At 36.8% G+C, this 63,688-nt stretch overlaps 4 protein-coding genes across 4 annotated transcripts in view; 2 read left to right on the top strand and 2 right to left on the bottom strand.

Annotated features, from left to right (window-relative positions):
- LOC105049802 (succinate dehydrogenase subunit 6, mitochondrial) overlaps window positions 1-17,994 on the bottom strand; it is a 19,412-nt gene extending 1,418 nt beyond the window's left edge. The window contains exons 1-3 of the mRNA XM_010929561.3: window positions 17,732-17,994; window positions 13,439-13,541; window positions 2,305-2,448 (exon numbers count right to left, since the gene is read on the bottom strand). Of these exons, the coding sequence (XP_010927863.1) occupies window positions 2,305-2,448; window positions 13,439-13,541; window positions 17,732-17,929 (445 nt within the window). The 5' untranslated portion in view covers window positions 17,930-17,994. The remainder of the gene's footprint in view (window positions 1-2,304; window positions 2,449-13,438; window positions 13,542-17,731) is intronic.
- A 19,984-nt stretch (window positions 17,995-37,978) lies between these two features.
- Window positions 37,979-45,681, top strand: LOC105049801 (ras-related protein RABA2a). The gene is made up of 2 exons (XM_010929560.4): window positions 37,979-38,325; window positions 44,579-45,681. The coding sequence occupies exons 1-2, from the start codon at window positions 38,152-38,154 to the stop codon at window positions 45,068-45,070; spliced, it is 666 nt and encodes a 221-aa protein (XP_010927862.1). The 5' UTR covers window positions 37,979-38,151; the 3' UTR covers window positions 45,071-45,681.
- Window positions 45,682-47,845: 2,164 nt separating this feature from the next.
- On the top strand, window positions 47,846-55,788 carry LOC105049799 (uncharacterized). Its single transcript, XM_010929559.4, has 3 exons — window positions 47,846-48,120; window positions 51,428-51,542; window positions 55,514-55,788. The coding sequence occupies exons 1-3, from the start codon at window positions 47,896-47,898 to the stop codon at window positions 55,585-55,587; spliced, it is 414 nt and encodes a 137-aa protein (XP_010927861.1). The 5' UTR covers window positions 47,846-47,895; the 3' UTR covers window positions 55,588-55,788.
- Window positions 55,789-56,730: 942 nt separating this feature from the next.
- LOC105049798 (glucuronoxylan 4-O-methyltransferase 3) lies at window positions 56,731-58,460 on the bottom strand. The gene has a single exon (XM_010929558.4). The coding sequence runs from the start codon at window positions 58,254-58,256 to the stop codon at window positions 57,378-57,380; it is 879 nt and encodes a 292-aa protein (XP_010927860.1). The 5' UTR covers window positions 58,257-58,460; the 3' UTR covers window positions 56,731-57,377.
- Between the last annotated feature and the right edge of the window lie 5,228 nt (window positions 58,461-63,688).

The following is a 63,688-nucleotide window of genomic DNA, read 5'->3' on the forward strand; positions in this document are numbered from 1 at the left end:
CTTCTCCACTCCTCTCTCTCTCTCAACCCATGTGTCCCTCCAGTTCTCATTGTCACTCATTATCGGGCTCCAGCCCAATGGCCAGCAAAATCCTTCTCACTCATAAACGTGCTCTCATCATCACCCACCACCTCGATCTCTCCCTCCCTCCCCATACAACCATGTCCCTCTAGGTCTCTCAACAGTAGCCGAAGCCTGGCCACTGGCATCCCACTCTGTTAAATGATCCCTTTCCCCAAAATGAAAGCTCTCAAAAGCAGGTAAATTTTCTTTTGTTGATTACATAAACATCTTTTAGATTTCTTCTTGTTCTAAGCAAAAATTTGGTTAGTAATTAAAATTGAAATCAAAGCAAAGTGTTAGCTTCTCTATCTCTTCCATGATTTGTGAATCATTCAAGGTTTCTTTTTTATAAAAAAAAAAAAAGGAAAAATCTCATATTTGAGAACTGATAGTTTGTAATGGTTCTGTTTCTTCTGCTGACTAAATAAACATCTTTTAGCTTTTCTTGTCTATTCTCCCCTAAATCTTTTGTATTTAGTTAATGCTCAAAGAATCAATTATGAATTCAGTTAATCGTGCTACAGTTTGTAAGAATCAACTGGTCTGATTTCAGATTTGGGATCAGAAAGACCAATGATAAATAAAAAATGGCAGCACTTACAAGAGAAGCTAAAGAACAAGTAGATTTTATGCTATTGCATATTGAGGGAGAGTACAGCAAACACCCATATAAAATTCCAGAAATTATCAATTCTCTAAAAATATTATTATATAGATAGAAGTTGTCCATGTGTCTTGATATATTAAATTGTTATAGTATGTCCAAATCCCCAAACGTTGTGGTACTTATTTCTAAGATGGTTCACTTGTTGAAAACTTGAATTACATATGGTGATGCTATGGTGTCATGCAATACTATAACACTCTGTGACAACGGTGCTAGAAGTTGTGATAAGAATGCTAAGAAATTTTTGCTTTTTATATTTTTCAAATATATTTATAATTTTAATATAATTTCTTTTCTATATATATTAATGGTTACTATATTGATTATGTCATCATGACATTATAGTTTGATTCCGGTCCACCTGATAATTGAACTGGTGACCCATGACCTAGTCCCTTCCAGTTCAATCAACAGTCCATGTTGTAAATCACAGCAATGCACATTCACGAGCAAGATTTATCCACTAAGGCCAAGGGTAAAAGCATCCAAAATTTCAAAATTGGCCCGTTCCTTTAAAAGGAAAAAAGGTTGTCTGAATCCACAAAAAGGAAAATAAATTGGTACTTTCGCAAAATCCCCCTACTAAGATTAAAAACAGTAATATATGTTTCTATGCTGCAAAATTTCTCTAACTTCGGAGAAAAAGGCCCAAACTTGACCCTAGTTCAGGAAAGCCTTGAAGGGTTGCTTTCTAGTAGGGGTGCAATCAACCCAAGCTTTATCAAGCTTGAGTTTGATAAAGGTGAGCCCGAAATTATTTTCAAGCCGAATTTTAAGATCAACCTTGATTGTTATTACTTGATCGAGCCTAATTCAAGCTTAATTTCAATTTTGAGTCAAACACAAGCCTATTCAATCTGCTCGATGACTAAATCAAGATGAAATCAGTTCAAGCTTGTATCAAGCTTTCAAGCTTAAATGTAAAGCTTGGTTCAAGCTTGAATTATAGTTTCACTAATTCATACAATTAAACCTAGAAAAGAATAAACATTTATACATAAATATAAATCTAAAAATTATTAAATATACCATGAAATATATTATGATTCCACAAAATACAATAATTTAAATACCCATCAGTAAAAATTTTGTATGTAGAATGTATTATATACTACAGTAATTTTATCGTAATTCTAAGCTGATCCTAATAGAGCAATTAATTTCGAGCATGTGAACCAAAGATGAGCTTGGTTAAAATGTATTCAACTTGAGCCCGGTTCAGGAAAAATTCAAGCTGAAGCCAAGCCAAACTCGAGCTTCTCGGATCGATTGACAACCCTACTTTCTCGTTGCATAAGTTTAAATGTGTTGCAAGAGCAATAAGGTGGGCATCCTACTGCCAATTGAGATTTAAACTGTCATGGCAAAACCCACACTGACACCTGATGTCGAGAATTTGAATCCAACTCATAGAGGGTTGTTATTAGGCATGGTGCTAAAGATATGAGACTCCAGATTTTGAGTAAATTATATCTTGAACCCTCCATATATGGACGGAATACTGGTTATCAGTAAAAGGATTGAGCAAAGAAAAAAAAATCATTGGTATGCATAAGCCAGCTGAGACCACTGACCTAGCGTTTTGTCCTCCCACCAGTAGAGAAACTTGAGATTAGCACCCTCCTTATCAATCTTGTAGAGCTGCTTCCAGTGTTCTGCAACTTCAGATCCAAAGATACCACCACAGAGGGCTCCAAAACCCGTAGCCAAAACAAAACCTGCAGTAGTCATTAAACAGTGAAAACAAGAACTTTGTAATAATTTAGGACTGTTATGGCATAGAAGGTAAATCACTATTCTAGTAGACAAGTATCTTGTTCGAAAAATGTAGTACACCATTTAAAAAGTAAAACAATAAGAAGAAGAAAAGAAGCAAATACAAATTTGATGTCTTCTTTCACTATTGTCACAATTTTTCCCTTTTTTGTATAACAATATAAAGGAAACATTCTTTCAAAACCTTGTATCTTGATAGGATACAGCCATTACTATCACAAGATATTACCACATCAAAAGAGGCATAGAATTTTCAACAATCAATGACATGGTTGAAAACAGGAACTATGTAATAATCATTTAAGAGTCAAAATAGGAACTATGTATGACCTGTTAATTTTTGTAATATATAGGACTGTTATAGAGTAGAAAGTAAATCACCATTTCCAGTAGACAAGAATCTTGCATGAAGTGTATGTCGCCATTTAGAAAAAGAAGAAGAAAAAGAGAAAGAAATACAAATTTTTGCTGTCTTCAGTTTCACTATTGTCACAGATTTTTTTTTTCCATAGCACTGTAGAAAAACATTCTTTCAAGCCTTTGTATCCAAATAGGATATAACACTTACCGTTACCAGAAATTAGTACATCAAACAAGGCATGGAAGTTTCAATGATCAAATGATGGGGTTGAGAACTGACTGATGTGCAATGAACAAGTAAAACAATAATCTGAGGCCCTGGTAAAACGCATGGCCTTGATTTCATTTAAAAACCAGAAAACACCCAAGAACTGTGACAACAAATAGTCATCAGGAAGAACTTGAAAAAGTTGATGTTGCGAAAGAAGCTCTAATAGGAATAATTAGTGATGCATTAACTTGAGAAATGGCAATAAAATATTTTCCATATCTTTCTTTTCAAAAGCTCAATATTCTATCTATTCACAAAATTTCTATATGAGCATGTTGATGTCTTACACCATTTTGATTAGTTTAAGTTCATCCATCTAACAATCTGAAACAAAAAGGTTTATTTTCAAATGCTTATGTTCAGAATTACTGCAGAGAAGTCATCATATGCATGATCAGAACAGAGTTATTCTCCTTAAAAATTTCGATAATACTGCATCGCATTTTGGTATCACAAATCATACAAAATCTAGTGTATGATTATGCTTCGCAGTCCCAGGGCTGCAGCAAACCAAACCTGCTCATGAACAGCTCAGACTCAACCCTGTAGCTGGCTCATTCGAGCTTGGTTCTGCTCAGAAACAAGCTGAGTTAGAACATGTTCTAAACCTTGACTCATAACAAGCCAAGCTCAAACACCTTTGATTTGGAAAAATGAGTAGAAGCTCCACTTAGTTCAATAGGTGACTCGTTGAAGCTCAGTTCAAATTACAAAGAGCCAAATTTGACCATGCTGTCTAGCTTGGCTTACGCCTTTTTGCACACCTAATCAGCACTTTTCAGTTATTGCCAATTTACCCACATCAGGGTATGACCGATGTTTTCTATGATGACTTCTTATACAGTTTGCCTAATGGAGGCGACCTAACCCATCTTAACATTCTGAATCATGTTTGAGTTTGGAGAATGAAAAGGACTTGTAAATTAGTATCAGATGTTATCAAGTAGATAGTATCAATTGATATCCTAAATTGTACTTGAGAATTGTGTTGTTTATTGGATTATAATTATCTTCTTAAGTTTCTTATATTTATTATTTATTTTAAATTTATTAGTTTCAGACAACCTTGACATCTGGACAGCTGTCCAGATGCATGCCTTGTATCTCAGCACTAGGCCACCTCCTAGCTGCCCATCTGCCACTTACAGTTTTTTCAAACATGGGCTACAACCATCAGGGACAATTACTAACCAAATTCTTAGCCAGGTTCAAAAAGACCGTCCTTACCAAGGATATTTGCAAAGTTGAGGTTACGAAGTAAGAGCCACCTCGGTCATAAAGAAGAAAAAATGACAGAAAGAAAGAATGAAGTGCTTCAAATTCCTTTCTTCAAGCTCCAATTGCAGTCATGTAAAATTATGCAAGCAAATTGCACCAATAAAGTATGAAGTGAGGATACAGGTTATTAATAATATTTAGCAAAACATCAACAGACAACCACCTTGGCCACCAAGTTGCCCACCTTGATGTTCTTGCAAATGTTCAACAGATGGAGGATGGGACTGTTACAGTCAAGGGTCAAGGGGTCAAATAGCTCGGATGGTTGGGTTGACTCCGCACCTGCATACGTGAGGTATTATCCATTTTGGCTCATGACCATCTTTAGGCTTCAGTGGACCTAAGGCTTCAGTGGATCTTAGTCATTTAGAGCCTCACGGTTTTATCCTTTAAAAGGCGCTTCACGGAGGAGAGAAGGTTCCAATCCATATAAGCCATACTCCCTCTTGACTCACAACCGATGTGGGACTAAAGAGGCCCCCTCTACACCACAACATAAGCCCCTCCAGTCAAGAGGGAATATGTGTGAGCAAGAAGTGTTTCCACAGACGGTGCCAATGTTACGATCAAGGGCCAAGGGGTCGAATGGCTTGAGTGGTTGGATTGACTCCATGTCCGCATACGTGAGGTATTGTACACTTTGGCTAATGACCATCTTTAGGCTTTAGTGGGCTTTAAGCTTCAGTGGGCCTTTGTCATTTAGAGCCTCACGGTTTTGCTTTTTAAAAAGCACCTAATGGGAGAAAGAAGGTTCCAATCCATAGTTACCTGGGTCGTGGATCGTTAAGGTATGCGATATGGGGTCCGATGCACGGTATAGTACTTTTCATGGTGCGTGGTACGTGGGGGTAGGCTTAATTAGAACCTTATTTCGGGTCGAAATTCGATGTACCTTAGGGTTGGGTCCATGACTCGTTATATACACACAGACACACACACACACATACATATATACATACATATACATATACACATACTACATGTACATATACACATACGTACATACATACATACATACATACATACATATATATATATATATATATATATAATATATATATATATATATATATATAAGCCTAAAAATATTTGTCAACAAAAAAATAAATTAAAAAGTCACAATCTCCAACCATAATATTAAATCTCCCAAACAATAGTCTATCTAAAATTAAAAACATGTAATAAAGCAAAAGTACTCATTTAAAAACTTCTAAAAAGTCCTTCAATCCACTCTTTTTCCTTTTCCTTTTGTTGCAAAGCTGGAAATTTGAGTTTGCTGAAGTCCTGGACGTTAAGCTTGGGGTGGGTTGGAAGAGTTGCCTGTTGCTTTAGATTTGGAAGAAGAAATGGAAGCAAATGATGGCCTAACTTCATCTTTCTTCAAAATGTCATCTAAGTTTTCAGTATATTCATCTTCAGGTGATCTCCACCTCATGTCTTCTAATCTTATCATAGAATCATCAAGATAAGTTTCCTCTAGATCAATATCCCACTTACTATAGGGTCCATTCTTGTAGCTTTCAGTAAATCGAGACAAAAGACAAATATTAGAATGAATGAAGCCTAATTTTTCAGCTCTTGAAGAGTTCAGCCTGTCATGTTTGAAAAAAAATTCTTATTAAGGAAGAAAAGGAAAAGAATATAAATGAAAAAAATTCTAAAAGAGTTTTACTTTTACCTGTTTCTTTTCACATTATGAATATATGAATATGTGCTCCAATTTCTCGCTGCAGATGAACTTGAAATTGGTTGTAACAAAACCTTTTTAGCAACCTCAGCTAATTCTGGAGTTTCTGAACCATAGGTTGCCCACCAATCAATAGCATTCATTGACATTGCATCAGTTTGAGCAGCAGCCATGGCATACAATCCTTTACATGAGTGAAAAATAGCATATTGCTCACATAGCATTTTTGCCTCGTCATCACTTTCAGCTATTCTTTCAAATGCTTTCAAAATACCCCTAGTTACTTCTTTATCTTCATTTGGAGCCTTTCTTATTGTACCACCTAGTGCCGGCAAACTAAGATACCTTGGGTCATAGAATCTAGGAGTAAGAGCAAACCCAAGGCAATGCAATGAAATAGACATTTTCTCCCACCTTAAAAGCACAATCTCTTCCATTTCTTCATAATCTTGAACAAGTTTGTTTTCTTTCATTATATCCCTTATTTCACCAAGCATTGTATCCATTTTTTCATATATCTCACCCATTTTAGGGCCATCACCATCACAAAACTTAATAAGAAAAAATAATGGCTTCATGATTTTGATGATATTCTCAACTTCCTCCCAAAATTCTTCACTACCAATAGTTTCGGCAACTAAAGCATCCATTTTCCTTGTATGTTCGTCTCCTTTTTGTACCCAATCTTTCCATGGCTTCAGAACAACTACAGTAGCTTGGGTCTCTCTACAATCAATCAGCCGCTTCAACAAAATATAATGTGAGACAAATCTAGTCTTTGCTACTTTTAACAACTCTAACCTTGAATGAGCTCTAAAAATAACCAACACGTGTATAATTCAAAAAAAATCTGACAATATTCTTTCCCCTCTTATATGTATCCCTCAACCAAGTAAATTGTTTTGCCAAATCTTTCATAATCAAATTTAAACTATAAACTACACAAGGAGACCAAAATATATGCTTATGTACCTTTTCTATCTCCTTTCCAGCAAGTTTGCAATTTGCAGCATTATCAGTAATCATTTGCAGAACATTATGAGATCCCACCTCTTTAATTGACTTCAACAAAAACTCTGCAATTGCAATTCCAATTTTTTTAGTTCCTGAAAAATCCTCTGCACACAAAAACATGGCTCCACGGCTATTCACTGCAAGCACATTAATTAATGGCTGATTTTTACAATTAGACCATCCATCTGAAACAATTAATATTCCTTGGGAATACCATGTGTCCTTAACTGGCATGAGATCCTTCTCTACACCTCTTACATTCATCCAATAAGGTTGTTCGTGCTTTTTCGAATAATGGAGCTTTGTATCCTTTAGGACCCCTCTTACTTGCTGACACCATATCATGAAACTCAAGATTCCTCAAAACATTAAAAGGTATCCCATTAGCACATAAGCCTCTTATTATTTTTAAATCCACCATATCCCTCTCCATTATGCCGAAAGAATTTTCAATCCATTGAGAAGCTACCGGCTTGTTCTGTCTTGTTAGCGTAAAATTTTTTAGTGAAGAAGAGACTCCAGCCTTTTCAGCCTCTTGAACAGATCTCCTCACTCGTTCATATGCATCTCGATTATTCATTAATACTAGGCATCGTTGAATCTGAGCTTTTTTTATCCGGAGGAGCACCAAAAAAATGGTAGTGGAAACGAGTATAAGAACTAGTAGATTGATTTTTGCAGTGATTACAAGACCAACCTTTTGAGCCTCCTGGATTTTTTCCTGGTGCAGCACCAAGAAGAGTCACTTCTGCTAACAAAAGCTTCATCTTTGAATCAACTTCCATTGGTTTTACCTTCTCACTCTTGATTTCTTTTCCCGACTTTCCTCTGTCTATGTCAATTTCTTCACAATTTTGTTCATCTTCAAAAGAATCTCCATCCAAATCATGAATCATGTTGGTATTGCTTTGATTTTGAGAAGCAAATTCTTCTTCTTCTCTTCTTCTTTTTCCAAACACCATAATTGTTTATAATAGGATTTTGTTTTTCTTTTCTCTCGTGAAGGAGAAGATGGATTTTGTTTTTCTTTTCTCTGGTGAAGGAGACGAGAGGTTGCTGGCAGCGTGGAAGACTAATATAGAGTTTGGAGTCTTTGGACTTTGGAATGTATGCAGCATTTAATTTTTTCAAATCTCGTATTAAATGATAAATAAAAATTAAAAATAACTAAGAGTCTTAGACTCTTAAATCTTGACTCTTAACAAATTCTGTTAGGAAATTTAAAAAAATAGAAAAATAAAAACTTAAAGAGTGGGAAACGAGGAGACAGGCCGGCTGGTCGGCGTACGGGTCCGTAGCAGACCAGACCAGCACCAACTGACTGGAAGAGAGGGAGAGGGAGACGAAGAGTCGGACTATCGAAGCTCTTTTCGAGCTCCTCGATGCGAGCGAAGGGAGGGAAGGAGAGAGAGGGGGACTCACCGAAGGCCGTTGGAGGTCTCTAGACCGACGCCGACGCAGCTTCTCCGACGGTCGGCAATCTTCAATCGTGGGCAGCCGACACCGAGCAAGCCAAGGACAGCCTCCGCCGATCCGCCCTCTTCCCATGCAGAACAGGGGCAAACCCTGTTCTCTGTTTTTTTTTTGGATTTAAATGGACGAAGTCGGCAAAGGTTTTGCCAACTTCAGGTTATTTTTTTTTTTAAAAAAACTCGTTGAAGTCGGCAAATGATTTGCCGACTCCAACTGATATTTAAAAATAAATAAAAATTCACGAAGTCGACAACCCAGTTGCCAACTTCACGCATTAAATTCCAAAAAAACATTCTGAAATTGGGGTGAACCCCTGTTTCGCAAACGAAGGGGTTGGACTTCGGAGGCCCTCTTGCGGCTCGGCCGCCCTCAGGCCCCTCGACGTGGGCTCGACGGCCGCCAGAGGCCCTTTCTTCCTCTCCGTCTCCTTCTCTCTCCCCCTCTCTCTCTCTTTCTCTTCCTCTCTTTCTTCTCCCTCTCTCTTCCTCTCTGGTTCGTGGGTTTTACCATTTCAAATCGCGAAAGCACCGTGTTCTGGTTCGAGCAATCCGAAATGTGATTCCATGGGGGGGTTGACGATCTGGATAATATAAGCCATACTCCCTCTCGAGTCACAACAGATGTGGGACTAAAGAGACCCTCTCTACACCACAACAGGATCAATTCATGGATCAATACTGAGTGTTGCCAAGTTGGTATTCTCCATCAACTTGCTACATTTTACTTGTTATACTATGTCTCACTTTTTAGGATCATAACTGCTTTTAAGACTTCATGTATTTTTGAATTTTTAGGGGCCTTGATATCTAGGCACTAACCTAGTACATAGGCGCTAGGCCACCCACTTGGCTACCCATCTATTGCCCACGGTCTTTTAGAAAATTGGCGCTAATTTTCCAGCAACTGTAATTTGCATATCATTACTCAAGCTAAGATATGAATGCATGGCATGCTTGTCATTTTAATATGATAGGCCTATTACTTTGACCTTTCATTTCTCATTAAGTTGTAAAAGCTAAACCTGACATCAAAAATGAATAGTCAAAAGCAAAAAAAAAAAAAAAGGATAATAATAATCATAAGAAGAAGTGATATTTCATGTCAACCATTATCAATATTTCTCCATCATTACTTTCAATTGAGTTAAATCCACTTTTATATGGGGAAAAAAGATATTAATATGATTTCATTAGCCAATAAATGATCCACAATGGACTATGATGTTTACATTAGACCAGGCAAGCTTAATGTTGAGACTATAATTGTCAAATTGCCTAGGTGACCTCAAGCATTAGCCCTAGCCTATGACCCAAAAGACTAGGTGATCACCAATGAGACTAGCTTGTTCAAAGGTAATCAGTGCATGATTCAACTACTACAGCTATATATTTAGAAATTACTATGTCTTGTATCGTACCGATACTCGGTATGCTGTCTCGTACTATACCGAACCGCATACCGACACTATAATAGGATGGCACTAGTATAGATTCCGATACCGAGACAGTGAACCTTGGTTGAGTTACATGGAGTAACTTGGAGAGGAAATGGGAGGGTTAAATTATTTCACTTTTTCTTCTACCAAAAAAATCATTTCACTTTTTCATTGAAGTTATTCCTAAGATAAGTGGGGCAAATGGGTTAGGAAGAGAAAAAAGTAAAGCATTTATGGTGTACCATTATTTCAGTAGTACCCATTTTGCCCTTGTAAAATATGATTTATTCCATCAAATGATTGTTTAGCTGAAAAGACATGTCATAAGTGGATTAGGAGTCTTCTATTCTTCTTTATTCAGTTTTCAAATGCAGCCTAAGAGTAAAAGCATTTGATGCATAGACATGCAACTACACCCACTTATACTTGAATGCAAGAAAAATAACCTGGAGGCAAGCGCAACTGTATAATGCAAAAGTATTCATCACAGCAAAAATAATTCAAGATATTCTGGAAATTATACTAGTTATAGTTTACATTGAACTCTAAATTAAAGTCAAAAAGAAAGTAACAAAATATCGCAGTTGACTTAGCTCAAATGGTAGAGATTGATGAGATTACCATTAATCCAATTTGTTTGAGGCTAGTTACAATTAGGGTTTTGAGTCATTTTTAGGCCAATAACTCAATACTTTAATCCAAGTCATCATTAATGTCCTTAAATCTAATATGAATTTTATTTTACTGTTCAATCTAATGAACTTCACTGCATTAGCACCCACGTGTAACTCTAAAAATTTGTTAGAATAAGCAATTTTTTTTACACATGAATCTATGAATAAGTGTACAATATATTGCATATAAATAATGCACACAAACACATGCACATGTAGAGGTTACGAAGATCTAAGAAACAGTCTGTTATTTGTTCTAAGGCCCATCTTAGCTCAAATGGTTGCCCACCACCCAGGTCATGCCTCCTAATAACAATGCTTAGGAAAGACAAGGCGCCACATCCCTAGATGTAGATGGTTTACACAACATATATCAAAAGCTAAGGAATTAAAACAAAGAGTGCCTTTTAGAAGTGCATCAATCCTAAAATTTTCAAATGGCTTTAGTTAGTTCTAGGGTTTGTCTCCACTTTGTTGGCATCATCTTCAACTATCACTGGACCATGTGCAACGCATGCAATTAAATATTACTTCCCTACAAAACATGCATTTCAAACAACAAACTCCATTCTAAACTAACTTGTGCATGATAACTAACTAAGTCCCAACCAGATTACCTGGCTGCGCAAAATGAGCATCTTGATACAATGTAGACTAATGATCAATTATGAAGGTGTTCCACTACATAATCCAATTCCCTAGAATTAGAGTAGCTTTGAAAAACATCTGGGAGGTTATGGATGTTCCAGCAGTCCATAGAAAAGGAAATTGCAGATATTGCAGAAAAAAGGGCATTGTTTGCTTTCTTGGCTAGGGCCGCTTAAGACTTTAATGAAAATTTGAAATAAAAGGTAAGTCAACATTATCAGGTGGGCTTAAGTGAAGGAATGCTGATTTAAGAACTAGTACATACTGATCCATACAGTACCATACTAGTAAAGTACCAAACTTGTACTCCCCTTGGAACCAAATCCCGGTACATCACTTCCTGTACGATGTGCCAGCACCAAGAGGCGCACTATGTGTCAGTATAGTAATATACTTTACCCAACCAACCTACCAATAGGATGCTAATACAAGTACTGATTCCAGTAGTTGAAACCTTGGTGAAGGTTAAGTTTTTGTCTTTTAGAAATGCTTGCATCTTCAAAATGTAGTTTTAAATGATTTTTTTCTTGCAGGGTTTATACTTTATACTGTAGCAAGCTTGTTGGTTTTAAACAAACAAATAAACAAATGTGGCCCGCATGGTTCACCAAGAGTGCCCAAGCAATATCACTTACAACACCTGCCTTGAAGAGAGCAAATTCTCCATCAAAAACAAGCATCAAAACAGAATGGGTGAAAACACAAACTCACACTAAATAGAGATTCAAGTAATGAAATGAAGAGGCAACTCATGCTCAACAAATTCATCTTAATGTTTCCTCATGATTAAGCATAGTTTTTATCCTATCAGGAGAACATGCAAGTACCTTCCAACTAGCGACCCTCAAACCAATGAACTTTCTTGAGCATTCCCATTTCCTCATTATGTTCTTAACAATAACTATGTGGTTTCATTACCTTGAAAAAACAAGAACCTCCTCTCCTATTATAAAACCACTTTGTGAAACATAACCCACTTCTGAATATCTAGATTCAAAAGCAGACAACTGAAAATAATGTTCAGAATACCAAAATTTAGGTAATTAACAGCCACCATATTGCCATTCACTCTCAGATCCACGGCACCTTCCATCATTGCAATCCACTGTTTTTTTATGTCGACAACATAATATTACAAATAACTATTTACTTAGACCTTCAGATATGTCTCACAACTTGCATAACTCAGAATTGGAAGATAGATACTTGCATTTGATATCGTGCCACGATTCAACAGATTTTGCTATTCACAATTAAGAGTTAACTCATAAGAGCCGTTAAATATAAAGACATGCTTATTATATACCAGATCATCCTCAACTTGCAATCCGTCCAAGTTTCTTTTTGTATTAAAAAAAAAATCTATATTATTCTTCCTAGAAATCTATAGCTCTTTCTTATTCAGCTTATTAACTTACCATTCATCAGTGCATTACCATGTATAGGACATACAGTACAGCACGTGTAATACCTTATTTAGTAAAAAGCAAGTTATATCCTGAAGCTCCATAAAAAGCCCATAAAGAATTGGTGTTCATGACCTAGAGACTTTCTCACAGTATTGCAACACTAAGATATGTGTAGGTTTAGCCAGCTTTTGAAAGGCTCAAGAATGTTACCAGACTTCATACCCTGAGAAAGGATATGCATGGCGACTTCAACTCTAAGGGTTTTTTTTTTTTTTTTGGTAACGAACTCTAAGATTTTACTAAGAAGCTTGCGGACTTCGAGCAATGAAACACATAGATTTATTAACTAATTATTAATCTTTGTCTGGTAGATATTCCAAACCAGCAACTTGCACTATTTGCTCCTTGATTAGAATTTTATGATTCTTTAGATAAAACATGTCTCACATACTCTCCTTCCTTCTCACTTTTTTTAAACTTTTCTACTATTTAGCGGTAAGGTGAAAATTACAGAGAGAGTTAACAACAGAGGCAATCTCTATATAAACCAGAACAGTTATCATGATCAGACTTATGTTGTTTCTTCCCACACCTTCAACTAAAAGCTTTAAGTAGTTGATAATTCAAGTCACAATGATGACAAAATCATCCAAGGAGTATGCAAGAACAGAAAGCTACAATACCATGTGGGCTCTTTGAATATTTCCAGGAAACTCCTCCTAAATGTGCTGCACCAAGGAGCGCCCCAAACATAGCATACTTTCTTGATTCCCTTAAAGCCTTCAACTGAAGGAAAAGATGTCCATTCCAGAATATAATTAGAAACCTAATTTCCCAACCAAAAATCAGCAAGACAATATGCACAACTCAAAGTAAATTATCGACAAAGAAGGGAAACTGCAGAATTTAGCAAGCTCAAGATGAGAGGGATAAAGAGGGGTGCAATCTGCTTCACATGGAAATACAAAATTTGTATGAGCGAAACCATACAACTTTAACATACTAGATAATATTTTAAATATATTGCCATTGACTTGCAAAAAGCAACTAAGAAAACAATGAATTGGTAGGTCAAGCATTGGACACAATGTTAAAGACCAAATTTTAAATTTGCTGTTTATAAGGTCAGTCATTTTGCATTGTTATCTCAAACTGACGATATATGAGTATGCATGGCACTTAGATTTAGTAATGTAGTAGACTGTAGACAGTTCCAAAAGGCATGTTGTAGATCATGTTCAGTGCACACTTAAATAATCTGTCATAGCCCAATTTGTGGTGGTAATCTACCAAATGTGTGGTAATTTAATTGATGCACAATCGTTCCTTGACTAGAGTTTTATGATTCTTTAAATAAAACATGTCATCTCATCTACTTCTTTTCTCTTTTCTTTAACTGGTGAGGTGAACATAGGCGAGAGTACATAACAGAGGCAACCTCTACATAAACCAGAACAGGACAAGTAAATATGACAGAAAAATAAATTGGAACATGCACACATAGTGCATTCTCTAATTAACCAAAATTAGATCAGAAAACATGAACCAATTTCAGAGTTTTTTATTTTTGAGGCTACCATTTTCACATACTGCTTCTTTTATTGCCAATTTTAGTGGTGGGATCATGAATTCTACATTGGTCATCAAAGTACAGTCACACACAAAAAAAAAAAAAGTCATGCTAAAGCAAATATATGACATCATATAAATGAGGCCCAAAGGTTTCACTATTTGATATTATTTTGGCTTTGCACATGTTTTTTTTCAGTTTATTTTTCCTATCTTCCATCTTTACTTTTTGTTCCCAGTTTTCAAATACCTAAAATATGCTTGCAACCAAAAAAAAAAACTTATTTTCCTTGCATATGCATGCTAAGACTTTTCTACTTCATATTTACAATGTTAGCAGTAACTACATAGAGAGATTGCAAGTTTAAAATGTTAATAAGGCTAAATGGCAGAAGAAAAACAACCAAAGAATGAATTGAAGTCAAGGTGACTGAAAGAATAAGGTTGAAGTGGACTACATTGGCACCAAAATGCAAAAGTAGTATGTGGAACAGACAAGTAAACAGTCAAGCATTTGTGTTGTATCTTCACCTGGCCACAACAAGATTACATCTTTTGTATCTTAGTTTAATGTGACCATTTGGCCAGAAAGGCAGAGTATATGTGTCATTTCACATAATGACAACTAAAATGACAACATACAACACCTAAATCAAATTTAGTGAGCGTACGTCTGCATATAAGGAGCATCAATACTCCTTATATGACAGCATGGAGTTCAAGTTGTATTAAGCAAGTCATAAACTTGATTTATGTACTTCATCTGATTGTTTTGCATTACTGATTTGCAGTTCTTCAGACTGAAACTCGACCATAACCAGACACAGATGCCTTTTTTAACGTTTTACTTTGGTGTTCACAATCACATTGAGACAATTTCTTTATCTTTTTAGGTACATAGGGTGTAGAGTACCATTTTTCAATGGCTTTCTTTCTTTTACTTGAGTTAAAAGAGGGGAAGGATAATAACTATAGCCCTTGACAGGTCAAGGCCTCCAAATCCTTCGTAAAAACTAATGTGAACAACTAAGTGGAAAACATTTCTAGGAATAATATTTTTCTCACAAAATAATTATAACACTACATAACTTCATGCATGCATTTAATTGAATATCAACTTAAGCTCAAGAATATAAGAAAGAAATTCCCAAATTTAATATATTTGTGAGTCCTATTAAAAGAGCATCCAAGTGAACGAGTCTCCCACCACTATTGGCCTGGAGAGGATCAAATTTATGCAGCCTTAACCCCATGTATGGAGAGACTATTTCCATACCTCCAACCCATAACATCTAGGTCATAGTAGAGCAACCTTACCAATGCACCATAGCCCACCCTCTTCATGTGTCCTACTATGAAACAAAGAAATAAATTGAATGCACTAGATACTAAAAAGCTTCATAATTGCAAAATGTATGAATTGCCAAAAAAATGAAGTTAAATAAGTAAACAATTGCATGGTTTGTGTTCAGAAAACAAATACAAGTTTTGCCATTACACAGTTATCATCCTGGCAATCTGAGGTCTTGGGAGGGGCAAAGTGGGGATAGAACAATTTTTTGGCTTTTTTTTGCACAAATGGCTGCCTTAGGACTTGAACTCATGCCGTGGCGCTTGTCAGTCCGAGCATTTTACCATTGCACAATAGCCCCTTCAAGATACAAGTATGCTTTTAAATTCACTTATATGCAATACTAGCTTCAACCTAATATTGCTAAACTACATCAATAAAGAACCTATATAACACAAAATAATCTAAAATGACATGTAATAACTTTTCTTGGCTTCTTCTAACTTTCTTATCTTTTTTTCAATTATTCTTTATTTTTCTTGATTTTTTTGCCAAAACTCAATAGCTACAAGCAGAACTTCCAACACAACCAAACATAGAACTCCCAAAATCAAGCCTAAACCAAAACCAAGTTTTTAAGCCTTGATTATGAGGAAGAAATGCTTTTCTTTTTTAAAAATATATTATAATTGGTCTAGAAAGAGCAACAATAAGGGGCAATTTGTCCAACAGCGCTTTCAAATCAACATGCACTGTAAACAATACATTTGTAACTGCAAAAAGAGTCTCTACTGAAACATGTTTGTGTATTGATTTTTGCAGTCTACATAGTCCAATTAACTGAGATTTTACGAATTACTTCCATGCCAACATGTTAAATTACCACCTTTGCAATACTTTGCATAACTGATTAACTCTAAGCTTATTATTTTCTTGTAAAGTGGAAACTTTACCCTTGAAAGACTAAGTTAGTTCCACCTTTAAGTATTAAAGCGGAAAGCATGGATACAAAACTGATGCCAAATATCAAGTACGATCAATAAGAGAATGATATCAGACTAGCACAAAAACAGAAGGTCGCACTATTTAATTCAGGCAACTTATATATCTTTTGAATGATAAAATAGATTTGTGAGAGCGCAAAAGGAAAAATAATAAAAACACCAACTACTCAAAAGCCAAAATAGAACCATAGAGGTGAAAACAAGAGAAGGAAAAGGAATAACTGACCATTAAACTCATGATTGCCTTTCTATTATATTGTACATACCATTGTCACTGTGCTTTCATTTCTTAGAATTTATTGAACAACTTAACCGTAGAATTTTACTTTTTTTCTAGCTATGCATTTCCACATGCGATCATCTTTCAATACCATCACGGGAAATCCCACTTGCACAAAAACAAACAAGACATCTCCTTTCAACTAAGTTTAAACTCCCGAAGCACTTCTATTAATCCCCATCGAACTCGCTAAAGAAAGAGCATTTCAGTATATATTGAAAAATCATATACATATCGACTGCTTCAAACAAAGGAACGACACAACCAGGATAACAATAACTTGATTATAACAAAAAAGAATAATGATTGTCCAAATTAAAATACCAATCACCGGTACGAAGCGAAAAATACAATACAAATTTCACCATCCAAAATAGAAGCTCTAGCTATCTGATAATGTAAGCTAGCAAGTGAAACGACATAATTATCAAAAAGAAAATGAAAATCTCTAGTAAAACTCGAATAAAGCCAAAATCCAATCCCAAGCCCAAGGAAGTCATCGACTATTCCACTTACAGAAATGATGCTTCAAAAACGGGGAGATAAAACAATTCACAGCTTTCTCCGCCGCAAGCCCCATCAAAACCCTAAAACAACCATAAATTCCTGACCGACTGAAAGCCCCGAACTTTAAGAGACACAAATCAAAACAAAAACCCGTCCAAATCCATCCAATACAAAGCCTAAGCTTAGAAAAACAAAACCATCACAAACAGAGATCACGAGAGCAAAACAAGCCAGAACCGATTGGCAATCCGCGGCCACATAGAGAGCCCGGATCGAAAAAGAAAACCAAGAAACCGGAAAGGATCGACCCGATCGGCGATGATACCTGGGGGCCATAGACGGGATCGGAGGCGATGAACTCCTCGACGTCGGCGTCAGTCCATCTGGGGAGCGGCTCCGCGCGGCCCAGCGTCTTCTTGTAGTAGTCCAAGAAGGCAAAGTTCCTCCTCCAGTGCTCCTTCACCTCCTCGTAGTGCTTCCCCAGCAATCCCCATGACGACGAATGCGAGCTCTCTTCCGCCATCGCTCGCTCGATCTGAGCACGCGTTCGAGGAACGGACCCTCTCTACCAGAGTATCGAGGCTGCCACGGCGGAGTAGCATAAGAACATGCTTGCTTCCGTGTTCCCTGTGGACTTTTTGGAGGGCCATCAGTCTTGACCGTTGGATTGAGGTCTAGCGTGTGTTACATGATAGAGGAATGATGTACGTGTGGGTGGATGGATAACTGTGGACATTTCTAATTAGTAGCCATGATCCATGATGTCATTCACAAAAGTAAGCTGCACTATAAAAATCAAAGAGTGATGAGAAATAAAGGGAGAGTGTCGTTGGATGATTCCTTAAAAAATAAAGTTTTACATGAATAATTGTATTTTGGACCTGAAACGAAGAGCTAACTTATGGATCGACGAGGATATTAATACTATAGAGAAATTTTTTATGCACCACAGGCGGTGTAGAACCACATGCATCATTTACAGTGATTGATTCATGCATGAGGCCGGGATGTGACGTGTGAAAAAAAAATTTTCGTCAGCCCCACGTGGAAATCAATCACCACGAGCGATATGCGTGGTTCTGCACCGCCTGCAGTGCACAAAGAATTTCTCTACTACTGTAATAGCATGGGTTGAAGGGGTTGTGAAGGCTTGCCATCCTTGTCTCCATCAATATAGAAGAAGCTAAAGCTCTGCTTCGAAACACTATGGTATATCTCTCGGCGAATACTATGGTTTCGTACTTTTATCACAGAGATCTGAATCAGTAGCGACAGAACTTTCTCTTGAGCTCCAGACATGGTAGTTGCAGACTTCACCTACTATCCTGAGAGGTTGTCTACCAGCCGATGCGGGATAAAAGGTTGGGAATCCAATCTTTATTGGTCAGAAGGGAGGCTATGATCGCCAAACATGCCACCAGATTCCTCATTCAGCCTGTATGGGGTTTGGAGGCAGGGGTCCTAGATTCACATCGAGTGCGGCTGCTCCTTTTTCAAAAGGAAGATTTATATTCGTGCCCCCACAGTTAGGGGTGATAATTGGGTCGGCTCAAGTCTAAACGGGTCGGGTTAGATATAAGTCAAGTCAAAAAAACTCTGAACCCAAACCCGACCTATTTATTTAAACATGTCAGATTTTAAAACCCCAAACCCAATCTGTTTAATAAATAGGTCATCCAACCCGACATGTTTACGATCCATATAACCCATTAAAAATAATAAAATCTAACCCATTTATAACCCATTAAAAAATTAAAAAAAAACTGCTCTCTTCTCTCTGGCTCTACCCTCATCGGCCATCGCATATCCACCCAGCCGGCCCTCTACCCTGGCTATGCTCTCGCCCCTCCTCCCAACTGGAGCTCTCACCCCTCCTCTCGATCGGAGCTCTTGACCGTCTCTCGACCTTCGACTCCACCCTTGAAGTAGTTGTATGAGTCATTACTGAAGGGGGTGTTGCGGAAGGTGGTGATCGGGTTACGACAGTGCCACGAAATCAAGAGATGGCGGTGACGAAGACAATGCCGATAATGGTGAGCCAGAAGGTGAGGCTCTCCATGTGGCCGTCGAGGCAGAGGATGTTGCCAAAGACGATGCTGTCGGGGATGAGCTCGACAGTGCCATGGAAGGAGCACACAGGTACGAAAGAGCATGGGCATCACAGGGGCAGGCGGCGAGGGTGACGAGCATCGATGAGAAGTAGCTGACGAGGCTGACGCCTTGATCGTTCTGGAGGCCGATGAAGGCAAAAGGAGTCTAATGCCAGCGAAGGAAGAGATGCAGATCGGGCATGGATGACTTGATCCAAGGCAGGGTTTTTGGATGCTTCAGATCACTGTCGGAGAGTGGAAACGAAGGAGGTGAGGTGATATTAATCCAAGGGGTAGCATAGGCTGCATGGCGCATTATCAACCATGGGATTTGACGCGATCCAACACAGAGGCAGGGGCCACGGCCGCACGGGCTCATTCGAAAAGAGAAAAAATGCATTGCGCATCGTAGGAAGGCCCATTAATCATTCGGCCCAATTAACAATGTGCTATCTAATTTGGTCTAGCCCAAAACTTATACTGGTTAAATGGATTAAGCAGGTTAGATATGTAAAACCTAAATCTAACTCGATTATTAAACAGGTTAAATGAGTTGATCTATTTATAATCTAAATCTGTTTAATTCAAATCCAAATCTATTTAAGGTGGGTCGAACATAGGTCGGGTTGGCGGGTTCAAGTCAATTTTTGCTACCCCTACCTATAGTGATGTCCTAGGTCAAATGGTTGATTGGTGATGATGATGTGAGCCAGGATACATAGATTTCTAACCTCCTCTGTCTCGTTGGTCGACCTACATCAGCACGAAGGTGGATGATGACCTACAAGTTCGTGAGTTGATTACCATCGACAACAGGGCCTGGAAGGCTCAGAACATCAGTCGTCTCTTTAGTGGCCAGCTTGCTGATAGGATCCTTGCTATTCCCATGCCCCTATATCAGAGCCATGATTTGAGGGTGTGGGGCCAGTCATGCTACTCCAACGTCCCTACCAGAGATCTTGTTACGATGTGAAGGCCTGTTCCTAAGTGGAGGATTAATGCTGCTTGGATCTGGTGAATGGTGGCCCATCTCAGAATCAGACTCTTCTTCTAAAAAGTTGCCTGAGATCGACTTCCAGCTCATACACTTCTCAGAGATAGAGGCATGGAGCTACTGGTTGCTTATCTGATCTGCGAATTGGAGGACAAGATGACTGAGCATGTCCTGCTTCGCTATTCGCAGACATACTTGATTTGGGAGATGGCAGGAGGCCAACCTTAAGGAGCTATGATCGACTCCTGGCTTCCCTCATTTTTGGACATGATCCGTCGATGCACAGTAAAGGGTCAGGTAGTCGGTGGCAGGATGGCGTATATTGCTTATCAAATCTAATTGTCTAAGAATACCTTAGTCTTCGACACTGAGGTTGTGCCTATACATCGAGTGGTGGAGAGAGCCTGCTATCTTGCTGAGGAGTACTACCAGTTTGACACTACTGGACAGTTTGACACTACTGGAGCTCCCTACTGCTCATGCAGTGATCCAAAGGGTTCTTTTCATCGCTTGGGAGCCTCCCCCCTCAGGGTTTGTTGAGGTCAATTTTGATAACAATGTTAGGGATGGCAGAGGTGGTGTGGGCTACATCATTTATGGCCTAAATGGTAAACTCCTAGCTGGTGGGGGCTCACATCTATTTGATCCGTCAATCCCAGGAGCAAAGCTCTAGGTAGCATGAATGGACATCTCCTGTGCAAAGCAAAAGTTGCATGCGGAGAGCATTTTCGTGAAGGATGATTCTACCATTGGCTATATTCGAGATGAGACGAAGTGGATGGGAGCTCACCTGCTGCTGCATGATATCTGAGAGTCTCTTGGCCATTTTTTTACGATGACCATTCGACATGTCTACCGCAAGGAGAATAGCGTTGCGAATTAGGTAGCATCATTTGTTGCCAATTACACTAGAGATTGGTTATGGCACCATTGTGGGAAATTTAGTGCAGGGGTAAAATGATAATTTTAAAATTTTTTCAAAATTATGATTTTGCAGTGAAAAAATATTAATTAATCTAATTAATTAACATGAATTTATCCTACACTAGGATCTAAATATGATATATAGCATGAATTCATTTAAATTTGAAATTCAAATTCGAACAGTAAACACTTTACTATAATGTGTTTAGAACACAATACCTTTGTGCGGGTAGTAGATCGCCGTAATCTGATCTTCGTCGAAGAGTCTGATCATCACGATGCAGCCACACAGTGTGTCTGACCTCTGTAGATCATCCACACGAAGCTTTGATCTGATCGACTCCTCACGAGTGCTAGCTCGTTGTAGAGCCCTTTTGACGGCCGATCCTGATCGAACTCCTTCGATCGATGTCTGTCGATTCTTCAGACGCTCCGGATCGAACTCCTCACGACACTCGTAGTCACTTTCTCACTTTCCGAACCCCAGGCTAAAACTCTAGGGAACTCACCGAAAACCTTGCACCCACTTTTCTTTTTTTCTTTCTTTTTCTTTGGAAGGATATGGACTTCCTTCTCACGCACAAGACTTCTCACGTCCCAAAATTTTTTTTCAAAAATCTTCTTCTTCCACACCCCACTCTTCTCCTCCTTTTATAACAACGTCAAACGTCTTATCCAAAAGAAAGATAAAGATGAGTAATTGCATATTTGAATTCAAATCAAATTTTGAATTCAAATAGACACCAACTCATCCCTTATCCACTAAAGGCATGAGGCGTAGCTTAAATTGTGCATGGAGTGATTTCATGAGAAATCTTTTCTCATGTAATAAATGGGGCGTAAAAAAAGGGATAAGGTGCAAAGATTGATTGCTCATTCAAATTCAAACTTTATTTTGAATTTGAATGGCCAACCAATCATCCTTATCCATTCATTTGGCACATTAAAGTGGGGTGTGGAGAGGGCTTGACGTGAGAAAAAAATTCATGAGAAGTTCTTTCTTATGAATTCAAATGGTGCAATGGAAGTGAGGTGGCGCATGGAGATTGGGTCAAGGTGGTTTAATTATTTAAACCAACCTAATTAAACCAAATAAGTTAGATCTAATTAGACTAATTTAAATCCAACTTAATTAGGCTCAATAAAATCCTAATCAAATCAGAAATTGACTAAGCCCAACTTCTGATCAAATCAAGGACCAAACCATCTCGACGATTAGGTTAACTCTTAACCTAATCGGGTCAAACCCAACTGAATCTAATTCAATTGGACTTGATCCAAAAATAATTACTCAATCAAATTTAGTTAATTAGTGATCAAATCACTAATTAAACCTCTCATAAATACTGAGTCCAAATCCGATGGGCAATCAGGCATCAGAATTCATCGATATGTAACCCTGATCGAAAAATTCAACCAGTGGGACTCTTGATCCCGGTACCCATAATGTGTGGAACTCGTGATCAGAGAATCCTGATTCTCGATCACTGAGTTCAAATATGTAAGATTCTACATCAGCCATCAAATCAGATAGGAATCTCTAATGTGTGTGACTCCGCAGGTTCAAACCTAAGCCGATAGCACAGGAACCAATTCCTGTACTAATCAAAGTGACCATCTAGCAATGGTACCCGACGTTCGGATAGGTCGAAGAGTCACAATCGCAACACTCAGAACCTACATGAATATGGTTACTGTATAATTCATCCTTTTGACCCCTGTGTTTAGGACGACTCAGGGTTAAACTGTCAACCTTGATCAGATCATCCGAATCGTGCTCAACTCAAAACAGTCCTGTGACTCCTCACAAGGACTATCCTGGTCAAGGTTTTGCTAAATTAAAATATGACTGTACACAGCTCCTACGGGAGTGGTCAATCCCATCTTGACACACGCACCGACAAGTCAAGTACTTGACTACACCCAGCAGCCTTCCGTCACTGAATTAAAAATTCAGGTAGTCCAGTGCCTAAGTGCAGTGAGTTGCTTGCAAGTCACCGTGGTGGTCTCAGGTCGGAGAATTTTTATACCCATATTCCATCGGTAGCAAATCTTGACAGCAAAATAGCTCCAAATCGGTCACGTTCAGTGCAGATGTACCCTTACATCTCACCTGTATGCCATACCAGTGTCTCCACACTCATTGGTTAAGAGAACAACCAACCTATATGGCACACAACGACCTATGCTTGATAAATATTGTCGTCCTTGGTAACAACGTATCATTTGGTCGCGAACAGATTTAAGGACTAAATGACAAATCCTCTTTTGTCGAGCCTAAATAGTCCTAAGGACTTCACCACAATATAGGAGTTCATTAGAAGATGAAATATTTTGTGATGAAAAATACAAAATAATTTTTATTAATTCATAATTCATGTACATATACAAAAATCAGCACAACCATCAACAGGCTGACGATTGGCTTTGGGATACTATTCCAACAATCTCCCACTTGACCTAAAGCCAATCGGTGCAGTATCTAATACCCATCTTCGACTTGTAGTTGTCGAACTCCTTCACCGTAATGGCTTTAGTAATGGGTCAGTCAGGTTCTCCTTTCCGTCGATCTTCTGAAGATCGACGTCACCTCGATCCATAATTTTTGAATGAGATGGTAGCGGCGCAAAATATGCTTCGTCCGCTGGTGTGCCTTTGGTTCCTTCACCTGAGCAATGCTCTAGAGCTATCACGGTAGAGCAGAACTGGACCAACAAGGGAGGGTGCTACTCCGAGCTCGGTGATAAATTTTTCAGCCACACCGCTTCTTTGGCAGCATCTGATGCAGCGACATACTCCGCCTCGCAAACTGAATCAGCCACGTGTGCTGCTTGGAACTTTTTCAGCAGATAGCCCCACCATTAAGGGTAAAAATAAATTCCGACACACTTTTGCTGTCATCGTGATCAGACTGAAAACTAGAGTCTGTAAATCCTATAAGTCTCAAGTCCGATTCACCATAAACAAGCCACTGGTCCTTAGTATTTCTTAAATACTTCAGGATGGTTTTAACAACCTTCCAGTGATTCTTCCTGGATCAAATTGGTATCTACTCACTACCCCTAGTGAGTATGCCACATCTGGTCGTGTACATGTCATGGCGTACATGATAGATCCCACTATCGAAGCATATGAATCCTACCCATACGCTCTCTCTCTTGAGGTGTTGACGGACAATCCCTCTTTGAGAGAGAAATTCCATGGCCTATCGGAAGATAGCTTTCTTGAATTCTCTATGCTGAACCTCTTCAGCATAGTATCAATGTACGTGGACTGAGATAAACCAAACAACCTTTTAGATCTATCCCTATAGATCTTCATCCCTAGGATGTAGGAAGCTTCTCCCAAATCCTTCATAGAGAACTGTGACGACAGCCAAATCTTTATTCCCTGTAATGCAGGGATATCATTCTCGATTAAGAGAATGTCATCCACATACAATACAAGAAATACTACTACTGGACCATTAGCCCACTTATAAATGCAGGGCTCTTCTCCGTTCTTAACGAAGCCATACATCTTGATCGTCCTATCAAAATGTATGTTCCAACTCCGGGATGCCTGCTTAAGTCCATAAATGGACCTCTGTAGTCTGCACACCTTAGACTCATCTATGGATATGAACCTTCAGGTTGTATCATATACACCTCTTTGTCCAGCTCTCCATTTAGGAAAGCTGTCTTCACATCCATCTGTCAGATTTCATAATCCAGACGGCAGCTATCGCAAGCATAATCTGAATGGATTTGAGCATTGCCACAGGAGAAAACGTCTCGTCATAGTCTATACCATAACGTTGACGATATCCTTGGCAACCAGATGGGCTTTATAGGTTTCCACCTTTCCGTCTGCGCCCCTCTTCCTCTTGAAGACCCACTTACACCCTATGGGTTTTACTCCTTCGGTGGGTCAACCAATGTCCACACATCGTTGACCTTCATGAACTCCATTTCAGATTTCATGGCTTCTAGCCATTTCTCAAAGTCGGATCTCTGCATTACATCCATGTAGGTGATCGATCTTTATTGTTTTCATCAAGCTCGATAGGATCATCGTCTCGGACCAAGAAACCATAGTATCTGTCCGGTTGACGTGGTACTCTACCAGATCGCCTTAAGGGTGCTTGAACAATGGGCTCCGAATCTGATCTAATCAAATCCGGTTCAAGTTCAGCAACTTGTGTCGGTTTTTTCACCTACCGAACTTCGTCAAGTTCGACCTTAGAGGCAACAGTCCCTTCACCAAGGAACTCCTTTTCCAAAAAGATTGCCTTAAGGCTGACAAACACTTTTTGCTCATCAGCTAGGTAGAAGTAATATCTTTGATCTCTTTTGGGTACCTTATAAAATTACACTTGTCAGACCTAGGTCCTAGCTTGTCCGTAATTAAACGTTTAACATAAGCCGGACACCCCCAAACCCTAAGGTGCGAGAGTACTGGCTTACGTCCTATCCATATCTCATATGGCATTTTGGTTACAAACTTACTCGAAACTTTATTTAGAAGATAACAAGCCGATTCGAGCTCATATCCCCAAAGGAGATCGCAGACCAGCAAACCCCATCATGGATCGAACCATGTCCAACAAGGTCCGATTCCTCCTTTCAGACACACCATTATGCTGTGGTGTTCCAGGAGGAGTCCATTGAGAGAGAATCCCATTCTCCTCAAGATATGTCAGAAACTCATTAAAAGGTATTCACCTCCTCGATCAGATCGAAGAGTTTTAATACACTTTCCAGTTTATTTTTCTACCTCATTTCAGAATAGTTTGAACATTTCAAACGACTCTGATTTATGCTTCATTAAATAGACATATCCATACCTCGATAGGTCATTTGTGAAGGTTATGAAGTAGAAATATCCATCTCTTGCACTTGAGCTCATGGGTCCACATACATCAGAGTGTACCAGACCCAAGAGTTCACTGGCTCGCTCACCTTTTCCAGTAAAAGGTGATTTGGTCATTTTACCAAGAAGACATGACACAGATTGGAAGTGATTCACAATCACCTACTTCAAGAATTCCTTCTTGAGCCAACCTGTTTATCCTATTTTTATTAATATGACCTAGCCTACAGTGCCAAAGGTAGACTTCTGACATATAATCTATTCTAGGCATTTATCGAAGGTTTGAACCACATTAACAGATTGTGATAGAAAGTAAATTTCATTATTAAGTTATCCAACAAACATTGTAACACCATTCAAAATGATATTACAAACATTTTCTTTTATTAAAAATTGATAACCATTCATGGCCAAAAGGCCTACAGAAATAATATTTAATAAAAAGCTTGGACAATAGTGACATTCACTCAGAATTACGTTTCGAGAATTGATTACAAGTTCATGATTCCTAATGCTAGAACTGAAACTTTGCTTCCATCTCCAACGTTCAGGAATCTCTCGCCTTCATCAAATCTCCTACTGACCTGCAGACCCTGCATCGAATTGTAAATATGATAAGGGTTCCGGTATCCAATACCCAGGTAGTAGTATCACAAATGAAAAAGTTGCAAGGTGTTATCATATAAGTACCTTGCTTCTTCTTCGGCCTGTTCGGATCCAGGGAGGCAATGTATAGAGGACAGTTCCTCTTCCAGTGCCCTTGCTTCTTGCAAAAGAAGCACTTCGCCTGGCTCTGGTCGGGCTTGCGCTTCTTGGTCTGACCCTGTGCAGACGTCCTAGCATGCAGCTGCACCTTCTTATTCTTCTTCTTGTTCTTCTTCTTCCTTTCTTAAAGGGTCGACGATCAGAAAAAGACCCTCCCACAACATTTACCGACTCCTTATGGAGCTGGTGATTTTCTCAAAGTTCTGCAGCAACCCCAACAAGCCGTGGTAGTTCACTGTAGGCTTTGTCATCCGAAAATGAGTAAGAAAGGGGAGGAAGGATTGAGCAATGAATTAAGGATCGCATCCTTATCGAGCTGCTGTGCAAGGAAAAGCCAGTTTACTTAGGCGCTCAATCATTTCGATCATATACAGTGCATGATCAGTGACTGAGGCTCCATCCCTCATCCGAGCATTGAAAATGGCACAACTAGTTTTGTGCCTTTCAACGTCGTCAGGCGTGCCAAAGGAGTCGTTCAACATTTGAAGCATCTCCTGTGGTTGAGCATTTTCGAACCTGTGGCTGAACTCATCATTCATTGCCGCCAGCATAATGTACCGAACGGTGGTGCGGTGTTGAGCCACTTTGGTAAGTATCTCGGACGTCCCTCGAGCGTTCGGGGCTGGCTCCTCAGGTGCTGGATCCGTTACTATATAAAGAATCCATTCATGCTCAAGGACGATTTTTAATTTTCGATACCAGCTATCGAAATTAGGTCCCATGAGCTTGTCATTATCTAATAATGACCGGAGGACAGGGTAGTGGCCATTAGCTACATAAAGGAAAACCAGACCTTAATTAGTACACAAATTATTAATACTAAAGATTTGGACTTTAGTCTAAAGTTTCTCCAGTATTTTTACGAACTGGTAGCCTCAATCTCCAATTCAAGAATTACTTTAATTCCTTAGTGGGTACTAGAATCCACACAGACTACACACGAGCCAACTTTGGTTGGTCAACCCATGTGCATCTATGGGTAGGTTCATAACCAGCTGTTTCTCTAAACAACTTCTAGTAATTGATTTTGCCCCAGAACCTAATCAGTAGGCTTTGGCCTCCACTGAAAAGATCTGGTTAGGTCCAACCATTAACATGATTTGATTTGGTGAATCAGATCAATAAATGATTAGGTCCGACTTTGGCCTGCCAACCTGATCACCATCAGAAAGACTCAAACAAATTATCATATTATGAATGATAATTTCATTAGTCAATAAGCACCAGGCCTTTGGGCCTCCAATGATTATTAAACTAATGGACTCATTATCACTCACTTAATGGAAGGCTATGACTTAGTTATCAATATAACTTAATCATTTTTAGGGACCTAATAATTTTTGAAGATTTTATTAAAGGATAGATGAGAAGAAAATATCTAGCCAATTTCAATCCTCCCACTGACTTCACCAAGTCAGATTAAAAAGATTTAATTAAAGCTGGCATTAGGAGCACCTAAATCAGTCAAACTGATTTACCTAATGACATGGGTGAGCCCTAATCACCAAGTGATCTAATCAAAACTAATTCACCAGGTTGGCTAGGTAAGTGAGATCAGTGGTGGGGATAAGCTATTAACTCATCAGAGATCAAGTCACTGCGAGTAGCTCCCGCTTGAAAATCACTGGTCAAACTGCCAAACTTACCTTAGACACCAACCAGTTCATTAGTTTTAATTTGATCAACTTAGTAAATAGGGTTCCACCGCGTAGCCATGAATTAAGTCCATCTTGGTCTAGTTAAAGACATGGACCCATTCAACTACAACTATTGGAGTTAAGTCTAGAGTATCCTTGACCTAATCTAATTCAACTTTTGATTAGATTTGACCAATTATTCTAATTTAGTCCATTTCTTTAAGCTAACCTTAGGTCAACCCAATTATGGACCTAATCCATCTAACCCATTGACCCACAAGTTTATGCTATTGTCTTAGGTCTTAATTCACAATTCTAGACCTACTAGACAACACTTAATTCTTTTAATTAAGTATTTGGATTGATGGGTCAGGGTTTGGTATTTCGAAAATAATTTTTAAATTTGAAAGATTTTATTTTCTGTTCATCAAATATGTTAACTCATTTCACAAATAGATCAGTACATTTCATAAATAGCAATCCTATTGCTAATTACATAACAAAAATAACTCAATCAAAATAAATCATGAATATTCCTTTAGATCTAATCTAACACATTCATGATAAATTTATAATTAATATTTACAATAATTTCTTTTACTGCTTTATATGCATGGGATATAATTACAGCGGCACCCCTACTACCATAGGAGATCCCATCGAATGGGACGAGAGGGCCTTTAAACCCTACTTTTCTCCTATGACCGGATGGCAACCAACTCAATTCGATTACTTGCTACTTGGATCAAGTATATCTAAATATACCAATTTCAAAATTTAAATTTAAATTTAAATTTTAAATTTTAAATTTTGAATTTCAAATTTCAAACAAATTTAAATTTCAAATTTTTGAATTTCAAATTTTGAATTTCAAATTTTAAATTTAAACTTTTAGATTACAACTTAATCTATGCATGCAAATATATATATCATATCTAAGAACCCGCTTTGATACCATTTGTGGAGAAATTTAGTGCAGGGGTAAAATAGTAATTTTAAAACTTTTTCAAAATTATGATTTTACAGTAAAAAAATATTAATTAATCTAATTAATTAACATAAATTTATCCTACACTAGGATCTAAATATGATATATAGCATGCATTCATTTAAATTTGAAATTCAAATTCGAACAGTAAACACTTTACTGTAATGTGTTCAGAACACAATACCTTTGTGCGGGTAGTAGATCGCGCAATCTGATCACCGTCGGAAGAGTCTGATCATCGGATACAGCCACACAGTATATCTGACCTCTGCAGATCATCCACACGAAGCTTCAGTTTGATCGACTCCTCACGAGTGCTAGCTCGTTATAGAACCTTTTGACGGTCGATGCTGATCGAACTCCTTCGATCGATGTCTGTCGATTCTTCGGATGCTCCGAATCATCAACAGACATACTTGAGAGGATGTTGAAGATTTTCTGAGATTTTTGAGCTCACGACACTCGTAGCTCACTTTCTCACTTCCCGAACCCCAGGCTAAAACTCTAGGAACTCACCGGAAACCTTGCATCCACTTTTCTTTCTTTTCTTTTTTTTCTCTTGGAAGGATATGGACTTTCTTCTCATGTACAAGACTTCTCACGCCCCAGAATTTATCTTCAAAAATCTTTTTCTTCCACGCCCCACTCTTCTCCTCCTTTTATAACAACGTCAAACGTCTTATCCAAAAGAAAGGATAAAGATGAGTAATTGTACATTTGAATTCAAATCAAATTTTGAATTCAAATGGACACCAACTCATCCCTTATTCACTAAAGGCATGAGGCATGGCTTAAATTATGCATGGAGTGATTTCATGAGAAACCTTTTCTTATGTAATAAATGGGATGTAAAAAAAGGGATAAGGTACAAAGATTGATTGCCCATTCAAATTCAAACTTTATTTTAAATTTGAATGGCCAACCAATCATCTTTATCCATTCATTTGGCACATTAAAGTGGGGCGTGGAGAGGGCTTGACATGAGGAAAAAATTCATGAGAAGTTCCTTCTCATGAATTCAAATGGGTGCAATGGAAGTGAGGTGGCGTATGGAGATTGGGTCAAGGTGGTTTAATTATTTAAACCAACCTAATTGAACCAAATAAGTTAGGTCCAATTAGACTAATTTAAATCCAACTTAATTAAACTTAATTAGGCTCAATAAAATCCTAATCAAATCAGAAATTGACTAAGCCCAACTCTTGATTAAATCAGGGACCAAACTATCTCGACGATTAGATCAACTCTTAACCTAATCGGATCAAACCCAACTGAATCCAATTCAATTGGACTTGATCCAAAAATAATTACTTAATCAAATTGAGTTAATTAGTGATCAAATCACTAATTAAACCTCTCATAAATACTAAGTCCAAATCCGATGGGCAATCAGGTATCAGAATTCATCGATATGTAATCCTGATCGAAAAATCCAACCAGTGGGATTCTTGACCCCGGTACCCATAATGTGTGAACTCGTGATCAGAGAATCTTAATTCTCGATCACTGAGTCTCAAACATGTAGAATTCTATATCAGCCATCAGATCAGATAGGAACTTCTAATGTGTGTGACCCCGCAGGTTCGAACCTAAGCCGGTAGCACAGGAACCAATTTCTGTACTAATCGAAGTGACCATCTAGCAATAGTACCCAACGTCTGGATAGGTCGAAGAGTGCAATCGCAACACTCAGAACCTACATAATATGGTTACTGTATAATTCATCCTTTTGACCCCTGTGTTTAGGATGACTCAGGGTTAAACTGTCAACCCTGATCAGATCATCCGAATCGTGCTCAACTCAAAACAGTCCTGTGACTCCTCACAAGGACTATCCTGGCCAAGTTTTGCTAAATTAAAACATGACTGTACACAGCTCCTAAACTGGAGTGGTCAATCCCATCTTGACACACGCACTGACAAGTCAAGTACTTGACTACATCCAGCAGCCTTCCGTCACTGAATTAAAAATTCAGATAGTCCAGTGCCTAAGTGCAATGAGTTGCTTACAAGTCACCGTGACGGTCTCAGGTCGGAGGGATATTTATACCCATATTCCATCGGTAGCAAATCTTGATAGTAGAAATAGCTCCGGAGTCGGTCACGTTCAGTGCAGATGTACCCTTACATCTCACCTGTATACCATACCAGTGTCTCCACACTCATTGATTAAGAGGACAACCAACTTATATGGCACACAACGACCTATGCTTGATAAATGTTGTCGTCCTTGGTAACAGCGTATCATTTGGTCACGAACAGATTTAAGGACTATACGACAATCCTCCTTTGTCGAGTCTAAATAGTCCTAAGGACTTCACCACAACATAGGAGTTCATTAGAAGATGAAATATTTTATGATGAAAAATATCAAAATAATTTTTATTAATTCATAATTTATGTACATATATAAAAATGAGCACAACCGTCAACAGGCTGATGATTAGCTTTGGGATACTATTCCCAATAGCCATGAATATGTATGCTCATGAGTACTTCATAATATTTTATATTCTAACATTTTGGACTATACTCACACCAGAGTGGTGTGATCGTCTGCTTGTATCAAAAAAAAAAAAGGCTAAATCTCAAAAAAGTACAATGAAAGCTTTAAGTGTCCATAAAAATGTGAAAGCTTCAAGCATCTATAGAAAAGTTAATGATGCCTTGGATTTGTTGGCTAGAATGGGATTACAAGCTTTGTCGTTGGATACTAAATCAAGATGGAAGTATTTCTTTTGGCATTTGGGTTTAAGATTGTAGGAACATGGTTCATGAATGCACATATATTGGGATAGTTCGATGATGGCTATAGAAAACACTTGAGGCATCTACAAAAAAGTTTATAATATTGCGGATTAGTTGGCTAGAATGAGATTGGAAGCTTTGTCACTAGATACTAAGATCCTATTTGGGATTGTTGTTAGCAGTAGAGCTTTTAAAAGTAGAGTTTTTAAAAGTAAAATTTTTACAAAAAATTGTTTGCTGTTTGATAATTACATTTATAAAGTATTTTGGAACTTTAACATATGTTTGGTAACTAAAATAAAAAAATATTTTTTTATAATAAAATATTACATAGTATTTTATAGTAAAGAATAATATAATATAATATAATATTCATATTATATAATTTTATTATCATATAATGTAATATAATATTGTTGGAGAAAATTCAAAAAAAAAATTCAAAATTTTCTTAAATTATCTTCCAAGCATTTTAACCTAATCTTTTAATTTCATCGTTTTAATGTTTTAGTCTCTTCATTATCATGATTTTAATTTCTGATCATTGGACTCCTAATTACTAGCCTTAATGAGTTAGTAAAAGTCCAAACGATTATACGCATTGAATCTTATATTTATTTTCTAACCGTTGGACTTCTTATTAAAGTTTTTGATCATTGTGCTCCTTATTAAAGGTCTTAATGGATCAATAAAAGTCTAAATAGTCATAAACGGTTATATTGGATGCCTATAACAAGATCATCTTGAGATTTGATTTTAGATTATCCCATCTAAACCTCTCCCTCTCTTTCTTCTGACTTTTTTCTTTAATTTTTTTCTTTATAATTATTTTTTTTGTATGCTAAAAGAATCTCCATCAACTTTCTCCATAGTCAGGCTCATAAGCAGAGATCCCGATCGTATCTTGGGGTGATTTTCTCAGATTTTTTTATACGAGAGATAGGAATACGTCTTAGGATAATATCCAACACGCTTCCAGATTTGATCATTTTATTTCTTGTTATTCGGTAAGTCTTTTATAATTTTTCTACAATAAAATTTTGTTAGTATATTTAGTTTTTTAAATCACCACATAAATTCTTTAAGCCATGTTCTAACAAATATTGTAATATAATATAATATTATTATAATATGATTTATAATGTAATATAAGATATTGGTTATAATCTAATCTAATAACAAATTACAATATAATATATTATATTATTATAATATAATTATATTATATATTTATAATGTAAATATTATTATATTTTAAAATATTATTTTATATATAATATTATTATAATATAATATAATATAATAATATTATACTATAATATGATATTATCACAATTATGATGTAATACATAATGTAATATAATATAATAGATTATAATCTAATCTAATAATAAATTATAATATAATAAATTATATTATATTATTATAATATAATAATATTATATTATCAAATTATATTTTTATAATATAATAATAATATAATAGATTATGTTATATGTCTATAATATATCATCTAATCTAATATATATATATATATATATATATATATATATATATATATATATATAAATGAAAGCTTCTCAACGGAGAAGCTTCCATTTGACATGTGGGATGTTTGAAAGGGAGAGGGAGCCACATGAAAAAAATAGGGCCTAAGCTTCCTATTTGAAAGCACGATCACAATGCCCATCATTTTAGCTTCCAAATCAGTAGTGAGGGTTGGGTCGCTGGTGGCCATGTCGACAAGGACGAAATCTAGAGGTAGACCTCAAGAGGACATCGATGGCGATGTCGAGGGTGATGTGGCAAACATCGATGGGGTAGCTGACGATGAGGAGAATGGGTGGACGATGGTCCTGATCTAGTCGATCGAAGTTCGAACGACCACCTTCTTGCCCGCAAAGATCGAAAGCATACCTGCCCAGATCCCACGATTGTTGCTTGAGATAGGAGTGTCGATGATGGCTGTGGAGACAATATTAGCAATGAGGATTGGGTTGCTGATTTCCATGTCGACAAGGATGGAACCTGGAGACAAGCCCTGGAAAGATGTCAGTGGTGGCATCAAGGGCAACATGGCAACATGGCAGAGTAGTCAATGATGAGGAGAATGGGTGGACAATGGTTCTGATTCGATCGACCCAAGTGGTGGCTAAGGTTATAGGCCAGTCCGAGGAGACAATTAACATTAGGAAGAACGCGTGGATGATCAGACGGCGGCAAAAGATATAGAGGTGCTAGGACTGGTGCAAGAGTGATGGGAGGTGAGTGAGCATCGGAAAAAAAAAGAGAAAGAAAGAAGGAAGAAAGACAAAGAAAGAAAAAAAGATAAAAGAGAAAAAAAGAAAAAAAATTTTAAGTTTAGATTTTTAAAATTTAGACCTTTAAAATTTCAATATCAAAAAAAAAAGAGAGAGATTTTTTTCGATTTCTAAAGTTTAAACCTATCATGAGCCATCAGTTGGAGGTATACTCATATATATTTTCACTCCATCCTAAGCTGAAAGACATTGCTTCATTAATGGCAATGATGGCTGTCGAACAACATTGTCCACTCTACTGTTAAAAGACTTAGGGGTTGTGTGAGGAGATGATCAAAGGACATCGGTAATATTATTGGCTCTACTATTGGAAGAGTTGGGGATGTGTGAGGAGATGATCAAAGAAGAAGAGAAAGGAGAAATGGAAATACTTAAAAATAGTTAAAGATAAAAATAATAAAAAATAATAGATTTATGAAGGAGTTTTATGGAATCAAGATCATCGATCTTCACAAGATTTGCCCGATAACTTATAATCCTCACTATGCATAAAATATCTTTTTTATTATTTTAATTATTTTTAAATATATATAGAATAGATAAATAAAATAAAATATTTTTTAAAAAATTATATTTCATGCATTGCATGGGGTTATAAGCTAGTAATATTAATTTATTATTATATTATATTTATAATATAATAATATAAAAAATATAAGATGTAATTATGAGATATGTTAGTAGGTATTTTAGTCATTAAAAAAATTTATATTAAATTAACATAGCTTTTCAATATTAGCTAAAAAGTACTTTTGGAGAAAATTTCAAAATGGAGCTTTTTTCAAATAGACCTTTTCAACTTTTTGATAAAGCCAAAATAGTTTTTAATTTTTTACCAAACATCATTGTAGTATCCAAAAGTACTTTTCGAAAGTCAAAAAGCACTTTTTCGAAAGTTTAGTTAAATAGGGCCTAAATCAAGATGGAAGTATTTCTTTCAGCATTCAGGTTCAAAATTCTGGAAACATAGTCTATGAATGCCTTTATAATAAGAAAATTTGATGGTGGCTATGAAGCCTTTTTCTATCCAATTTTTCAAAAACAAGATTAAGAGATGTTTACAAAATAACCTCCAAGAATAGATTCTTTGCCTTAATGTGCTTACAAAAATTATTTATATCAAAAAGATATGTGACATGAGACCTAGTGCAAGATTGTGATGCCCCAAAGAGGAAGGTAATTGGAATTGGTATTTCTAATTAGATGGTATATACAATGACGCATGGTTTGAGGATTTTGTTGGACAAATTTCTCAGGATGCAACTCATTAAGAATCACCAATATGAAGACAAAAAAGGACATGTAAAAACTTACTTACAAAATAGTTGATTTAATTGTAACCTACTAGTTCAATATTATAATATTACTAGCTTAGAACCCCATGCGATGCACGACATGTATTTATTTCTTCAAATAATATTTTTATAAATTAAAATTTTAACATAATATAAAACACATCATAGATGATATCAAATATTTTAAATTAAAATATAAAATTAAAATATTTAAATAACATAATAATAAGAAGTAATATAATCATTTCTATCTTTTACTGATAGAAAAATCATTTCTTGAATCAACATTTTCAGCATCAATTGTTCCAGAATCTTCATCATTAAGCAAAACATGACTACCTATTTGCATCCCACATATATCTCTTTTCTTCATGGTCTATCAATAAAAATAATATATATATTTTATTATTATATAATTTTTTATTTTATTAAATTTTCAATCATCATTACAGACTTACTCCAGAGAAAAGATAGAACAAATTTTCTAATAGTTGAATTGTTAATAACTTTTTAGTCTCAGTAGCTCAGAATTTCATCCAGAATGACTAAGAGACAATGATTAGTAGTTTGTGTCTGTTTCGTATGCATTTAAGAATGATGGTTAAGTAATAGTAGGAGGTAGGCAGTAATCATATTGTATTTGTATTTATATGCATGATTGTAGTAGTTGACCCATGGGGACAATCTCAATTAATATTTTTTTTGTCTTTGGGTTTAAAGCCAAAAATGTGGAGATCCAGTAAAAAAGGACCTTTATGTAATAAATATTTTTTTAGGGTTTAATTGCAAAACACCCCTAAACTAAATTAACTCAACATGGTCTGGTTCAGTCAATTGTCAAAAGGGCTTAATTGAATATAGCCTTTATCAAGGGCCTAAATGCAAGATTCTCTGTTTAAATATATAGATCTATGCCAGATTTCAGATCGGGTTGGGACCCAAAACCCAAATCCATTAGGCCCATCTCCTTCCTCCCTTCTCTTCCTTCTTCGATTGCCAATGGAGAGGAGCTCACGCTTTCTCTACCGATATTATTTACTTTCCCAAGTCCCCCACCACAACTCAGAAAAAAAGAAAGAAAGAAAAAAAAAAATCTCCGCTGGCACCAGCCAAATATGCTTCTCTTTCTCTCTCTCATAAAAGAAACACAATGCACTCAACCCCACATCTACCATCCAAATGGTCCACGTCATCGATCCGTGATATCTAATTCAATGGTTCCCATTTGTTCCATTGCCCAAAATAAAGCAAAAGAGATGGAAGAGAGAGGAGTAGGAGGGGGCGGAGAGAGAGAGAGAGAGCAGGAAAACAAATGAAAGCGCATCGCGAACTTGTTGCGATGGTTTTTTTCTCTGGAGGGCTCGCTGGATAGAGGAGGCAGGGGAGAAAAACTTAGAGGAAAAATTGTAAATTTCTCCAACTCCTGGGGTGAGGCTCGAGGTTTCTTCGCCAGCCCTCTCTCCATCATTCAAGCTTTTTTTTTTTTTTTTAGTCACATATTATGCAATTGTTTAGCCATGTGTCGAATAGAGACGTTTATTTTATATATATATATATATATATATATATATATATATATATATATATATATATATATATTAGATATATAGTGATGGGTAAGAATTTGTGCAAAAATATCCAAAAATATGGTAATATTTATTTCCAGATTTTCACTGTTCATACTCCCACAAACGGGCCCATGGAAAGGCGAGGAGACAACAAATCAATCATAGCCGTACCTCTCATCCCTTCGGTTGTCTCATGCAGAACCATGGAAAAACCCGTACATGTGCACTACTTCTGAGCTGTATTAAATGGAACTTGGTTTGTGCAAATATTTTTGTATTGAATCTAATTCAAAATCTCAAGCTGCACAGGCTCATTATTATTATTATTATTATTATTATTATTATTATTATTATTATTATTATTATTATTATTATATTTTATAATTTTTTATTTAAGGTGGGGAATTAGGGATTTAAACAACAAAACCATTGTGGATTAAATCATTAGAATGAGAAAAATGGTTTCTTTCTCTCTCCACCGCCAGTGATCAAAGGAACCAGCGAGGAGTACTACTATAGAAGACTCCCTCATCCGGGCTCAAGGAAGAGAAAGAGAAGGCAAAGATGGCACGGCGAGGGTTGGGGCCGGCGGAGGAGTACGACTATCTGTTCAAGATGGTGCTGATCGGCGACTCGGGCGTGGGCAAATCCAACCTTCTCTCCCGCTTCACCCGCAACGAGTTCTTCCTCGATTCCAAGTCCACCATCGGCGTCGAATTCGCCACCCGCACCCTCCAAGTAGTCCCCCCACCCTTCTTTCGTCTCATAATTCCCCTGGGGTTTCTCTTTGATGTCTCTAATTGTGGGGGTGGGGTCTTTTGGCTCTCGAAATTAGTAGTGGGTTTCGGATATTGTTGAATTTTTGGGTGATTCATCAGCAAATTCTCCATACACATTTCATATGAGCACCGGGAATTATCCACGTTTTCTGCATTCTTGGTTCTGATTGATTGAGCTGAATCAAATTTCTCAAAAAAGAGCCTTTTTTTTCCTCTGTTTTCTTGACTCTGTTCACCTAAATGCAATTCGACGGCAACCTAATTGGATAAAAGGGAACTTCTTGTTCCTGAAAACCAATATCAGAAGCTGTGATTTGATTTGCTTACGGCAGAAGGTGTCTTCTGTATGCATATTGTGAATGTTTTCTTGAATGGGCCCGCCATTTAACACAACAAGCACCACTACTTTGATTATCATTTACGGTCCTTGCCAATGCACTACAACATTAATTTAAGGCGTTTTAGGAAAAAGAGAAGAATACCTGGTTTCACATTATTAGCACTTCATCTCCCCAACTAGTTTAACTTATAGTTACGTTTTTATGGAGATTGAGTGCTGTTGCAGTCAAGGGCTCATAGCTCGGCACGTGAGGTATTATCCGCTTTGGCTCATGAGTCTCATAGTTTTGCCCTTTAAAAAGTGTCTTACGTGGGGACGATGGTCCCATCCAATATAAGCTAGATTTTCTTTTGACTTCAACCAATATGGGACTAATGATGCTCTTCCTTCTACACCACAACATAGTCTTCCAGTCAAAGGAGAATCCGTGTACTCTACAGACTATGTCTGTATACTCCCACAGAGTGGTATTTAGGCGGAAGGAGCTCCACAGTTCATGGAGGATGATGCCCTTCTTCTAGTGTCAATATTATAGCCAAGGGCTCATGGCTCGACATGTGAGTTATTGTCCGCTTTGGCCCATGGGCCTCATGATTTTGTTCTTTAAAAGGCATCTCATAAAGAAAAGATGGTCCCTTCCTATATAAGCTAGTTTTTCTTTTGACTTCAACCAATGTAGGACTAATGATACCCTTCTTTCTACACCACAATACAGGCCCTTCAGTTAAGGAGGAATCTGTATACGTGTACTCCACAGACCGTGTTTGTGTACTCCCACAGAATGGTGTTTAGGCAGAAGGAGCCCCACAGTCCATGGAGGTTGAAGCCCTCCTTCTAGCGCCAATGTTGCAGTCAAGGACTCATAGCTCGGTACGTAAGGTATTGTCCGCTTTGGTCTATGGGCCTCATGGTTTTGCTTTTTAAAAAACATCTTACGTGGGAAAGATGGTCCCTTCCTATATAAGCTAAATTCTCTTTTAATTTCAACCAATGTAGGACTAATAATGTCTTTCCATCTACACCACAACAAGTGCTATTAAACTTTGGAGATTATTGTTCCCTTCTTTCATCCATTTTAGTGTTGAAGCTACATGCATCGATTGCTCCATGCAACCATTGTTTGACATGGAAAGGTTGATGATTTGAAGGTCTCCAGTCATGTTCTTGAGACACATGAAAGTGGTAGATTTTGAGAAAAGAAATCTGTAGGGTATGCCCCTTCAAAGTGATTCCCTGATCTTTGCACATTCTTTGACGGGTAAGCATTGCTTTTTGGTTTATTCATTTCAATTTTCGTAAATAATTTATGATGATTGGTGTGTAAGATCAAGAATCTGAGAATCAAGGTAGAATGTGTGGTTAATAATGACAATGATATGAGAGTAAACTCTGAAGATAAATTTGGAATGTATTAGTATGGAGGAAAAAGAACTGGCTGTGCTCTTGTATTTCACTTCACGCAGCTTTCAAATAAATAATTTTATAACATTGGAAGATCTGTTTATTCACTCTTTTGTCCTCTGACATATTTATCTGTATTCTTGCAATGCTGTTCTCACTAATTTTGGTATATTAAAAGGTTAACTTGTAATAATAACATGGGATCCAGAAACCTGTCTGACTATTTGAAGCCACCTAACTTTGCTAAATAAGCATAGATCGAGTTGATTCTCTTCATGTCTTGTAGACTTGAGATGCTAGATTTCTTAGCAGCATTCTAAATTTTTAATAGATGCCTCGTATTTTCTGGGAACTCACTCAAAGGCAGAATGAATGTAAATTAGTGGCAGGAATGATGGTTGGGTTGTTGGTTTCCAAAGGGTTATTGTTCAGGGAATTGATCCTTGAAACTTAATTTCCTAACCTGTTTGTGTAAAAATGTTTCTATGATTCTATCGCTTTTAAACTGATGGAAGAGAATGATCTTAATGATTTAGCATGTAGAATTCACAATATTTGGAGAGCTGATATAGTAGGTCATAAAGCCAATGTCAATATTTAGCAAATGCAGTTTACAATAATATAAGGTTATAGAAAGTTACGGAGTATCAATAGATACAACACCTATTGTATATGGTAAAGGCACCACTATATTGTGTCCTACTAGGGAAGGATGCTGAAGTAATGCACTACTTACTTTTTGTGGCACTATAATCTTTGTATATCTATCTGCCATTTTTAACATTTGACGGAGATGAAAAATAAATCATGAAGTATGATAGTTTTTTGTGGAAAGGCAAAGTGTCACAATATAGAAGAATTGTTTAAAACTGTTGATAGTCTGACTGCTCTGAATTATATAAAAAAGAGAACAAAGTTATGTTCCTCAAGAAAATATAGCTATTTACAGTGTTTTAATCAATGAAATCTTCTATGAATGTCCAAGGTCTTCATTGTAAAAGGATAAAAAGAAACTGGAAATCGTTCATGTGCACAATGTGAGTGGACATATGCTCATGAATTATGGAAATTACTGTCTGTGACACTAGAGGATTTAGGCAAATATTTGTTGCTACAGAAATCTAAAGCTGTTTGTATTGCCCCCTGAAGAATCTTTGTCTCTCTAACCAAGCGGTTTTGTATTTCATAACATGAGGCCCTTTTCTCCTCTCCCAAGAATTTGGTGTTAAGGGAATCAAGCACTCCACTGCCTTGGTAGACATTCTCCGGACATATTACTTTGCCTTTTACTTTTGCTGGAATGATGTAGTCTGGATGTTAAGGAGGGACAGCCGCATTTCTTCATAAGTTGGTGTTATGACAACTTGAAATAGCTGGTAGGAAGTCAAATCCATGTCTTAAAACAAAGAATCATATGGAACACTAGTGAATGAACTTTTATCCATTAATTCCTGTTGCTCCACATATTTCTTTGCTGATAAAAGTTTGTTTTTTTACTTCTTTCTGAAAACATCCTTATTAAGGCCGAATTGGTTCTTGAGATGATCATAATGCTCAATGGTTGAAATCCCCTCCCCCAAGTAGACTGCCTCCTTTTCTTAAGGCTTATGACTACTTCATGCCCGAACTTGATGTTGCCTGAATGATTGATCCTGCATTTGCCAGGGTATAAGAAGTTTTTTGTAGCTCACCTCCCAAAAAAACAAAGGAAAAGAAATCTGGTTTATTCTTTCAACCTCTTAATGATTGCTGTTAGCATTTATGAAGAATTTTTCCTTTTCAAATTGTATGTATGAACTGTATAAGCCTATGATAGCAGTTCAAGTGTCACCCAAACTTTCTGCTGAAGGCTAAGAGGATAAGTTTTTCAAATGACCGTTTAGGACTAAGTTTAACAGAATAGGATGTGGGAAATCTCATCCACCAATAACATTTGGTGCTGAAGTGAAGCCATCCAAGCATATGCTCGATAAAGGACCAATTTTCCTTGTCATTTGGATTTTTGCTACTGTTTTGTCTGATATTGAGTCGTCTTATCTGTAGATTTGATTGTTGTTGTCCCTGCTTTAATTGAAAACTTTATAACAGTGGCACTGGAGCTATTTGTGAATTTAACCTTTCATCATTCGCATGATCATTAATTCATGATGTTTCTTCCTCTTTGGCTATGCATTAATCTATAACATGTGGATGTCTGTCATTGATTATCTGATAGAAGTAATAACCTGGGCACTTCATTTGTAGGCCTTGCCTGTCCTTCAAATTGATGTTATCAAATGTTTAGCAATGAGTTAGTTTAGCATACTAGCATTTTTACTACAAGAGTGGGTACAAGATGATCTTAGCTGGAGGACTGGGTTTTCCTTGAATGGGTGATCAACTGGTAGTCATAGGTTTAGTTTTTATGACAAGAGTTGAGCATGTGCGATTCATGTGAGAGGAAACTTCAAGGTCCAATCTTTTCTGATCAAAGAGCTTTTCAAATATTTAGATAATATGATTAATATACTTCTACTTTTGGCTGGTGCAGTTGTCTTTTTTCTTCCCCTTTGAAAATAGAGTGCAAGAACTAAACCAAGGGTGATGTGTTTATGTGGTGCTCATCCTTAGCATTATTATTTATTAGTGCCATCTGCATGCGCAATGCACATGCATGTTAGCTAGTTTCTAATTCCATTTTAAAGTCATAATTGCCTCTTCTACACTATACTTCCTGGGTTTCTTCTAATTTCTTCTCTACCTATGGCAAGTAACAGTAGGGAATTCAAATCCCAGAATCCCAGGTGGTGGCTACATTTTCACAATCTCCTTCACTTTGTGCTACCCATGAAGCTCCTTTCCAGACTCACGTTCTAACAAGATAATAGTCATGTATAATTAAAAATTAAAGACTAATTTAACATCAACATACACTCCATGATTGTTTTGCTCCATGAAAAAGTTTAGCGAGAACATTTCGGTTGGTGTGGCATTGAATTTTGAACAAATGATGCCTAGCCAAATTATACATACTGTTGATGAAATCCTTGAGGATTACAACAAAATGTGGTGACATTTTGATGCCTCTCTCTATTGATCAGCTATTGCTTGAAGTTTCTGCACAACAGTTTTTTCAAAAATTAGTAGATATAATTAGTCTTGGCTCAAATGAACATAAGCTTCATTTGCATGACTGGCAAAAATCGGTAAGTTGCACAGCTATAACCAATTTGGGATCCATTCACCTTTACCCATATTAACCAGTGATGCTATTCCTTGCCTCTGAAAGATGAACATCATGATTTTTCCCTGAACTAAGCTGAAAACCTTGTTGGCATTCAACCTGCAAGACTTCTGTTTGGGATTAACAATGAACCCTTTCTAAGCAACTTTTAGTTTCTCTTCTTTCCTTCATTTGTTATTTAGAATTACCCTGGTGTCCGTCATAATTAGGCATCACTTCAATATTGTGCATGATTATATTTTTTCTGCTGCTCATGTTCAAATTAATACTTGTTTATGCATTATTTATCTTTTTTTAGAAAACATTTCAATGTAGGGTATGTCTGACAGTTTGATGTATATTTTTATGGTTAACCAATTAAGTTTCATATATTAATATTACTTTTTTTTATTTTTTTTCTTTCTTAATGTTTATTGTTTTCGAAAGGATTTTTTGTATTTTATAGATGTTGATTTTTTCTATTTTTTGAATCAGTTTTCAATGTTAATGATTGATCTCATCTGGAAATAAATATGTTGTGGTTCATTCTTTTGATCAAACTGCTTGCTACAATGAGTTTTTAATAGTTCAGAGCAATTTTGTCTTGCCATAAGGTTCTTTTTTTTTTTTTAGGACCGGTGACATATATGAGTAAGTAGTTATGGACCTTGTCTACCAAACATTGACCAAAAGCATTTTAATGATGTGAAAAGGCAAGGTCTAAATCATCTTTGACGGATCATAATTTGCAAACACATCGTGTAGATCCTTCCAGCTGGGCTAATGAACCAAGAATGATGCAACAAGTCCCTCGCATTCTTTGAGGCAGTGAACCTACATTGCGACACTCAAGACTTCTGGTTGTTTCATCAACAAATTGCATTTGAAGTTTTTCAAGTTTCGAAAGCTATCCTTTTCCTTATTTAGAATTTTTTTTTAATTTTAAGTGTTGAGATATTCTAGAAGGTAAACTATTTTAGGCATCGGATCGATTTTTACTACAAACAATGACAACCATTTGTATTGTACTTTCAGAAAATATGAACATGGAGGTGCATCCTTAACTATGTTTGATACCAAATTGTAGAATAAAACTTCAGCTAATGTCAATCTAAATTTCATTTCTGTCGCCTTGTTTCGAATTATTCTTCTCTTCATAGGATTATCAATTGTTTATCTGGATTCTCTTAAACAGCAAGTATGACATTGGTATCTGTCTCCTAACTATTTTTCCCATTGCTTTGTTTTGTTTATTCTTCTGATGTTTAGGTAGAGGGGAGGACAATAAAAGCACAAATATGGGACACAGCAGGCCAGGAGCGATACAGGGCAATAACCAGTGCCTACTACCGTGGTGCCCTGGGAGCCCTCCTAGTCTATGATGTGACCAAGCCCACAACTTTCGAGAATTTGAACCGGTGGCTTAAGGAGCTCCGTGACCATGCTGACTCCAACATTGTGGTTATGCTCATTGGTAACAAGATTGACCTCAAGCACCTTCGAGCAGTTGCCTCAGAGGATGCACAGAGCTTTGCTGAGAAGGAAGGTCTGTCCTTCATTGAGACCTCTGCTCTGGAGGCCACGAATGTAGAGAGAGCCTTTCAGATTATCCTTTCAGAGATATATCGAATCATCAGTAAGAAGCCTCTGTCCTCTTCAGAGCCGGCACTGGGACCTTCCGGAGGCATCAAAGAAGGGAAGGCCATTGAGGTGTCAGCTTCGCATGATGACAATACTAAGAAGCAATGCTGCTCCACATAGAGGTGCTTCTTTGGGCTGTGCTTTGACATGCTGCAAATTTGGGATCAGTGCTCGTGGACTAATTTGTGTGCTTTGGTTGGGATCATGTGCTTATTTGAGGTGACCTTTGACTAGATCTGTAGGATCTCAATGTATCCTGCCCTGTTCTCAGCCCCTCTGAGAAATATGTATGGTATTATATGACCTCCACCCCCAAGAGAGAGAGCTTGTGCTAATTGTCCAACCATTTCGATGGGAAGATTGTGTGTATTCAGATGCCTTTTGTTCTACAGCAAATCTGAAAAGGAAGTGGTGGGAATTATCAGGTTCAACTGTGCAACCCCTGCACGAAGGATTCTGTGACCTTCTTCTTTGTCGTGTTGTTTATTGATGGGAAACAGCTCAAGCCGTTTGCATGCTTATTGATCGGAAATGGTTCAAGCTGTTTGCACGAGCCTGTAATGTTACCATATTTTCTGTTAGTTTTTCCAGAAGTTCCCTTTTTTTGTTGCAAAACGTGATATCTTTTGTTTCAGCCCAAGTAGTTTTGCCGTAGAATACTTATAACCATAGTTGAGTTGATGATGGGTGATTGAGGGCAATGTGCACCCTATGCTTTGGGTTCTTTTGTCTCATTTCATTTTATCTTCTTCATGTATCATGTGTTTCTGAAGGATCATATTTGCACTGGAAACTTTGCTTAACATAAATCACTGCTAAGAGCTTTCCCCTCATGCTTTATTGATTACTGAACTAAAAACTAGGGTATTACAACAACAAACTTGGTGACCGTTCTACACTCCAGTGGCATTCTGCTGCAGATTAGTGATCTAAGAAGCTGGTTTGCGAGGGAGACCGATTTCCTTGGAAATTATATGTCAAAATATGCTTCCTATTTATCAAATAAAATTGCCATTTGCTTCCTAATTGTCCTGTTATTTTCCATCATGGAATTAATGTCTAATGCTGCGGCTGATATCCGGTGCCTTCTGTGGTAAATTTGGTGTGGTTATACAATGAGTCAATTGCTTTCCGCCTTTCCCTTTATCTTCAGCAACATGAGCGGTAGGATTCAATAAAACTGGGGCACTGAAAATGTAGAAGCGGTGCACCTGATGCTGGTTATAAATTGCTCAACAGATGCTAGAGAACTCTTTGGTCGTATTGCTATCTCATATTACCTACCCTTTAAGCAAAGAATAAGCAGGTTTAACCAAATGCATTTGCTGAGAACTATAAACAAACTTTGATTGTTCAGACTAAAGGTTTGCATTTTATGGATAGTCTTTGTTCAGTCATCAAACATCTTAGAGACAAGAATTCGTGTTCTGATTTAGTGGTTATTTTTCAAATTCTCAGGACCAACAATATGAAAAGGAAATCCACTAGCCGTAAGAGTTCCAAATTCATGCTCTGTGCTCTGTGCTTGATGATTCCTGGTTGGACTAGGTTAGCATGGCTTTATGGAATTAATAAGCCTTTAAAAAATATATGATAGCGGTGCCTGAAGCTTTGTATTTTATGCATCAAGCATCGCGCTTGTCATATTTCAGTTGAGATATGGGACGATGTCATGTGATTTGACTTTAAATCATCTGTGTTAGGTATAGTGAAAGATACTTCCTTCACATGCTTACAAGAAAAAAGAAAGCAATTACCATAGTTCGAGCTTGAATCTTATTAGAGGAAGGTTAAAAGTTTGAGCCTTGCAAGGACATTCACAAACAATGATTTATTGTCAAATACTTTATATATATATATATATATATATATATATATATATATATATATATACTATTTTTAAAATTTAATTTTATCATTTAATAATATTTATATTCTTCTCTTATTTAATTTTAATTTCAGTTTATTTTATTTTTAAATTTTGCATCTAATAAAACACAATATTTCTATAATCATTTTATCTTATTGTTTCTTACTTTTGCAAAAAGTTACACCCCAAGTGAAAATGGTTATTTTTGAATACAAAAAATGGGGAGCATAAATTTATTGATTCATTAATCAGATTACCTTCTCAAATTAACTTTTTTCCTTCTCTCTAACTTTTAGACCTAAAGAAAAAAATAATTGCATTCATTAGAACATTAGCCTTATGAGATAGGTTCGTGAATTTAAGTCTAACTGGGACAATCAATTAACAATATATTGTCTAAATTCATGATTTATACTTATTATATTTTATTTATTTTTTTCCTCTCATATTTAAGTGAAAATATTTTATTCAAAATAAACTTATCATAAGATATATATTTATATCTTATGGCTATCTTTCCTTTTTAGCTTTCTTCCTTCTATTTTACAAAGTGAAGTGAAGATAATTTTCATGAAATAAGATGGATTACAAACTTATTACCATCAAGACATATAAACAAATTAAATGTAATTTTAAATATATTTTCGCATATGAATAAATTATGCATTGTAAACCTAAATCAGAGCTAAAATGAATTGAAGAATCAAAAAACTGCATACCAATCTTTTTTTTATTATAGAATAATTTAATAACCTGAATTGGCTTCAAATACATTGAGAAGGTCCAACCAAAAATCATGAACCGAAACCTAGCCTAAATAAACCTACAAGCCTAGCAAGCATAATTTAACAATTTGAATCCGATTCAAACTTGACATGATCTATTGCCACCCTTTGGTGATATGGCCTCTTTTGGCAAGATATGCACATAAAAACTCATACATAAAATAAAATAAAATAATTTAAAATAGAAAATGAGTGTTAACCATTGTATTGGACCTTCTCATATTATATTAGATTGCTCCCCCGTTTTGCACTATTCTATCCTCTTTTCCCAAAGGCTTCCAGAGAGCGAGATGGGGAAGAAGGAGCTGCTGGCGTCTGCGCCATGGAGGGGCGAGGAGACAAGCAACAAGTTCGAGGACGCCAAGCTCCGGGCCACCAACCACCCCGGGGGCACCCCCACCATGCACGTCCCCCGCAAAAAGAAGTCCGTCTCCTCCCGCGCCAACGATGACGACGATGACCCCGAGGCCGAGATCGACCCCGAGCTTAGATATAGCTTCCAGAGGAACTTCCAGGTCATTCCCCTTCGACCACTTTCCTCGATTTCTTTGTCGTTCGTCTAGGTGCTGTCTTTGAATTTGAGGTGGAATTTGTTCTTTGATGTGTTTGGATTCTGGGTTAATTTGGTGTCGTTAATCTCTATGTTTGTCGATTTTTAGGTAATCAAAATGGGGTTTTGGAGTCATTCCTTTTTTCCTGTCAGTCTAATTGTTATGATTTTCATAAATTAGATTGTTCATAGGGTGGTTTCTCATGGTGCTTTTTGTAAATAATTATTTGGGTTCTATGTAATTGGGCTTTACTTCGATAGTTTTCCGTGGCCCCGCCATTGATGGGTTGTCTGACATGATTTGGCCTCGAAAATTGATGACTTTATGGTTTTAATTGCAGTGTTTGAGAGTGAGGTGGACTCTATTCTTTCTGATTAACCTTATTGTTCTTTATTTTTCATTCTAAATTGTTTATGAATTCTCAAAATAGGTCTTTCTAAGAAATTTCAGGTTGTGGGTTTGATAAGTTTAAACTTTCTTGACATTTTTTTCCCATTTATTCATTGTGGTGGTCATTATGTATCTATAAATGAGACAATGCGCAAAATGGATTTTTGATATCTGGTTTTTTTTTAGCTGACTTTCTAAATACTTAGTCGAGATTCTTTATTATCGTGCTTTATATTGATTAGCTTTGTACTTTGAATTGGTTTCTTTTGCCTTCTTTTATTCTGTAGGTATGAAATTTAGCCAAGTTTGACAGTAATCAGCCATCCAGACATCAGTAGGCAGCTTTCTTTGTATGCATGTATTTGGTATTTTATACAGTGCTGTGATGAATTGGAAGGATTTTGTTGTCTATTTATAGATAAAGAGTGTAATATTTTCTTCATTTCTTTTTTTATCATTTCTCATTCAATTTCCCTGATACTGATCAGTTTTTGTGAGATAGATGGATTATGTAGGTTTATGTGGATATCCACTTTTCATCTCTTTCTTCCTAAGGAAGTGATGATTTGAGTTATTGATGCATATCTTGTTAAGTATATTATCACCCAAGCATGTCAGAAGTTTTTTTCAAGAAAAGGTATCAGAGGATTGTGTTGGTTATGATTTTGTTTCCCTTTAGGTTGATTAATTTGATATCTGGAACTTATTGTATATTGAAGTGTGAAGACGTGGATGAGGAGATCCGATTGTGTTGGAGCAAGATGTAGAGAAGTATAACTAAAGTGTTGTATGAACATTTGAGACTTGTGGGAAGAATTTAAAATAATAAATGCCGGGATGTTATTTGGGCCAATGCATCGGGAAATAATGAGACCCAAACACATAATGTGGGGGCATTGAATAGTTTAGAATGTTGACATACATGACCGTGAAAACCTTGAAATGCTAAAAATAGTAAGTTAATATTTTGTTAATAGAGGTCATACATTGATGGCAGTGGTAAAGGGACTGTGACAGCTATATGAGGAAACTGTGGTGAAAGGAGTGCTCAAATGTGTGTCAAGGGATCAGAGAAGAGAAGAGGGGTTTTAATTTTTATTCTTTCTTGCTGTGAAGACAAGGCCATTCCAGTTATATTGTTTCATAGATCTGATAGCTAAGATCCACTGTTGTGCATTTTTATTTAGTCATGTGTCACCTTCAAGGTAATGAACAATGAAGCTATAGTACTTGTAGTGGTGGCAGTGACTTATGGTATGATTCATTGAGCACCGAATTTCAGTGTAAACCTTATTTTTATAGTCCTTTCTTCTTTGTAAGACTTGATGCTAAGAAAAATTAGCCATATCTATGTACCAGAATTACATCTTAGCCTAATCTAGTTCAGTCATGGGCTTGTTATAAGTCTTAAATTTTTGGTGTTTAGGACTGACTACCTAAAGTTTGGATGAGGAGGTTGTATCAAATATCAGTTTGAGCTCTTGCCAAGGGTGAGCTGTGCAACCCATTTGTATGGATGAAGTTGTATCAGGGTGAGCATTTTTGTTTCACATGAGGGCTGTTATAGTCTTTTAGTTATGGTCATTTCTGAAATTTACTCATTAATAGGCCAGGCTGAGTTCATTCTGACATAATCATGGGCAGATCTGAAAGACTGGATTCATTTTGTACTATTTAGAGTTTAAATACATTGAATTAGGTCAGATCAAGTTCAGGCTTCATTAATTTGACGTAAGCTGGACCCATATAGGACTCTGGTTGAAATTGTGTTTTCAGCCAACCTTTTCTATCTGTCCTTAAATCCCCATATCATCATTTCCTATTTTCTATTTTGTGGTGGTACTTTCTGAAGAAAGATACCTTGATATCTTTTGTCAAGTTCCTCTCCTATCCGGACAGCATGCAGATTAGTATTGGTTTGTACTTTCTTTTGGGACAGCTTATGGAGATGAGGCTTCAATCAAATTTCTGAAAAAGAGGTTCATTGAAACGTTTGTTTGCAATTTATTGGTTGTATATTAAAGAGTGGGAGGATGATGCCATTTTATGAAGAACTTGAGTGTTGCATGATCTCGACAGTTCCATTATTAATTGGCTGCATTTGTTTTGAATTGAATGTTTGACAATGAATAAATGAAAAGTTTATGTATTCAGAAGCTAACAATGAGAAGAATTTTGTAAGACTGGGATTGTACAAAAAGGGGGGGAAAAAAAAAAACTTAGCAGTTGCACCGCTTGAGGACAGATTTGTGAATAAATGTTTATTTCAATTGAGACCAAAGACATTCAAGTCAGGGATCCAAACTCAGGTTGGTAAAAGGGTCTGCATACGATGAGGGAAGATTTTATATAATTTAATGGGAATTGTCAAAAAGGGTCTGACTATTGCCTTTAGGATGAGGGATATGGTCTTAGATGGTTGAAAAGCTTGAACATGTGCCACCATGGTGCTTCAAACTTGATGGCTGCATGTTGGTTAGTTCATAGGTTGGCTGACTTGAATTTGGATATTGTCTAATAAATATATCAGAGCACATGGCTAAAGCTTCTGTCATTATGTTGGAATATGTACTATCATATGGAAAAAAAAAAAAGAAATATTTATATATCCAAGATCTTTCTATGCTAGCATAGATACATGGAATCAGTACATACCCAGGCAAGTTTGAAAATCTGGTCCATGTGCTAACTCTTTTATATGAACGATGTCGTACATAATGAGTGATTATTATTGCTGGATATCTGATTTCATTTAACATGGTGGTAACATTTGTAGGTTCACAATGGAGTATTCATCTTTGTCCCTACTTTCTGAAATAGTAAAAATTCTGTTCCTTAATAACTTTTGATACTCTGACGTGACGCTTTCTCATGCTTGCAGTTTCTCCGACGAGTTTTCAGTATAGACACCATTGTGAAACCTCTTCCTCCTGCTATGGCATATAATGTATCTCGCAACCTGAACTTTTTTGTTCGCATTTTCACACAGTTTTTTGGTAAGTACTCAGCAGCTGTTGTTTAGGCGGAGCTTTTGTGGAGCATGTAGTCAGGGTTCTTTCTATGTTCATATATCTGTTGCTTTTGTCTTTTACTTTCAATTTATTTTATACTTTGTTTTATTTGATCTTTCTATGAAGAATTGATGATTTGATGCTTGTCTCTGATGTTTGATTTCATGTTCAATTCCTTCAACTTTGCACTATTTTTTATTGGAGCTTCAATTGTAATCGTAGACTAAATTGATGTTAATCATACATTCTTTAATGATGCCTTTGATGCTTCATACCTTTTATTAGATATTTGTTTTAATCAATTCTGGTATTCTGATATATATATATATATATATATATATATGTTGTTGTTTATCGGAAAGATGTGATTATTCCCCGATGAATAAACTGTAGAAATACCGGTAGTGATTCAATAATAGTTCTTACGAGTAAGGTTGGCTTGAAATAATCTATTTGCATCTTAGTCTTGCATACAAGGGGATTCAGTGATGGAGGTCTATCTTGCATTCTATTTTTCATTTGCAAAAATGATCAGAAGGGGATTCATGATGTATTTTTGAAAGCTTCACTATTTCATTTTGGTTTAAATTATGCTTATTGTAAATTAAAATTTGGTCTTCACACTTGATGTTATAGGAGTCTTAAAATGAATGTCTTATGTTGTCATGTGTTCATATTAGATTATCATCATGTGGTGCATACTAATGCCTTGTAGACTAAGTACATGAAGACGAATAGTGTCCACACTGCATTTTCAGACAAGCCCCCTAATGTTACATTGTTGTATTGATTGGTAAAGGCTTCTATGGAAGCGCCGCACCCACCCCCACCCCCACCCCCACCCATCTTACCTTTTGAAACCCATCCCTATCCCTCTGGACCTGGTCCCGTGCACAAAAACAGGAATATTTTCCCAATTTTCCACTATTTCCATTTGATTCCTTTTCTTCATTTGAGTGTTTCATTCTGCTATTTTGGCATCACAATGGAGCAAGCAAGACTACATGAGTTTTCCTGTCTAGTGAGTATGCATTAGATAACTTGAGGAGTCAATTGTCATTTACTTCAGGGTTGGCATAGTATGTTTACACTTTACACTGAAAGATTGCACTTTCAATTGATATAGAAACAATCTCTAACTGGTGGAGAAAAGGTGTGAAACATATACTTTGACCCTTGAGTGTTACATTCATCATGCTTCTTGTTAATGTACTTGTTCATTGCCCGCTAAACAAGCAAAAATAAGGTGTAATCATCAATGTGATTGATAGACAAATAAACACTCAAACTAAGTAAGTTTACAACGATCCATCTTTCTCACATGCATCACAATTGTTCAACACTAGTTGAACAATTGTTCAACACTCAACTAAAAGACAGTTGCTACTTCAAACAACTTTAAAATCTTTATTGGAAGTAAAAATGTGATTAACACAATGGTTAACAGGTCAAAGGATCGACTGCTATGCCCTAAATTTCCAGAGCCATCCAGTGCTGAGTAGAGATGCAAGTTTTCTTTTCTGTAGCATATGGAAGATACAGGCATGCAGCTCTTTTGTTCTCTTTCATAAATGAAACAATAGAAGCTATGACAACCCTTCACTTGGATTGAAGTCAAGGTGGACCATGGATCATCATATTCTTAAACCAGAGCCTAAACCATGTTAAGCAAAGTTGCCATTTCAACTCCTAACCATTTTGACCCCTACTTTTTAAACTTGTCTCTCTTGTACCCTTACCAGTTTGGATCCTAGACTCATGTTATAGTTTAGCCTTGGAACCAGCTTTTGAACAACTGATCTTGAACCCTGTTCCCTGTTTGGCTTTCCTTGGAACCTTTGACTTGGACTTCTAAAGGCCTGTTTGGGGATATAAATGTTAGTGCTTGTATTTGATCTTTATACTGGTACTTTCTTTTGATCCTTATGCCAGTATTTCTATTTGATTATCATACTAGCAAGGTTTTAAATCCAGTGGGATGGGTCTATATTGGTTTTCTCATGGAACGGGATGTGCCATCGTCCTGCTCCATTCCAATACTTGGGACAGGGGATATCCTAAGATGTTCCGATTGGGATATTGGGACACTGGCAGGACGATCCTATCCCGACATATGGGATGGTACCCCATCTTGACGTCCTATAGAGTGTTCCGCCAAGATTTGAATCTTTGCATACTAGTACTTCCAATATTCCCATATGAACTCTTATTTAGTTGCTGATGGCTTGCATTGCTGGTTTCGTGTTGTTGATGCTGATGCCTCCACTTTCTAAGAGAGATTGCCAAAGCCTTTTATTGCTTGATAAAAGATATGAATGCCGATGTCAATTGCCTTTTAAAATCTACTTGGTCTACTAAAACCGTTTCAATGGATCTTTATGCCTCCAGCTTGGACTCCTTTACCCCATTATTTACAATTCTTTCTTTTAGTTATATTAAATTAACCTAGGGTTGTATCCTTGATTAAGGCATGTAATGTATGACATAATCTTAATAAAATTCAACGTTGTTTTCTCTCATTTCTATTCACTCGAAGAGCTTCCTTTTCATTAAGTAATTTACCTTAGGTTTTTCAACCTGTCCCAAATCAGAAGTATAAGGCTGATAATAATTAGTCCATCTCTAGGCGTATTTCATGCTATCACCTTATAAATTCTCTCTTTGCAGGGTATATTTATGTATCCGCATATATGTTTGAATGTGTACGTCAATAGTGTACATTAGACTATGCAATCTATATGTAGGTTCAATGAGTGCCATCTCCACCGTAACATCTTACCGCTCATGGACCATGAACCCTTGAGGCTTGTTTATTCTTCACCTTTTTGGTTTGAAAGGATATGTCTACAAACCCTAATACTCCTTTGTTGGGTTTCATGTTACGTAAACAGGAATGTTGATGATGTCTGAAAAATGGTGTATATTTATTTAGTGCAGTATTAATTCCAGTCACCCTTTGTCACTCTGAACATGGTTGTTGCACAGTTGAGATGGATATCTAGGTTCTTTTTCTTTAGTTTCTGCTGCCAATAGCTAACATCATGTTTCAAATTTATTATTGTCGACATGCCTAGTGTCATTTCTTGCTGTAATTGGAGTATATATGCATGGTTTCAATTGTGGTGAGACATCCTGCGAGATACCAGCATGGGGTACTATTCCAAGTGTCAGGATGGGACTATCCTACCATCGCCCCAGTGTCCTGGTCGGCCTGTCCTGAGACGTCATCCCAAGTGTCTGGACAGCTGCTCATCCTATTCCACCAAAAACGGGAACGGTCACATCCCATGTGTGTGTTTGTATTAAATATTATCTACTAATTACATATACCATATTCCTATCAAGGCAGCTTCACTTTTCATGCCACCTTTTTTGGCACATGTTGCACCACCTACATGAATGTAATGATGGAGAACTGATTGAAACTGCACAATCATCTATACTATTTTATAATGAACCCATGAGATGTCTAATATGGACATTTCATCATCGAGTGAATCTCACATGACAGAAATATCAAATATGGATGCATATTTGGGAAGGACAAAAATTGAAAAAAGATGATGCTCCCGTGTGTCAGTAGTAATGTGCTATAACTAGAGGCCCTTGTGTGCTAGGCTCGGATGATGTTGAAGAGAGGACAAGGAGGGACCTGAAGAACCTGGATCAAGATTGCGAAACATTGAGATGTCTTCCGATAATTTTTGCATTTACCAGAAATTTAGATTTTGATAGCATAATATGCACTGTGATTTTATGTAGTTGACTTCACGATAAAAGGGAATAATCTTTCTTGGTTATAGTCCATATATATATATATTCCTTTGAATGCATTCTGTCATTATAAACTCAATCCTGGTTCTAGCCTTCACATATTTATACATTTGTTTTTTATGTGCATAGGCATATATGACTGTTTTAATAACTCTACATATTTCCTGATCTGTTGCTTGCAGATCCAGAGGGAATTGCGGGAGCACAAAAATCACTCGGGCTCGGGCAGGAAGAGAAGGCCCGTCGTGTTCGTTGAGTGATACTTATATTATTTACTATGTAAACCTTGTCTGTCATACCGGGCTTGTTACTTACTGAGCTTGTTAATTTTCTTTGTTCCAAAACTGCGTAAGAGTTCGGTTCATTTTTTATGGGTGCTTTTTAATCAAACGAGGTGTAAATGGAATGCAGTTGTCTGGCTAATGGCATGTGGCAATGGAAATCTATTTACAAGAAACCTGCCTTATGACTTATGTTCTGATTACCTACAGGAGATGGTCAGGAGAAAACAAAGTTGGCTATTTTTTTATCATTCAAATGAAATTAGCTGTTTGCTCTTATGGTTTAATCTAGTGCCTTAAGTGGCACCAGTGCACTCTCTGTTTCAAGTGGTATCTCCTGGTACTCAAAATCCAGTCTACAGGGGACGGTCTTCATAATATGCGGCCAATCTATAGCCTGATCACAGTTGAAAGTGATAAATAGCTCTCTGAGTCTGACGCATGTCTGGTCCCCCAATTCTGCAGCAATTAACATTGACTATCATTTTCAGAAATCTTTCAGTTACTTTGCAGATGGACTTTAAGCTATCACTCCTGTCAACATGTCCCAGATTCCTCACTTTTATCATTGGCTTTCAGGTTCTAAAACCTGGGAACCTCATGGTTTTGCTATTAACATTGGGTGAGTTTGTGCTAGATTGGTGATGCTACATCAAACTCTGCCTCACCCAGCATTGAGACATTATGATCTTTTTGTACATGGAGATTTTTTTTTTTTTTTTTTGTGAGAGAGGAAAAGTGATAATAAACTTGCATATCACAAATTGAACGAGAAAGAAATCAGGTTAAGACTGAGGAAAGAAATCAGCTAGAAATCAAGCTCCTACATGCAATCAAAGAAGTTCAAATACTGAAAATGCCATGGTGAATATGGATATTGACATATCTCTGTCATAAAATCTATGGAGGTTAGCTTCCACTTGAACATGTTGATTTCAATCAATGGTGATGGCCAATCCTTAACATCAGATCGGCTTATCAGAAAAACAGCCAATCAAAAAATTTTAGGCAAAGAAGCCTATGTAGCTTCTATACATGTTTCTGAGAAAAATGACAAGATAACCCGGAAGCATAGTTCCATAGGATCCACTCCTAGTAATCACTTCAAAGCCATAATATTTTCCCAAGGTGCACTAAGGATTGCATTCATACCTCATTTACATGATTTCAGAAAAGTGGTAATTGCCAATCAAAACTCAAAGCCACTACAATGTGCCGAGTCATTGTTTCCAAAGTGCACATCAACACACAAAAAGAGTAACCCGACAAAAACAGGAAAAATATTAGTGAAAGAAAAAAATGATGCTTAAAAAAAGGTATCTTGTACGCATCAGCACACAAGAAGATTTTCAGGAAAAAAAAAAAGATTAAGAAATCTCCCTGAGAAGTTGAAGAATATCAAACAGACAAATCAACTGATCCCTCTGCTTGCAGCAAAAAATCGAGACACAGCAAGACCAACCCCCACAACCAATCCAAATTGTCCCATGCCTGCTGATGGCAAAGATAAGGATGGTAATCTAAAGATCCCAGACGGGAATTGTCTCTAATAGATAGACATTATAACAGTAAAGGAGTTCTTCATGGAGATCTTGAAGAATACCGAATTAAGAAATCAATCCACTGCATCAAGATCTCCTCTTAGAATAGCAACCCTCCACAATTACCCCACCTCCAAAATGCCAAATGAATCCAATGAAACTACCCCCAAAGATGAGCAAGCTATCCCAAATGACAAACGCATCACTCTCCATCCATACCACCATTAATTAGGACAGAAGGGCATGGCCATATCACCCCTGTGGCTGGGAATGGTGAAGTGCCTCAAGAACCCCTCCTCCTGCCTCATGTAGCCTTCACACAAGAATTTCCTACTGAACCGGTCCTCCGCAAACCTGTTCACATCATGCACGAACACATCCGTCTCCCCCTCCTTCCTCCATCTCGCCGCCATCCCGGCGGTGTATATCGCCCCCATCCTCCCCGGCGCTCCGGGGAAGTACCCCGTGGGCGCGTCCACCATGATCAAATCCCACTCCACCTCGAAGAACGCCTCCGGCAACCCCTTCAGCGCCAGCCGGCACTTGGACAGCCTCACGTCGCCCACCGTCGTGCACTCCGGCAGCTGCCCGAGCTCCAGAAGCTCCTCAGCCTGGCTCACCTTCGTGTCGTACTCGACATGGTATGCTTCCAAATTTGGCAGCTCCTGCTGGATCGTCTCGATCCATTGCCGGTCTTCTTCGAGGAAGACGGTGCGGCCGCCGTGGTTGAGTGCAGTCCACATGAGGCTGTCGCGGCCCAGGCCGAAGATCAGGAAGTTGCATGGCGACCTCCTCTCCAGTACTTGGGATGTGATGGAGATCTCCTTGATGGTTTGTTGCGGGGTGGTGTTCGAGGCGGCATAGTGGATGATGGTGTTTGCTAGGGAGGGTGGGATCTTTGTGCAGGATTGGGTTGGTCTTGTTGTTGTTGATGGTAGGCTGGATTGGGTCTCTTCTGATGAATTAGATTGCGGAGAAGAGGTGGTTGGTGGATATGGAGAGGAAGAGAGGTTGGATCTTAGGATGAAGCAGAGGATGAAGAGAAGGAAGAAGCCAAGGAAGAGGAGCTTTGTATTCAGGGAGACAAGGATCTTGGACCTCATGGTTTGGTGGCTGGGGATGATGACTCTTGGAGCTGAAGGGATGATGCTTGGAAGAGTTTTGGAAATGGAATTTGAGGTCTTCTCCCTTCTATGTGGGAGAAAGGAGGTGGTGGTAAATAGGCAGGAAGAGGAAAGGCTGGTTGACTAGGATTCTGTGGACATTTCTTAAATGCAGCAAAGGTGATAAGGTGCACCACAATGTGTAGTACAGGTTTCTTATTGGTGTTGGTGACGGTTAGTGGGAGAAATTTGTTTTGGGCGATAAGGATTTTGGTCTTTGTTTTTATAGGAGACCCAGCTGGAATTAGGTGGAGGGTGGTCTAAATAGGAGCACCCAACAAGCAAAATTCCTGGAGACACATTTTGGAGGATTTAGATCATATGTATTGCTTGAATACGTTTCATTCGAATTCAGAGGATGTATGAGAAAGGAAAAGAAATATGCACGCATCTATCAAAGGAGTGTTTTACAATCGAGATTTCCCAAAAGAGACCATCTTGCAAAGGTATCAGCTATCAGTATACAATCTCAAAAATAGACTGTCCTATGATTAGCTAGAATCCATAAATAATTAGATAAAATAAGGCTAAAATACATTTTTGTACAATAATACATTTATAAGAAAAGATTGTTTTAATATTGAGATTTCCCCAAAGAGGCCATCTTGCAGAGGTATCAGTATGCAATCTCAAAAATGGATTTTGTCCTTATGATTAGCTAGAATTCATAAATAATTAGATAAGATACCAAGGGTGGGGCTAAGATACATTTTTATACAATAATACCCACCATGTGTTCAGCAACAATAGGAAGAGTTATTGATTGAATTCATTCTTCTTTTTCTGACAGGCAGCCTTGTGTTTGCTCCGTGTAGAATTATCACCTATTTGGAGTGAGTATACCGAAACCAGTACCATCTTATCTTGATGAATAATTAAAAAGAAAAAAATTAACCACCCAATCAATCACAAAGGTAAGAGCAATTTTTCGATGCTAAACACCAATTTCAAAAGGAAGTTTTGGTTCCTCGAGTATTTAAAAAAAAAATAGAATTATTGATGTGTCTTTCAAAATAGTCAGGCACTGTGAACCTAGATTGATATTTTAAGCAAAATGTTTACCCATTCCCCCGAGAAGACGGGCGGTGTTTGATTAGTCTCCATGGCTTCGACGTCGGTTAAAGAAGTGGGTGAGATCTGACAATTTCATAGTGACAGCAGACAGCTAAATTAAAGAACATCAATAATAAGCCTAACAGCTCAACTTATAAGTGGGAAGCAATCAAACATACCTAAAGCCTCTATTAAACAATGTACGTTTTTTTTTGGTAAAGATTAAACAATGTACGTTGCCTGAATGGATTTCAACACCAAGTCTACAAATCTCCCCACTGTATCTTTAATTTGAATTTTGTGTACCAACATCTCTCACCTAAACTATTTGGCACACCATTTCCAAGGGGAAGGTTGCGGGTTTAATCTCTGGATGGTGGCTTGTCCATCATATTAAATAAATAGAAAAAAGGAATTCTTTATGGGAGTAGGTAACCAAATCACTAAACCATGTACTAGTCATGTAAACCAACTAGCCTGATTCTAAGATGAGTTTAGTAGTGGGTGCAAAAACCTCTTGATGATATGCACCGCGCCATGGGATAGGAAAATAACCCATCTATGGGTCCGTCATGGGTGGCAGCCAAAGTTTTCTGAGTAATGGGAACGTTAGGAGAGGAAGGTGTCTGACGCCCGTACGCGGGAATCCGGATTTTGGTCACCCTCGGCAAATCGGTCGTCCGCAATCTTAGCCGCTATTAGTGAATATAGCTCTTTTTTCCACGTCCAAGTCGTTTTGTTTTTTTGCCGCATTACTACTTATTTACTAAAAATAGGAAGAAAAAGTCTAAGATGAATCCGTCTGCATATGAAAATGGACGGTGATTAGCATATATGAAGAATCCCCTCCTTTCTTTCTTTAATTCTGATGATGGTCTAACCATGGAATATGATTGGACCGTCATCGTCTACCACATCATCGTGTGTATTTTAAAATATAAAAAAAATATGAATAGATAAATCCTAAGAATATTTGAACAGTTTAAATAAACATCACGTAATCATCCAATCACCGCACGTGGTGATTGGATCCCATGCGGAGAGAGGAGGGGGGAAGGGGGGTCCTTTGTGCACGTCAATCACCGATTATTCGCATATGTGAACGTGCTTACCATAGACTTTCCCAAATAAGAATTGAATTAATTAAAGAATCATTTGGTTCGTGGGAAACGGAGGGGAAAACTATAGTCCATGGAAAATTAAAAAAAAAAAAATCTTCAAGAAAGTGTTTGGATCGTAACTGAAATCGAAATCATAATAGAAACTAGAATGGATTGGAATCAGAATTAAAATAGCTAAATTCTCCGAAGCGTTTAGTTTATGATGAGATAGAATTAAAATAGCTAAATTTTTCGAAGCATTTAGTTTGTGACGAGAATTAAAATCGAAATCAAAATTGAAATGAAAATTTGAATCCTTAAGGAAGAGCAGAGATTGAGTCATAGATAAATTAGGTATTTTTATTCCATCTCGAAATTGGAATCAGAATATGGCTCCTCCTAATCAAATGGTTGGAATAGAAGTTATCCATTCCTATTTCGATTCCAAATCCTAACTCCTAACCAAACATCTTCCTAGTTTAGATGGAGTCTTCAAAGGAAAAAGACTGAGAAAAGATGTTTCTATATTATGAATAAAATTTTTATGTTTTATGGAAAAATAAACTCATATCTTGCTTGAGTTTTTGGCTTTTTTATATGACAGGAATAGAAGGCTCTCTTTTTTTTTTTATCAAAATTATCTTTTTAAGTCATCAAAAGATATACGGCTTAAATATATATTTTCTCAATCACAACACCTCAAATCCTCATCCACCACAATTTATGGTAAAAAAAAATCTTTAATCATAATAATTTTTTATTTGTAAATAACAATAATGTGTTGAATAGGGCAAGACTTTTTCTCGTATTAAGAGTTTAGTATGTATTTTATATAATTTTTTTAGAAAAGCATATGCTCAACCAAACATCAGCTATTTGAAAATAAGCCACTTTCTCATGATCAATTAAATATGTAAAATTATTTTTTCAATATTATGTATCAAATTTTTTAAAAAATAATATGTTATAGAAAGAAAAATTTTTTCACAAACCAAACAAGTCTCAACGAAGTAAATTAAGGAGGGAGGTGGATGGTTATATTAAGGAAATTGTAGTGTAATTAGGGAGATAAATTTTTAATTTTTTTTTCTTTCTGTTGAACAAGAGGGATGATTGGAGAGATTCTATGAAGTTTCGAGGAGGCAAGGGGAGAGGACTTTGCGGTGTGGGACATGGGACATGGTGCATCACATTTGATGTTTAAATTATTTATTTGCTAAATAATATATTTAAGTAAAGTGTGAGACTTAAGAAGGTCAATGCATTTAGGGCATCAATTAAGAGGGGAAAATGGATAGCTAAATGGAGAAAAATATGTATTTTCATTTTTATTTTTAATTTTAGGCAAAAGAGGAGATTTAATGAGATCGAGAAAGAGGAAGGGGGGGTGGGAGAGAGAGAAAAATTATTGATCCACCAGCAATATGGATAATAATAGATTACATATAGATCAGATCAGATAATATCCAGACTTGCTCCATAATTAAAAACTCTATATCCATATCCACTTTGCATCCATCTCAGATCAAGTAAAGTAGAGGGGGTTGATTGTGGTGGATCAGGTCAAGTAGAGAAGATGGATCCAATTGGATAAATTAGATACGATAAATTATGATGGGCCAGGTCAAGTAAATAAGATGGATCGGATCTGATCGAATTGAGTCAGATAATTATAATTTATAACTATAATTAATGAGATTATAATTGCTATATAAATAGAAGAAGTTATAGCTCATTCTCTTATGATCCAATTTTTAGTTTAAATGGAGAGAAACCTAGTGTACATCAATAACTATAATATGTTCTAATAAGAAGTATGTCATACAAAGTCAAAATATTAAGGGCTTGGAAACAAAATAAATAAAAATGATCAATCGTTGAGATTTTCACAGAATATATATATATGTATGTATGTATGTGTGTATATATATATATATATATATATATATGTATGTATGTATGTATGTATGTATGTATATGTATGTGTATATATATATATATATGTATATATATATATATGTATATATATATATATATGTATATGTATATATATATATATATATGTATATATATATATGTATATGTATATATATATATATATATATATATATATATATATATGTATATGTATATATATATATATATATATATATATATATATATATATATATATATATATATAATGCATATATATATATATGTATGTATGTATGTATGTATGTATACATATCATAATTATCCTTTCCAAATTAGACTTATCCTTTCCAAATAGGGTTTGTCTTAACAAGGGAAGGAAGGGAGTTATTCAGACACCTTGGAGACTTGTGTAAGAAAGAAAGGATTGAATTTGATGAAGAACTTCGATGCATGATCTATTTATAATTGGTGTATGGATACAATCCCAATCGAAACAACCTCTTCCAAATGCCCCTTCCTAATATTCTACGCTCAAAATTATCTAGAAAATATGAAGAGTCACCTTAAAACAGAAAGACTCTTCATATTGGTGCTAATTCAAATCACTGGTATTTTATCGGTGCTTTTTCGAAGAGGCACCCCTTGTGCATGATTGGATCTCTATCTCATGGCCATCCAATGGCCACAAAACCATATGCCAAATTTAGATAGGGGCATGAAACCAAGGGAGAAAGTAGTTGGCATGGAATATTTAAGAGACCATAACCATATGGACTCTTTAGTCCATATCAGGTTATGGCGCCAAGAGATAAGGTCAAACCCAATCCAATTAGGTTCAAATAAAGCCAACCAGGTGCCAACTCTTGGTTAACCCAAATTAAAACTTGATATGCTCAAAAGATCAAATTAATTAGATTAACCCAAATCAAGAATCAAAATCGAATCCGATTCAAATCAGGAGCTAGGATTTGCAACACGTGCTAGTATGTTTATCCTACAAACATGATCAATCCAATTAGATTTTTGATCAGTTCTCTTTATGTGTGACCTATTGAATTTCATATCTAGCTAGCAGTAGGTCCGAATATAAGTTGACCTCACTTGATTAGAACCCTTCTAATCGATTTAGGTCAAACCAAACTAACCCAAGTTCAGCAATTAGAACTCTTTCTAATTGACAATCGAATTAAACTCTTTAATTTGATTAAATCTAAAAGATAAAATTGATGTCTAACAATATATCATGTCTATCCGAAAGATATAAAATTTGATAAAAATATCTAATATATCTTTTAATAGTAA

This window comes from Elaeis guineensis, chromosome 8 (genome assembly GCF_000442705.2).
Source record: "Elaeis guineensis isolate ETL-2024a chromosome 8, EG11, whole genome shotgun sequence".
Classification (NCBI taxonomy): Eukaryota; Viridiplantae; Streptophyta; class Magnoliopsida; order Arecales; family Arecaceae; genus Elaeis; species Elaeis guineensis.

What these genes read in the sequence shown, in the direction of transcription:
- LOC105049801 (XM_010929560.4), top strand. Translation starts at nt 38,152, where the DNA reads ATGGCACGGCGAGGGTTGGGGCCGGCGGAGGAGTACGACTATCTGTTC. An exon ending in TCGCCACCCGCACCCTCCAA is followed by an intron (nt 38,326 to 44,578) that starts GTAGTCCCCCCA and finishes TCTGATGTTTAG; the next exon opens with GTAGAGGGGAGGACAATAAA.
- LOC105049799 (XM_010929559.4), top strand. Translation starts at nt 47,896, where the DNA reads ATGGGGAAGAAGGAGCTGCTGGCGTCTGCGCCATGGAGGGGCGAGGAG. An exon ending in GCTTCCAGAGGAACTTCCAG is followed by an intron (nt 48,121 to 51,427) that starts GTCATTCCCCTT and finishes TCATGCTTGCAG; the next exon opens with TTTCTCCGACGAGTTTTCAG. An exon ending in CATTTTCACACAGTTTTTTG is followed by an intron (nt 51,543 to 55,513) that starts GTAAGTACTCAG and finishes TGTTGCTTGCAG; the next exon opens with ATCCAGAGGGAATTGCGGGA.
- LOC105049798 (XM_010929558.4), bottom strand. Translation starts at nt 58,256, where the DNA reads ATGAGGTCCAAGATCCTTGTCTCCCTGAATACAAAGCTCCTCTTCCTT.